The sequence below is a fragment of the Cottoperca gobio genome, chromosome 10 (genome assembly GCF_900634415.1).
Source record: "Cottoperca gobio chromosome 10, fCotGob3.1, whole genome shotgun sequence".
NCBI lineage: Eukaryota > Metazoa > Chordata > Actinopteri > Perciformes > Bovichtidae > Cottoperca > Cottoperca gobio.
In genome coordinates this window covers 14,800,517-14,861,464 of record NC_041364.1, presented here as the reverse complement: position 1 = coordinate 14,861,464, position 60,948 = coordinate 14,800,517, and the positions used below count along the sequence as shown (strand labels likewise).

General features: G+C 40.0%; 3 protein-coding genes across 3 annotated transcripts; 1 reads left to right on the top strand and 2 right to left on the bottom strand.

The window, feature by feature from the left end:
- Nucleotides 1-714: 714 nt before the first annotated feature.
- Nucleotides 715-1,478, bottom strand: LOC115014939 (gastrotropin-like). Its single transcript, XM_029442092.1, has 4 exons — nucleotides 1,412-1,478; nucleotides 1,155-1,315; nucleotides 954-1,043; nucleotides 715-802 (listed from the first exon to the last, which is right to left on the bottom strand). The coding sequence occupies exons 1-4, from the start codon at nucleotides 1,476-1,478 to the stop codon at nucleotides 743-745; spliced, it is 378 nt and encodes a 125-aa protein (XP_029297952.1). The 3' UTR covers nucleotides 715-742.
- A 3,240-nt stretch (nucleotides 1,479-4,718) lies between these two features.
- On the top strand, nucleotides 4,719-15,022 carry LOC115014223 (NACHT, LRR and PYD domains-containing protein 1b allele 2-like). The gene is made up of 11 exons (XM_029440922.1): nucleotides 4,719-5,177; nucleotides 6,192-6,215; nucleotides 6,682-6,925; nucleotides 7,260-7,323; nucleotides 7,563-7,666; nucleotides 7,841-8,055; nucleotides 8,136-8,386; nucleotides 8,499-8,627; nucleotides 9,518-9,647; nucleotides 9,787-9,825; nucleotides 13,957-15,022. Exons 1-11 carry the CDS (start codon nucleotides 4,832-4,834, stop codon nucleotides 14,235-14,237), a joined length of 1,827 nt encoding a protein of 608 aa, XP_029296782.1. The 5' UTR covers nucleotides 4,719-4,831; the 3' UTR covers nucleotides 14,238-15,022.
- A 3,049-nt stretch (nucleotides 15,023-18,071) lies between these two features.
- On the bottom strand, nucleotides 18,072-31,160 carry LOC115015135 (alpha-1A adrenergic receptor-like). The gene is given in 3 exon segments (XM_029442338.1): nucleotides 18,072-18,953; nucleotides 18,955-19,121; nucleotides 28,734-31,160. Coding segments are annotated over 3 exon segments (1,530 nt in total). The 5' UTR covers nucleotides 29,698-31,160; the 3' UTR covers nucleotides 18,072-18,554.
- Between the last annotated feature and the right edge of the window lie 29,788 nt (nucleotides 31,161-60,948).

Sequence of the window (60,948 nt, the reverse complement as noted above, 5' to 3'; positions counted from 1 at the left end):
AACCATAAAAGGAAGTCTCTTCTTACTTAAGTGTTTTACTTTTAGGTAAATACAATAATAGACAAACAACATAACACAAACAAAGTAATATAACTGCCTTGTTTATTCAAACTAGTGGACTTGAATCAAAACTGCCATTTAAACTAAATAAGTGAACACAAAAGAAATATAACTGCCATTGGCAAAGTAGTAAACTGTCTTTTCCGCTCATTTGAGATAAAGAACAATGCCTGGAGGATGTCACATAGTACAATACCAGGATCCTCTTATTTGTTCCGCACACATTAGCGGGTTGTGTCTGCATCACATCTAAATATCAGTTTGTTTAAATGGATTCAAACTCTAAACATTAAATAACTCTAATGCCAATGATAATACATATATCCTTAGATGTATCTGTTTTTATCTTGTGAAATGGTAGCTTTTATTTGCAGTGAATATTTGTACAAGAAAACATGTTTTTAGCGCCAGAATGAATGGTGTGAAACAAGTGAACGATTGATTGGTAAAACTTGCTTTATTTCAGTATTCAGATCAAACATGGAAACTGTTACAGGTACACTATTTCATCCTTGTACAAACACAGTACATATATTCACCACTAAGTTAGATTTGAAAGTAAAACATCAAAACACAGTTCTTTATTTCTCTTGCTTCAGCATTTGGAGCAATCATTTTCATAATGCGTTTTACTTCTCGCATGCAGCCTCTTTTCCATTGAAGCATGTTGAGTCTCGCAGCATTAGATTCTTTTGCTAATTCTTTTGAAAGTCACACCCTCCTCCCCTGGAGTTATGCAATTCTGGAGGACACAAAGATAAAGATGATTTGTGATGAAAATATAACAAACTGCCTTTTATATTCAGGTTGTTGAAAAGAGAGCTGGTCTCAGTGAGTATTATGGGGTCAGAGTTTCATTGCTTAAGCACATGTGAAGTGTTTACTTCTCTTACCATAACCAGTTTATCCTCAATCATCTCTGCTGTGAAGCGGTACTGAGGAAACTGAACTGAAATCTTTTCGCCGTCCTTATTGACAAGAGCCTACAGGTCACAGAGGGAAATGTCCAATGAGCTCGCTTCATGACAAGTCGTGAATATGTCGCAAATTTGCAGTTAAATGATAATTTTCTCCAGTACCTGTTATAAACTCACCTTAAACTTTTCACCCTTCATTGTCGACAGCTCACATTCCTGACCAACGGTGAAATTATTGGACCAGGTGAAGCCTGGAATGGTTTGTGTCCAGGTGAATTCGTTCCCACCCTGAAGCACCTCCGTTACCACTTTGTGGTCCGTCTTGACATTGAGAAGCCCTGTGAGAGAGCAGGTGAGATAACAAATGCAGAAGTTTAAATGAATGACCATTTGTCAATTTATGACTTATGTATGAATAAAGAAAATCCTAATACCAAGTGCTTCCAGAAACTCCTCATAGTGGTTTTGACTCTCCGTCTCATATTTCCCAGTGAAAGACATGATGGTGAAAGAGGAGAGACGAAGTGTGGGATGAGTTTATAAGACAAAAAAAAGAAGGCGTGGCCTGCTGCAGATACTTTATGTTCTTTTTAAGCTGCTTCCATACCCACCTCTTCCTCTTCCTCTCATGCACTTCATCATGTGTCAGCCCCACATGTGTGTGTAAAAAATGTCAGCTGTGTTTTTCCAAGACGCATTGTCACATTGTTTTGTGCTACAATGATGTAATTTAGCTAAAATTCCAGAAGGTGTTTCCTGTGCCCACTCCCGGTTTTTCAATCACTCTGCAAGTTTAAGCATGTATGATGCAGTAAAATGCTACTACAGTATGTCTTCGTATGAGTTATCAGCATCTTTTATAGAGACGTCATGCATGTGTTTTCAGCTTTATGTTTCTTTTTTTTCTTTCTTTATTTGAGGTTCAGCAGTGATTAATAACTTCAAATGAGAAAGTAACCTCCTTGAATTGAAGTTAGCACAGGAGTAAAAACTGCTTAGAAAAAGTTAAAACCAATTCATGTAAGAAATAAACCCCCACCAGCACATTCCTGCTTACAATAAAAATAACCACAAGTAGGTGGTTGAGCAATTTGCAGTTCTCTTATCAGTCAGTCTTGCGGAGGGCTGCAACTAATGATTATTATTTTTATTATTGGCTATTGCTGATTCTTTTCCCGATTAATCGACTAATTGTATGGTCTATAAAATGTCAGATACAATAGTGAAAATCTTTCAATATACAATATTATACAGCTGTTCAAGTCACTATATGTGAATGACTTGTTTTGTCTGAAAGGTCCTTTTCAGCAGAGCCACCTCTCGTTCAGCTGGAAGAGGAGTTGAACACATGTTTGTGAAAACACTGTGCTTTTATTCAAGTATCAGCTACTCTGCTAATTAGAGCCCGCAGGTTCAGAAAACCTTTTATTTACTTTCTCTAACTGGGAGTGGAATGGACAGTCAGTCTCTCTAACACGCTGGGTGAAAAACTGTTGTGCTATCGGCCATGTATCAAACCTGTTTGTCTTTGTTCTTCATTTCAGATTGATCCAGCTTCATCCATATGTGAGTCTTGAGCCAAGAGACCATACTGTATATTTTAGCATGCATGCATGAAGGAACCATGCATTCCTTCATCCATGACACACAATCAAAGCACGATTATAACAAAGACATTCATTCTTAAACCTAATACTCAGGTTTCATCTGCAACATTAAAATCAGTATCATTGGGAGCTGTAGGATCTTTTAACAGCTGTACAATCCTCCCTATAGAAATATTCCCTGTGAGTGAACAAAGTGGAGTTAGCTCGATGCGAAGATTGATAACACTTGTTAAATAAGTCTCTTGAGCCAGCAACCAATTAGCTTCAGGCGGCGGCTCAGGACAGGGAAGGCTAATATTTGACCAACTAACATACTGGTTTTAACGGCTTTAAACAACAACGTTATTACATTACAGTTCATTTAGCTGATGCTTTTATCCAAAGCGACGTACAAAAAATGCAAACAATCATGGGGATACAACTCTGAACAGGCAAGAAATCTTGTAAGTACAATAGCTTCAAATAGGTACAATCGTATAAGTGAACACTGTCTTCAAATAAGCCAGTTTGAAGTGCTACATAAGTGCAACATACAGAAACAATAGAATACAAATTCAACTATTAGCTATAAATAAGCTGTTATTATGTTAATAACAGCAATTCTATGCACTGGTTGACCAATAATGACGCAAAGCAGCTCCAGGGGGCTGCTTTGTTTATAGCAGGTGCTATTACATAAAAACGAGATTCAATGATGCCGGGTTCATATGCTAACGTTACAGTATTGAAATGCATGTCACAAGAAGTTTAGAATTTTACAAGGGTGGTGATAGACAGGAGACTGTCCCTGTAGTTAGTTCACTGTAAGTCGCTCTGGAGAAGATGACCTGTAATGTGATGCAATATACAACTAGACAAACACAAAGAATGGAAGGCCTATCTGTGGATTTTCAAAATACTCTAGCCGTGAGCTAAAACGATGGTAATTGTAAATGTTATTGTGGAAACAAACAAAACTACTGCCAGCTGTAGCTTTGTGGCAAATTGTCCACTTTGGTTTTTGTATGGATTCAACAACTTGTGAGAAATGTAAATGTGTCAGAGATGCTGCTAAACTGTTTTTGTTAGCTTTCGACGGAGCCATGCTAGCTGTTTCTTTATGCTAAGCTAAGGTCACCAGTGGCAGGTTGTTGCATCATACTTAGCGTACAGACATGACATGGTATTCTGTCAATCATCAGTGTATTGTTATTATAGTGTTGCAGGTAAAACATTTTTTTTTTTTAAATATATGCACATAAATCATTCTGAGAAGAGTAACGGCTGTTGTTGACCGTATCCTTCCTGAATTTATTTTGTGTTTACCATGTTCTAAATTTATAAGAACAAATTTACTAAAGTTAAATATATACTTTTTAAATAAACCCAACAATATATGAAAACACTTCTTACTCAATATTGTATTTGTCACCCTCAAAATGTATTTATTCAGTCTATATTTATAGTTATTATTATTATTATTATTATTATTATTATTATTATTATTATTATTATTATTATTTATTAATTAATAATAAAAAAATATACATTTTACATAGAAATAAAAAGGGAAATAATTGGCTTTAAGCTTTATTTGTATAGCACCTTTCATACAAGAATTGCAGCCCAAAGTGCTTCACAGCAACAACATAACAATTAGTACAAGATTAGACAGAATAAGAGCATTTACAGTACAATAATCACAGTGGTGATGTAAATGAGTCTGAAGTACCATTATAAAAATAGCAGAATTAAAATAGTATACAATAACATTGGAAATCATGCCTAGTTTGACTATCTGTGCCGTACTTAACAACCCTACTGTCGGGAAATCACATTCATCACACCATTCTTGTAAATGTTTTAAACTATCAGAGCCATATTTTGAAAGCATGAGATCAACAATGGGCCCCTGTGGCCCTTCAACTGGTTTACTCCCTTCGGTTAAAAATGTATACATATTTTTTAAATTGTTAATTATTTTATATTGTATTTTACCCTTTTTGAGCTCTGCCTAATATCCCCTGGCACCTTCACTTATTCAATTAAAAAATATATTTAATATGTTTGTTTGCTGCTTTAAAAACGATTCTGAAAAAAATCCAATCCGATCCAGAACCCAGATTTATGCCACATAGAGTCCGACAGACAGACAGACAGACAGACATGTTTTAAGTAGCCTTAGCTTGTGTACCACTTTGCTGGAGATAACTGAAATGATTGTTGTATTTCCAACAGCATGTGAAGGTACCATAAGTGTCTTCCTGTATGCTCTTCAGCTGTTATCCTAGCGGTGGAGATTCACGGACTGGCAGAACACGGACTCTCGACGGCTTTAGTCTGGGACGTTTACGTTTGTGTGAAATGGCCTCCAATGCTTTGGAAAACACGCTGGAGCAACTGAGGCCGAATGACCTATGGTCCTTCTGCTTCCTGCTGCAGTGCAAAAAAGAGACTGGACGTTTGAGGAAACACCTGAGGAGACTTTACCATGATCGAGACATCAGAGGGATCGGAGACATTCTGGTTTCAACTTTCTCCGAGGAGGGTGCTCTGTCAGAGAGTGCAGAGATACTGAAGGAGATTGGCTGCCACGGCGAGGCAGACAGACTAGGTAACGTTTTTACATACGTGCAGAATAAGTATAACATGAAAATGTATCTGGTTGCAGATAATTTAATCCCTTAATTAGGGACAATGCATTACTTACTTACAGTAATAACAAAAAAACAAATGGATGTGTGGATTCATAGGCCTAAACGTCCGGGTCGCAACTGGAACATTTGACTTGCAAAATATTTTCACTTTCACTTTATAGCGATCACTTATTTCTTATTCCCCCCCTCTCTCTTTTTGAGATAAATGTAACCTTTTTTCCTTCCACGCAGCCTGCACATCATAGTTATTTATTTATCACAAATGGTCAATAATAAGAGAATTAAGAGCACAATATGAATGGCAATAAAAAGGCCAATCACTGAACCTATGCTCATAACCTGTTGACACACCTTTATATAATTTTGCTCAATTGTTTGTGTCATAATGAAAATGTAGTTCGCCACATTGCACATTCCTTCAAAGGGTAATATTTATAAGGAAGGAACAAGAGCAAATTTACTAAAGTTAAATATATACTTTTTAAAGAAACCCAACAATATATGAAAACACTTCTTACTCAACATTGTATTTGTCACCCTCAAAATGTATTTATTCATTATTAATTTGTATTTTATTTTAAAGGTATAGTCTATTTAAAAACAGAACAAAAAAATGACTTCCCTTTTTATTTTTTATTTATATGTAAAATGTATATTATTCTTTTTTATTAATTTATATTGTATTTTACCCTTTTTGGGCTCTGCTTAATATCCCCTGGCGGCTTCTCTTATTCAATGTTCTGAATATGTAAAATGTTTGTTTCCTGCTTTAAAACCATTTCTGAAAAAAGAAACAGTACCGACATTGATTCGCTGGTTTCAGTCCAGCACCTTTGTTGAGACTAAGAAAAAAACAAAACTCTTGACTATCTTTTACAATGCTTTACCAGACTTAACGTGTCTGTCAGCACTAACTGTCTCTATTTAAAATCAAACATATTTAATGCAGTGTTGTCTTATTTTTTTACCAGTTTTGGACGCAGGTGGACAGTCCAGTGAGTAATTTCTTTGTTTTATGAGACATATTGTATTGATGAACTATTGTAAAAAATTACTTGCACTGTTTTTGTATATAACATTAAACGTGTGTATTGATCTAGTTATTTTGTTATTGTTTTGGTCAATACATTTCCATTAATGCCTGATGTATCAAATAGGATCACTTTGGGATCTTCCTCACTGTATACTGTTTGAGAATCATTCCTCTCAATCAAACACTACTAAGACTAAGGACTTGGGTTTCCAGTCATTTTATATAATTTATCAGTATTGTTTTAGCCTCTTACTCAGAGAGCGAGTCAGAATGTGACACACATTTAACAACCAAAATGACAATCTTCATGTGATATATGGCAAATGTTCATCAGATACACTTTGAATATAGAAAGAAATATGTGTCTTATTATGCAATGATTCAGATAAATCACCAGTGGGTATTCTTTTCTTTTAATTTTCCCTCAGAAGAGCACGTTGCGGATACATTTAAAGATCAGCTGATCCACACTGTGAGGGATGTTGAATCCATTTTGGATGAGCTCCTTACCAAGAGATTTATTCAAAAGGAAAGTTATGATAAAATCAGCGCTCTCCCGACCTCGCAGGAGAAGATGTGGGAGCTCTTCGATGGTCATCTGAAAATTGATGGAGCCGAAGACATCTTCTACAACATCATTAAGAAATGGATACCAGATCATCAGGGTCCAAGGTGGAGCTTTTATTATCATTATTCAATCCAACATTACACAATGACATGCAGCTGTAGACTCCACCGGGCTACACACACGTATTAACAAATATTTTAATTAGAATAGAATAAAACGATAAAATAAAACAACGACGTAAACTCAAATGCAAATTGCTGTCTAACACATTTTGTACCTTTTGTACATACATTTGTTCAAACGTGTTGCACTGCCATCCCTGCCTTGATCAGTGAGGCTAATTTATCTATAAAAATACGAAATGTTTGTTTCATTAATCCACGAAACAGACTGCAAGGACCATGTGTAAACAATATCAGTTGTCCTTTATCATTTCAGAGATTTTTCGCAGCCGGGGAGTAAGGTCAAAGCCCAGAGAGGTTTGGAGAATGTCAAAGGGAAAGTGAGTAAAGCTGTCTAAAGCGTCTCATTGACTTCTGGATTTCTGGATTGTCTAGAAGAGTCAATATTTAAAACATGAATATTTAAAGTATCTTCCATCTTTAAAGACATTTTCATCGCGCCACAAAAAACAACAACTAAGTGTTCTACTGTTAAAAGACTGTTAAAGATATATACAGTGAATCTACAGTAAATCAGACATTTAAACCGTTTCCGATGTTGTTCGTTGATCCCTTAAAGAAGAGAGCGATGGTCACTGGAAGTGAAACATCACCTGAGGGTGACTGGATTAAACTTGAGCCTGAAGTGAACTGTGTGGATGCAGACGATGCTCCAATTTACAGGTAAAAAAACGTCTTCAAATACTGTCACAGAAAACACATTTTCACCGAAGGACAAAACTAAGACCTTTTTCAGTACATTTTTACAACTAAATAAATATTTATGTTGGACTTACAATATTACAGTGCAAAGAAAACCTAATCTTACAATAATTGTTTTTCCCTTTCATAACTTAGCCTGCAGTCTGAAGCAGGTAACTTCGAATGCAGCGTCTCTGGATTGCGTTGGGTTTGCAAGGAAAAGATCAGCTTCAAGTACCATTTTGGTTCTTGGAAGGAACACATGGAGAGACTGAAAACCATGCAGTACATTCCTGCAGGTCCCCTTCTGGACATTACAGTCATCGCTGGAACGTTAGAGGAAGTTTCTCTGCCACACTGGATCTGCACAGGCAAGCAAACATCATATAAAAACACACCTTTGTTTGATAGTATGTCTATAAAAACCTTGATGCGCTTGTCTTTTGTTCAGAGGAGAACCCTACACTTTTAGGCAGGTTTGCGGTCCTCCACATAGATACCTGTGGAGACATTGTGGAACAAGTATCTGAGGTCACACCATCTCATGTCAAGTTGTCTCAGCCAATTTTCTCTCCAAGAGGAGTCCTGATGAGAGCCGGCTTCCCAGTGAAAATCAAGTGCAAAGTGTTAATATATGAGACCAAAAAAACATTCCTCACACTACATGTGTATCTGATCCCTCGTGATCCTGCTCTACTACAGGTTATTGCAGTCATAATGTTGATTTATAATTCAAAACTCAGATGGCATTGTTGACTTTCTTAACCTTGAAACTTCTTTGAGATGAAAAAAAAAGTATTTCTTTCCCCCACAGATAATAAAAAGCAAGGAATTATCCAATGGATACAGAACGATCCAAAAGCCATACCCAGAGAAGTCCCTGAAAATGTCTGATTACTTTGTCCTCAAAGCCAATATTGACCGTGCAGAAATTTGCCCTGAGGTACATTTGAACTGTTTTTCAACTATTGAGTGAATTGTCGTTCATAAATAGATATGATGGAATAATACGAAGCTACAGCAGGAGATCTTAGCTTCATTTAGCTTAGCTTGGAGACTGGAAACAAGGAAACCTGGCTGACTCTATCCAAAGACAACAACATCTGCCGGCCAGCACATCCAAAATCCACTTATAACATGTGAAATAGTTTTGCAACTGTATAAATAGTTTGTGCATGTGTCAAACTGTTTTCTGCACACAGATATCATTTGTATATGTGTAAGAAGTTTTTGTAGCTGTAGAACTATTTTGTGCATGTGTAATTAAAATGTGCGCAGGAATATCTTCATCCCAAAGTCTTAGAGACGGACACACACATTTCCTATCTGTATTGTAACATTGATGCTTCTATCATCTTTGGCCTAGCTATGATGCTAAGCAGCGAACAAGTATAGAAGCATCAATGTAAGTTATTTGACGAGGCTAGGGATACTGTTTAACAAAGCTCCTAATTGGACAGTTTGACATCCTCTGATTGGATGGTCAGTTGGCAACATGCTGATTGGCTATTCATACTGGACAGCCTCAGTTCCTGCTGTAGCGTGTTCCAGGTTGAGGGTGCAGTGTAGGAGAAGGTCTTTTAACAAGTTCTGTATGGACTGAGGGGATGTAGAGAAAATGTCAAACAATACCTTTAACATACCATGTCTAATAATTGCATTTTTTGGTAAAATACAGCCCCTATATTTAACTTTGGCCCCCCATCCGAAGATCTCTTCAATATAAATTAGAATATCAACAAATTCTTTACCTTATTGCTTGTGAATTAAAATAATTGACCCTGGCACAAGTTCTAAGTCCGCTCCTTTTCCCTTTTTATATATTTCTTACAGAAATTACAGCTCATATATGAAGAAAGTGACCCAAACTTCTTTGAAGTGTTCATTGAAAATCTAGACAGTGCTGTCCAGCTCACACTCGGACATGAATCTGGACCACTGTGGAACTGTACAATCAGAAGAGGTCAGTGTTCACAAAATAACATTCTGTTAGTGTGTGGTATTTATGCTACCTATGTAACACCCTTATTTATCTATTTTATACATAAAACCACTAAATCAACCAAAGTTACATATTCAGTTTTTTCTGCATTTTATTTCAGATGACTATCATTCCACTGGGGATATTCAGCTGATGTATGGTAAGAAACTGTATGATGAGTAGTAAGAAGAACTATACTCGGTATGGTTTGGTAGGTAGGCTTATGTTATAAAATGCAGTTACATGGTTTAACACCATGAACAATAATACAGTTACAGTTTATGGTATTTTTGACAGAACCTGAGATTCTGAATATACAGTAACATTAAAGGAATACTTCACCCTCAAAATGGTCATCATACTCACGCCGTGTTACGTTGAATTCTTGAAGAAAACTTAGTTTTCTCACATGTCTCCACAGTAAACAAAGAATCCAAAAATGGATTGATAATTCTAGATGAGTTGAAGTAAATGTGGGCCACGTTTAACAACAGCAAAATTATATCAAAACATCTGTTTACAAACTCTCAAAGATGTTGGGCAGTATAATCCAAGTATCAGTTATTCATATGCTTACTACTTTCCAAACATGCATTTTTCGCAAAAAATTATTTAAAACGCTTCCTCATTCTTGCGCAGGCACTCTAGTTGTCCGTATGAGTACTGTTTATGCAGAATTCTTCTTTTAAATAGTATGGGTTTCACGATTCTCCAAATTCACGATTCGATTTCAATTCCATTTAAAGGTTCAATGTGTAAAATATGCCAGAATTTAAACTTAAAACATTAAGACAATTAACTAACATAATCAACAGAATGTGAAGAGGTAACAGTGTTGACGTTATGTCAAAGACGTCTATATGTCGTGTTGCAGAGATTTCTAGTGAAATCAGCATCTAACTGACAGTCCGGCTCCGGCCTGGCTGTAATACCACTTGTTCCTCTAGAGGCGATAGTGAGTCACTGTAGCTCCAGTCTGCCTCAGTTCAGAGGGAGAAGAAGTACAGCTGTCTGACTCGCCTTGTAAATATTACAGCCATGTTCTGTGTCTGTTTTATAGTTTGTCTATTGGATTACATTCAAAGTGGCAGAAACGAGAAAACCACCCACTGACTGACTGACAGGCATCACACAGGAGTAAAACAAAAACACTTTGATACAAACTTCCTGAATAACATAGTTGCACGGTTCACCTTTAATGATAATATTATCATTAATAATAATAATAAATATGAATATATGTGAAGAGACTGTCTAATCACATGTTAATGTTAATTATTCCTCACAATGATTATTAACAATGATTTACCAGGTAGGAAACACATATATTTAAACATGCAACATTATTTATTTATGTTCTCAATCTATTTCAACATTTGAAAGTCAGTTATCACATCTCTGATATTTTTGTAAATATCTTTGACAGTTTTGTATGAATAAACATTTGAACATTAGTTCAAAATCACACCGGTTATATTTTAGTACAAAGTATCACTTCTGTAACATTTCTTAGGAAACTGTCACATCTTCAAATCATATCCTGTTAGTCCAAACCACTAACTTTGTAACATCAGAGAGTGGAGATCACATAAGAACCTTTCTTCTCGTCAGAACAGTGTTTTCAATAACATCATCGCACCTTTCAAGACCTCTCCCTCCGAAAAGGCTTTCTTGTACTTTATTTAAAATGTGCAGCTCTCAATGAAGCTTCTGATGCTTTCTGTGACTTGTTCTCCGGCCTCGTGAGAAGAGATGCTGCTGCTCAAAGCTGCCTTTAACTCACGGCTTGTTCTGCCCGCAGTGCTGCAGGTGGTAGTTAGTTAGTTAGGTAGGTAGTTAGCATGGTAGCTTTGTGACACGTACCGAAGTGCCTCCACAATGTGCCGCTTTGCCGTCACCCCGCAAATGAGACATACACACGTGTCTTTCACTGTTGTAAATCATAATTCTTCCTCCCGATCATTGTGAAAATAGTTTGTTTTCTTTCGCTTTTCTGCCATGTTTAGCGTAAAACATGCACCTAGCGCCCCACCGTAGCTGCTCCCGCTAGCTTGTCTCAACAAGAAGGGAAATGGAGATTTTGTTTAACTCTGACCCCAGACAGGGTCCGAGTTCATTTTATTTTTTTTAAACAGCTAAACAATTAAATACAAATTTTAGACGGAGCTTCATGGTGACTAGTGCTATTTTTAGAACATGTCCTGCGGGCGACTCACGTGGTCCCTGCGGGCAACCAAGTGCCCGAGGGCACCGCGTTGGCTACCCCTGGTATGGACCCAGTTTAGAGGTGAAATACTGCCCCCTTATGTCTTTGGCGCAGATAGCTCGGAATTACACATTGAACCAGCATTGACAGCTCTGCCATTGTACGAGTTTAGATTTACAAATCATTGGTTTTACTGTCATTTACATTTACAAAGATAGGCTACATGGTATCAAGCTGATATATCCATCATATGGTTTTGAGTAGCCATATGGTCAAATTTTAATAATTTATTTAAAATGTAATAACAATAACTTATTTATCCAGTGAACAAACTGTAGGCTACACAAAAACAAAAAGAAGAGCCACTAGATAGCAGAGGGTATTTTACAACAACAGCTTACGTTTACCTGCAAAAAGCCGCCAGATCCTGAACTGTAGTTTCTTTTCAACAACACAAAAATGTTGCCACACAGTGAATTCAGGGAAGTAGGAGGATTTTCCAGTTCTGTTGTTCGATTCCGGCAGTGGCAGGCTACCGGTAAGCTATGTAAGCCCATTTCGATCAATCTATAATCTATAATCGTAAGGTTTTTAGCGATAATGCAAAAAGTGTTTGTTTAAATTCATCAAGATATTTCTCTGCTTTTGGATTCTTCATTCCCTGTGAAGACATGCGAGAAAAACTATGTTTTCTTCAAGAATTCAAGGGAACACGGGGGGAGTAATAGATTTACAAATGATAGTTTAGGTATTCAAAAAGGGGGACCAGAGAGTGTGTGCCAACCTGGGAGTACGCCCATCCGGTCTACATGTGTTTTGTGGATCTGGAGAAGGCGTATGACCGGGTCCCCCGGGTGATACTGTGGGAGGTGCTGCGGGAGTATGGGGTGAAGGGGTCACTTCTGAGGGCCATCCAATCCCTGTACGCCCAAAGTGACAGTTGTGTCCGGATACTCGGCAGTAAGTCGGACTCATTACCAGTGGCTGTTGGCCTCCGCCAGGGCTTCGCTTTATCACCAATCCTGTTCGTGATTTTCATGGATAGGATATCGAGGCGTAGTTGTGGAGGAGAGGGGTTGCAGTTCGGTGGCCTAAGGATCTCATCGCTGCTCTTTGTAGATGATGTGGTCCTGATGGCATTCATCGGTCTGTGACCTTCAACAGTCACTGGATCGGTTTGCAGCCCAGTGTGAGGCGGTTGGGATGAGGATCAGCACCTCCAAATCTGAGGCCATGGCTCTCAGCAGGAAACCGGTGGATTGCCTAGTCCGGGTAGGGAATGAGCCCTTACCCCAAGTGAAGGAGTTCAAGTACCTCGGGGTCTTGTTCGCGAGTGAGGGGACGATGGAGCGAGAGATTGGCCGGAGAATCGGAGCAGCGGGGGCGGTACTGCAGTTGCTTTACCGCACCGTTGTGACGAAAAGAGAGCTGAGCCAGAAGGCAAAGCTCTCGATCTACCGGTCGATCTTCGTTCCTACCCTCACCTATGGTCATGAAGGCTGGGTCATGACCAAAAGAACGAGATCACGGGTACAAGCGGCCAAAATGGGTTTTCTCAGACGGGTGGCTGGCGTCTCCCTTAGAGATAGGGTGAGAAGCTCAGCAATCCGTGAGAGACTCGGAGTAGAGCCGCTGCTCCTTTACGTTGAAAGGAGCCAGTTGAGGTGGTTCAGGCATCTAGTAAGGATACCACCTGGGCGCCTCCCTAGGGAGGTGTTCCAGGCACGTCCAGAAGAGAGGAGACCCCGGGGAAGACCTAGGACTCGGTGGAGAGATTATATCTCCTCACTGGCCTGGGAAAGCCTCGGGATCTCCCAGTCGGAGCTGGAGGATGTGGCCCGGAGAAGGGAAGTTTGGGGTTCCTTACTGGACCTGCTGCCCCCGTGACCCGATCCCGGATAAGCGGTAGATGATGGATGGATGGATGGATGGATGGATGGATGGATAGTTTAGGGGTGAAGTATTCTTTTAATCATGGGCCATACTACTATTACAGTGTAACAAAATGTATTTAAAGTGTGTATCATGGATCACGTTACAGCACCACAATATTGGAGTTTTTGTTTCTTCACTTTATTCTTACAGAACTGGAACTTGCCAGAGTGAGGCCTAAACTTGTGGAGAAAATGTCCAGAGAACTGATTAATCAGCTGCTGGATGACCTTTTAAAGGATCAAGTCTTGAATGTGGGGGAGAAAGATTCGATAATTCAGGAGAACAAAACCAGTGCAGACAGGGCACGCTGCCTCGTTGACATGGTCATGAAGAAAGGACGCGAAGCCAGCTGGAAGATAATGATTAGTCTTCAAAGCAGAGACCCTACACTGTATGCTGAGCTGGGGCTGGTCTCTGGCCTACCTGTTTAGCCAGGTAAGGTCCGTCCCAGATCTTGATCTTATTTGTATTTCAGGCTTTCAGCCCCTGTATAGTGCTTAAGCTAGAGGGACTTTTATTATGTTATTATTTGACATCAAATGTTTGAAGTGTATTGACCCGTGAAATATCATTTTAAACAGTAATCTGATAGCGGTGATATTGTATTTTGGTGTTCCTGCAGTGTTTAAGTAAATAAATCCACACTCATCCCCGCAGCTGATGCATTGTGGACCGAGAAAATAAAGACACATGTGCCAAATATGTTATGTTATAATATGTTTTCTATTTATATCTATTTATAGTATTTAAACAAAGATGCACTAATTAATATATTTTTTATTAACAATGAATATAATCATAGTAAGGGTGTCACTCAATATACCCACAGTTTCCAAAACTGCTGTTTTCAGTGAAAGAGCCAGATACCAGGAGAATCAGAAGAACAAAACTTATATAAAAAAAAGAGTGATAATTGTATATATTTGTTGTTTGGACTGAAACTGAATCTGTTTCTGCAGGGTGTGTAAATGTAGACAATACACTGCATTCATTCCAATAGGAATCTAATGAATGTAAGATTAGTCTCCAGGATTAATTTCACTTTTAAAATGAAGCACTGATTTGTTTTTGTTGTTTTGAGTAATAAATCTACAAGATAAAGGGAAGTGATTTAAAATCTAATTACAATCACTACTAACATTTATTTGAATTACAGTTTGTTTCCAATAACATGATTTTGTAATCAGATAACAATAAAATGTTTTTATTAAACTTTCTCTGCTTGATAGTATTTTTTAATCTCCTCTGGTATCACTTTGATATTCCTAACATGTTAATTGTATGTAGTGACAGTATTCATACAAAGCATTACACAGGTTAATGCTACAGAATTATCACAATATATACAGTATATTGAGTTCAAGGTTCGTATAAAAACAAACACAGAAAGCAAGAAGGGTCAAATTAAATGTTTCTCCACAACTCAGTCGACTCAGGGTTTGAAAGTCTAATCTTTTTTCAAATAAGAGAACATTTTTGGGAAGCTCCGTACAGATAAAAAATTACTTTTTACAAAGTGAAAAGGGAAAAATGGCCACTGGTGTGCCAGGAAGTTTTATCTTTACCAGTTGTGGAGAGAATGTCTGTGAAGGAACATATCATTCACGTAGTTTCTGGTTTTTGTATGACCCTTGGCTCCTTGGCTGATTACAAAAGTAAAGAAAAATGAAGTAGTTGGTGGCCTGTGCTTAAAGAGCAAGCTACCATGTTGGTGTCAACATGCTCACAGGCGGAGACGGCGTTGTTGATGTTCCATTGGATCTTCATTGATACAACCCAGAGTTGGCTTGTTTGCAATGTCCGCAAGAGTCATAAAAGTGACTATTCTGATCATCGATTTCACTTCCTCCACAGTTATGTCCTCAACTGTTTAATAATTGTGGAGAGAATTCTGGTCTTAATCATATCTAACAACCAAAATATTTTCCTGAAGCAAAATCTTATCAAATGGGGGTCTGTGACCTAATTTATAAACAATTAATGGTCCTTGACACGAAAAAGGTTGAGGACCAAAGATGTTGCATTCTTTAACACCTGAAAGATATCACAAGCCAACTGTTATTTGATTTAGTTAAATGAGTGTTGTTAAACCTGTCATCTATTGTTAGACTTTGCAGTTTAAGAATCTATCATTTATCGATAACTAGCTTGCTACCTAGCTACTACTCTTCACCCTGTTACGCAGTTGTATAATATCTTCTGTGATTCTGAAGGGAGCTCTCCAAAGATGGAAAAAATGTACCCTGGTAATGTACCAGGGTTATGTCTGGGGGAGTGCAGTTTGAAAGACGTGGGCATTTACCAGAATGGAAGAGTCTAATGAAAGATGCTATCAAATTGCATTATGGGAAATGTAGGATCCAGTGTTTTTGGAGTTTTGCCCACATTCTGGACTGTAACTCAGGATATCTGCTGTACTACCAGTAACTCTCTACTGATTGGTTATGGCAAAACTAAACAGACTAACACTCCCAACAAGAAATTGTCTCGCTTTATCGAGCTAATCTAAAATTATCATCTTGAAATAGTCTCCAAGGTAACAACAGTGTGTGCTTGCATACCAAAGAGTGAAGAATCCAAACCTGCTCTTAAATGCCTCACCAAAATCCCACAGTCTAACATGGCTACAAATACACAAAGGAAGTTCTTGTTGAATAAAGCATAGAGGAAAGGGTTCAGAGAAGAGTTAGCATACCCGAGCCACGTGGAGGCCTCCAGTATCAGGGGGCTAACGCTGTAGCCCTTCAGTGGATGGACCACGTTCACACAGAAGAAAGGAAGCCAACAGAACAGGAAAACCCCAATGATCAGACCCAGGGTCTTAGCAGCCTTGCTTTCCTTCTTCAGAGAATATCTGGAGTCAGTCCTCATGGGGTTCATCTGAAGCTGCCCAGTCTGGTGATCGACTGCATGGATCCACCTCGCTTGTCTCTGGGCAGCCTTAAAGATTCAATAGGCACAAAGCACAAGCACAAGTAGGCACAAAGCATGAAACCCATGGGAATGAAGAAGGAGTTAGCCGAAGTTGCAAAGGCGTAGGGGACATGAAAGGTGGGCACACATGTCTGAGTGACCTGTGTGCCGCTGATTACCACAACAGGAGGCGACTGTATGTACATGCCGAGGGAGACGCAAAGGGAGGAGATGACCGGAGGCAGAATCCAGCAGAGCAGCAGCAGCATGGCCACACGTCTGCGAGACATTCAGGCAGGGTAGTGCAGCGGGTCGCACACCGCTATGTATCGGCTCCAGTGCCACGCGTACAGAAGGTGACGTCCAGAAGGAGATGTCCAGAAGGAAGTGTGCTCGATGGAACGCACCAGACGCGGCAACCAGGAAGTCCGCCACAGCCATGGAAACCACAAAAGCGTTGGTGGGCGTCTGGAGGCTTTGGAAACGTGCCACTGCAGCCATGATGACAAGATTTCCCATGATGGCAAAGATGGGGATTGGAAGGAGCAGGCACAGCACACAGACTTTAACAGAAGAAATCGATGCCGTCATTACTCAGGCTGTGGTTGTCTGAGGTGTTAGTCCCTGGCGTGGAAATCATGATGCCACTCAATATAAATCCATGGGGTTCATCAAGTGAATGCCTTTCCCGTCAGTGTGATCATGTCTCACTGGTTAATCTAAATCTGTTCCTTCACCAAAAGGTGCTGAATGTCCTGTGATGTACCAGACTCTTTGTCACTTCATGAGTGTGTGTCTGCATTTGTCCAGTATTGATTTATTGTTAAACCAAAGCCCATCAGGAGTAAATGATTAACTGGCATGTACTGTGCCATGAGTCAATGGGCCATGAGGTAAGTGAACAGGTAGGTATATACAGTTAAATGTCTTATACCTGAGCTGTGATCGAAGGTCTCTGTATAAGCAATAAACCCTTGTATTGATCTCTCCTTTAAATAACAGCCTAATGTTTGCTCTTTAAGTCAGACACAACTGTGCTCCTCATTCAGGACCCCCCCCCACCCCGCTTAAAATACAAGCACCATCCATCCCTGGTTATATCATCAGATTGACATCTATGATCACATACAGTATCATGGTGCACGTTCTATTTACATCAAAAAAGCAGCATTACAGAGCAGCATTTCAGCAACGTTATATGTTTATTCATGTAACAATCACATTTCTTAAATCCATATTCCAAACTTTACATCAAACATACAAACAAGACGACAGCTGATTGTGCGCACAGCAGATAAAGCAGGTTATACTTTATTTCCACAACATACCATCAAGTGACTGCAACAGAAAGGGGATCATTTGTATTATCACACATTTTACATGAATCAGCTTCTTTGTCAGTCTTTTTAGAAGGGCAGACGTGGATTTTTTTTTTTAATGGAAGGCTGTGTTGGGTTTCTGAAAATGTGTCCTTTTTCTGTGAAATGTCTTTTGTGTATAATCAAAATGCATGCACTGGTGTCTTTCCCGTCCCAAAGAGGGCGGCGAGCAGTGATTTTGATTATATATGTAAACCTCTGTCCATTGAAAGAAACCTTCCTGTCTAAATCAACCACAGATAAATAGGACAAAATACCTCTGATACAGCAGCATAGTCAATACTCAGTTACCTTCACCTTAAATTGACCACTAATGACAACGACAATCCATTGACTGATGAATGATCATGTACAGTGAATGCAGCGAACCTGTGAACTCCTACATCCACACTCTGTTAGTGACTTTAATCCCTATAAAGAACGAGCGAGCTGCACGTCAGCGAGACTCAGCAGCAGTCACACCTTGTCGTCTCGCAACATGCTGTCTTTGTTGTTCTCTCCCTTGTCTCTATTCCTTCCAAAGGAGAAAGAGAAAATACCACCAGTAGTCTTCTCAGCTGGTTTCCCTCCTCTTCCCTCCTCTCTCAGAGCTCCCAGCTGGCAGTCTGCGGGGCTGCCAGGCAGCAGGTTGGGCGTGGAGGGAGTTGGTGTGGAGCCCCCCCAGATGTATAATGTTTCCCCTTCAGGGCAAGGTGGGAGACCCCTGCTCAGGTAGCTGGGGCTCGGGCTGGCTGAGGAGGGCAGAGTACGCTGGCTGCCGTTCAAGCAGCTGGAGTTGTGATCTGTTGAGCCTTTGCGTGAGTTTCCGGAGGAGCTGATGTTGGAGGAGCGGTAATTGTAGGCCCTCCATCCAGGGGCGTTTACGTTGGTGCCACTGGCATCGTAGGATGCGGATGAAGGCCATCTTAAACTCACGGTTGTAGCAGGGGTAGATGATGGGGTTCAGGCAGCTGTTGAAGTAGCCCAGCCAGAAGATCACTTTGAAGAGGACATCAGGTGGGCGCAAGTTCACATTAAAAGACCCTGGAGACATAGAGAGAGAAAATGGAAATACTGTCACTAATGGCCAACGGCTTTGTACAGAAACCCATATTTAAAGGTCCTTGAAACCGGGTTTTTTTTCCCAAACAGCTGTTCACTACGATCTGACACCATCACAATGTTTTGCATATTTCACGTTAAATATTTCTGTCTCGACTGTTTTCTCTGTGCTCTTTTCACTGATGTGAATGGGCAGGGCTCAGTTGGAAAAAGGCAATGTCACATACTTCTGTGCACCAATAACAGTTAAGTAACATTTAGATGAAAATGGGATAACAGTTGTGGTGTTGATGCTTGCCAGCACTGTCAATCAAATCTGATTACACCACACCCTCACAGTGCTGATGAAGCAGATTGGCTGAGGTTTTGAGTAATAAACTCTTAAGAAACAATACTTAAGGATGATTTTGTTTTTGTGACTTAAACTTTGTTGCTTATTAAGTCATCACAACATTTTGGGAAATGCTTGTTCACTTTTAAAAATGTCTCATTAACAGTGAGATGAAATAAGTAATAAGTAATAAGTATAAAGCTAGAGGCAGAAGGCGATTAGCTAAGCTTAGCATAAAGACTAGAAGCAGAGGGAAACAGATAACTGCTCTGTCTACAGTAAAATAATACACCTACTAGCACCCCTAAAGCTAACACGTTGAATCTTTGTTTCATTTGTACACAAGAAATACAAAAACGAGAACCCTCTGCTTTCTGTCTATGCTAAGCTGACTAAGCTAGTTAAACACCTACATCTTATCTAACGCTCGATAAAAAAAGTGAATGTCATAAAATGCCGCTGACCTGCTGGTAGATCTGTCATTGCAAATACATGTTAAACTCTCTAACTTTATTTCAAGTTCCAGTAGAAATCTCATAGATACCAAATATATCATGCAGAAGTGTTGATATTTAATAATTAGGGATGTTCTGATCCAACTTTATGTTCTCCTGATAGCAATACCTGAGTGATGATGCGATACCAGTGCTCTTCTTCCTCAAATTTAAATTCAAGTATTTGAATAATTTAGATTAACATGAAACGACAGTAGAAGAAGTAAATGTATTTGGATCAGTTTACATCATGGCCGTTATCCGAACTGTTTAAGGGCAGTGTCAGATCAGTGCATCATTGCTCATAATAAATTGACTGTGAGTCTTGCAGTTTATATTTTACCCAGTAGGTGGCAGCCTTGATTAAGAATAACATCGGGCTTTACAGCGAGACTGCAAATAGGATGTGAAGCGCAGAAGACTCAAGGGGAAATAACGTTATTAATCATTAAAGTATGAGCTTGTGTATAGGAAAGGCCTTCAGAAGCAGGTACAATGCTCTCTTTTCAATATAAATGCAGCCGCCTTGTCACAGTTCATGTGAAGAACTTCAAGAAGAATACAGAGAAAGTGGGACGACCCTGAATTCTTTTTTAGATAAATACAGTGTGGGAGACATGACAGTTGAAATTAAATAGCACTTTTTCCGCTGAGAGTTTATGGCGGTCTCACTACCACAACAGTACACAGAGGTATGTCGTCTGTAAGACTCAACAAGACTTTTTTGTATAATTAAAGGCAATCCTTTTGATGTAAACGACAGCTTTACAAAATATTCTGAAGAAGGGTTGTCTTGTATGCTAATGAGTTGAGCTTGGCCTGTGTTAAAATGCATTAAAGTGCAGCCTTTTCTCTTCCTGTGGCCAAACAGAGGAAGAATATCTTATGAGCTAATGAGGGAGAGGGGAAAGCCTGAAGATAAAAAACATAGCAAGTGTGAGATTAGTGTGAAAGCAAGAAAGACTTTGTGTGATCATTTGTGTGGGCAGATTTGAGATAAACTGTGTGTCTTTACACCAACCCACATTCTTAAATTAATATCACATTCCTAAAAAGACTGAGGATGCAGTAAAATCTCAGGCTTTCAAGTGTGAAATTACATGTGGTAGGCAGAGCGATAGACACTTCCTCATGAATCACATCAACACCTTTAACAATGATTTCAAGCAGCACAACGTACATTACACAATACAAAGTCAAAGTTTTGTTCGCCATGACTTGTACTCACTTTTTGATTTGGAAAATAATAAAAAACATTGCACATTTTTTTCGGTTTGGAAGAAAAGTGATTATGCAACAACTTGAGGAAATGTCACTTCCAACTTCCATTCAGTGGCTCCTAATGACAGCACTGCAATCTGTCTGTCTGTCTGTGTGTGTGTGTCTGTGTGTGTGTGTGTGTCTCTGTCTGTCTGTGTGTGTGAGTGTGTGTGTGTGTGTGTCTCTGTCTGTCTGTGTGTGTGAGTGTGTGAGTGTGTGTGTGCGTGTGTGTGTGTGTGTGTGTGTGTGTGTGGGTGTGCCAGACTGTGAGATGAAACTAGAGACCATCTGAATGTGTCTGGGCCTCCTGCACTTTAGATGAATAGTTTCTTCTTAGTGGCTGGTATTTTCACATGCTATTTTAGCTTCTGGACAGCCACTTAAATGTGATTACATAACCGCGTGAGTTATGCTTGTCATTGGGATACAGAGTAGGGTGGAGTGGAATAAAAACGTCATTATTATTTCTCTCTCTCTCTCTCTCTCTCTCTTTTTGTCTGTCTTTGATAGTAGTTGGTTGCAAATATTAATAACTAGTATTTGTTCTTTTATTCTGGTCTATTAGATCACAAATATGGATAATCTGAGGAATGACAGAAACAATCTAAGTTTAGCATTTGTAAGGCTGGACTATATGTCTAAAATCTTCTATCCCGAAATAAAGGTCATTTCATATCTCGATAACAATATCAAGAACGTTTCAAGGGAAATTATATTTCCAGCTATACAGTGACTATCTTTACATGCCCACAAATACAGAGGAATCAGATTAGGACAATATTTGGATTTCACTGAGTTTTATCAGATTTTCTGAAAAAGTTGAGTATTTCCTTGTTAACGTAATTGTGAATGTGATATCTCGATTTCTCAACATGAATCCATTGAAAGACAGAAATGATCATATTGAATTATAGCTACTACTTCTGTAACCATCAAATGTTTTGTTTTACATAATAAATGACCAAAATGATATTGAGCTAATTAGTAAATTAGGTTTACTTTATGTAAATTGACAAAGATTCACCAATGTACTCAACACTAATACAGAATTGTATTACTGGTAAATAGTCATTGTAATGGTAATGCTCTTGAGTAGAAAGCAGTGTGAGCATACTATGATCCTAAATGTCCCAACTTATTTATTTATTTTTGTAGTGAAAAACATTTGACCCACCCCAAGGTGACATTTCACAGTAACAACAGTAGAAAAACCAAAATATATTCAATTCACAATAATCTACAACAGACAAAAGCATCAAATCCTCCCACTGGAGAGACCGGTACCTAAAAATATCACATCTAAACATGTCAAAACCCCAACAGAGACCAAAATGTAGACACTGCTAGCCTGTTCCTTTGCCTCCTTTCTATTCAAGCGCAGAATAAAAGTGTAACGCAGAAATAAATCTGGTTGTCAACAGACCTTCCTGTAGCCAGATGTGGTACATGTTTGTATGTTTAAGTTCTGTGTGAACATAATCCATGTTTTGTCCTCTGAAGAGTGTTTGTGTTGAAAGGCTATAGTATAAACGGCAGAGGATGCGAGACAATGGTATGGTGATAACCGTGGGAGGGTTATTGTTGGTGGTCTCGGCCCTTCTGCTAAGAGAAATGTTTGCACCTCCTTCCTGAGGACAGGCACACGCAAAAACATTTCACCATGAAACACAGGAACATCTTAACAAAACAAGGCATCCTGTTATTCTCATTATTGAAAGAAGATGCCTATTCTGTGCCACGTAGCACACACATGCACACACACACAATCTGCTCTCCAAAAACTCACACATCCTGTTTCATAACACACATATGATTAATATGTCTTGATCTAAAAGGACAGAAGTTATTGCCCTAGCAAATTGCTTTCAATGAAACCATAGCAGGGAGCTATTTTTGGAAAATTGGGTTGACATCCCAGTGATGCACTTTCACTCCCCGCTGCCCTGTGGACCCTGCAGCTCAGATCAGCCACCTCCTTTCTTCTCCATCGCTTTGACACTTAGCACTGTCATTAATTTTCCCCTTCAAAAACCATTTTAATTACCCCCGAGCGCAACAATAAAACACACACACACACACACACACACACACACACACACACACACACACACACACACACACACACACACACACACACACACACACACACACACAGTGTCTCGTCCAAAAAAAATGATACACGGAAACAATTGGTTAACACCTCAAAGTGTTGGTTTCTCTCACACTTGGGCACACTGCTTGCACAAGTTGCTAAATCCAAGGCCTTCACAGGACATTAGTGCCTGCGCTGGGTGTTAAAGAGACGAGGGACAATGTGTGCAACGAAATCCGCGTTTGGGAGATGAGAACAAGAGGAAACAACAAGCTGTGTAGCTCAAGAGGTAGCGTGGTCGTCCACCAATCAGTCGGGGTTTTGATCCCCGGCCCCTGATGAATGTGTGTGTGTGAGAATGCTGACATGTAAAGTAGTGGCGCCATATAAATTTACCATTTAGACGAGCCCCTTGACTGAATCTAAATGAAAGAAGTTTATGACAATGCTTTGATGCTTATAGTAGTTATTTATTTATGTTTCCTTATCTTGGTTTAGCTGTGTTCTCTTTGTTTACCTTCATGTAGTCAATTTATGGATTAGACAATGGAAAGGAAATTATATTAATAATAAGTTTTGATAATCAATTTAATCGTTAATTGTAATTTTTCAAGCAACATTGACAAATATTCACTGGTTTCAGATTTTATAATGTGAGGATTTGCTTTCCTTGTCTTTCATCAATGAAGACATCACCGTGGGCATTTTTCACTGTTTCCTGACATTTCATACACTAAACCATTTATCATCTAATCGACTGGCAGAACAATGAATAAGGAAAGTGAGTTTCAGCCCCAGCTGTATCTTAACTTCAGACATGGAACTTCCTGCATTTTTGTTTTTCACAACTGTAGTCTACTCCTTGAAGTCAAGTTGACTCTGATTTTGTTTTCTTGTTGCAGGATTTTTCTGATTAGTCTTTGAAGCAATGTCGTGCTTGAATAGTAAGTAACTTAATCTATATTTGAATTAATAAAAAAATAGTCTTAAAAAAGGGTTCTGACCTAATTCATATATTTTTTTATGACTGATCTTTCCCATACAACTGTTGCTTTCAGTCAGCATGATTTCACTATCTGGACTAGAATTTAGAATAATGTTCTCTGTGTCTGAACAATGTTTTGCTGCTCCACATTATGTTGTAATAGAGACCTGTTGGTGTGACAGGTGCAACTTGAAATTTGCCAAAGAGCGTCAATGAAAATACATTGTTGTTATGATAGAACTAACTAATCCGACTAACACGCCCTCTATGGTAGAGGCAGAGCTGGAAGCTGATGGGGGATCATCGTCAATTTCCCTGACGGAAGTCACTGAGGTAGTCAAACAACTCCACAGTGGCAAAGCCGCAGGGGTTGATGAGATCCGTCCAGAAATGCTGAAGGCTTTGGGTGTTGAGGGGCTGTCTTGGTTGACACACCTCGTCAACATTGCGTGGAAGTCTGGGACAGTGCATAGGGGGTGGCAGACCGGGGTGGTGGTTCCCCTATTCAGAAAGGGGGACCAGAGAGTGTGTGCCAACTACAGGGGTATCACACTTCTCAGCCTCCCTGGTAAAGTCTACTCCAAGGTACTGGAAAGGAGGGTTCGGCCGATAGTCGAACCTCTGATTGAAGAGGAACAATGCGGATTCCGTCCTGCTCGTGGAACAACGAACCAACTCTTCACTCTCGCAAGGATCCTGGAGGGGGCGTGGGAGTACGCCCATCCGGTCTACATGTGTTTTGTGGATCTGGAGAAGGCGTATGACCGGGTCCCCCGGGTGATACTGTGGGAGGTGCTGCGGGAGTATGGGGTGAGGGGGTCACTTCTGAGGGCCATCCAATCCCTGTACGCCCAAAGTGAGAGTTGTGTCCGGATACTCGGCAGTAAGTCGGACTCGTTACCAGTGGCTGTTGGCCTCCGCCAGGGCTGCGCTTTATCACCAGTCCTGTTCTAGATTTTCATGGACAGGATATCGAGGCGTAGTCGTGGAGGAGAGGGGTTGCAGTTCGGTGGCCTGATGATCTCATCGCTGCTCTTTGCAGATGATGTGATCCTGATGGCATCATCGGTCTGTGACCTTCAACACTCACTGGATCGGTTCGCAGCCGAGTGTGAAGCGGTTGGGATGAGGATCAGCACCTCGAAATCTGAGGCCATGGCTCTCAGCAGGAAACCGGTGGATTGCCTACTCCGGGTAGGGAATGAGCCATTACCCCAAGTGAAGGAGTTCAAGTACCTCGGGGTCGATGGAGCGAGTGAGGGGACGATGGAGTGAGAGATTGGCCGGAGAATCGGAGCAGCGGGGGTTGTACTGCAGTCGCTTTACCGCACTGTTGTGACGAAAAGAGAGCTGAGCCAGAAGGCAAAGCTCTCGATCTACCGGTCGATCTTCGTTCCTACCCTCACCTATGGTCATGAAGGCTGGGTCATGACCGAAAGAACGAGATCACGGGTACAAGCGGCCGAAATGGGTTTTCTCAGACGGGTGGCTGGCGTCTCCCTTAGAGATTGGGTGAGAAGTTCAGCAATCCGTGAGAGACTTGGAGTAGAGCCGCTGCTCCTTTGTGTTGAAAGGAGCCAGTTGAGGTGGTTCAGGCATCTAGTAAGGATGCATTCCTTACTAGAGGAGGGAGGGAGGCTAGGGAGGTGTTCCAGGCACGTCCAGCTGGGAAGAGACCCCGGGGAAGACACAGGACTCGGTGGAGAGATTATATCTCCTCACTGGCCTGGGAACGCCTCAGGATCCCCCAGTCAGAGCTGGCGGATGTGGCCTGGAGAAGGGAAGATTGGGGTTCCTTACTGGAGCTGCTGCCCCCGCGACCCGATCCTGGATAAGCGGTAGACGATGGATGGATGGATGGTTATGATAAAACTGCTCTAATAAATAGAAGGGCTTTCAGCATTCAGGTCTGGCACCTCAAAAAAGCCTTTTTTGGTGACTTTCTACATTAGTGTCTGATTACTACTATGCATTTAAAATGCTACAGTGTCATTCTTTCATAATGTGATACAAGAATGTGTTCTGAAATAACTTTAAGTTTAGATATGTCACCTTTACTGACAAACACGCTAAGATAGACAGCACTCAGTGGGTGTTTGTGAAATGTTGGGCTGCTTTTTGTCCAAGTAAGCTTGCCTGAACTTTGATGTTATGTTTATAATCTTCAGGTCTGAATACTTTTCTTTGCTCCAAGTTAAAGACGTAAAAAGGAGACACGATAAATCAGAACCTGAAAAAGGAATGACTCAAACTCTGTGACTGGTAGCTGCATATTTGTGCAAAAACAAAAACATGACATTTACAGAATTTGGATCAGATACGTCAGATAATTTGTGAAGGAGAGAAATCACATATTTCTTTTGGCTTTACATGCTCTCAGGATGAGACTTCAGGGTTCAGAGGTCATGGTGGCTCTTGACACAGCTACAGTTTCATGTCTGCCGGCTTTTAAATACTTCAAAAGAAACGCATCCACACTGACACTCAAACACTGAAAACATAAACATAAACACGTATACATTTTCAGCACTCCTCCACACACACACACACACACACACACACACACACACACACACACACACACACACACACACACACACACACACACACACACACACACAAACACATGTGCCATCTATGCTACTAGCACATACACCGCCAACCAGAAACCCCCACATACGTTACATATCAGTGACAGTATGCAGAGGAAGGAGCAGAGTAATAACAAGTGTGAGACAGGAAATCCCCCTCTGTGGGTGGAGGCCATGGATGAAGGCTAATGAATACTCAGGGAGCAACATGAGGAGGGCTGCTGCCCTATCACACTTATAGCGTTTAAGTTCAGAAGATAGTCACACAAGAGAGCAGGGGCACAAACTTAAATTAAAAAACAATAATGTTTCCTACAGATGGAAATAGAGGAGGCTCTAGTGTTGAGAGCAGTTTCAGTGTGGATATTCTGTATAAATCCACTGTATATATATATATACAAACTTTAGTCGATGCATTATGTGGAATTCCAGATTAGAAGACTGATGGACTTATTTGTAGGCTTTTCTTTCATGCATCACTGAGGCCCATTTTAAATGAGCATGAAATACGGTTGTATGGTGCTCTGTCACGATGTATCACTATGCTACACCAGGGATTGTGCAAAGAATTGCACCCTCGGGGGGTTTCTTGGCAGTTTGTTGATTACATAAACAGGCCCCTCCTGAACCTCACGTCCCCCCTGCTCTCTGAAGCCTCTTAGATCTGACAATCAGAACTTTGGGAAATTACATTTGTTACATGCTCTTTGGTATCTCACTAAGAACGCCTCGAGGCTGAATATACCCCGCGATGTGACCTTGCGTAGTGATCCCGCCCCTGGTAGTGATGTGTGTGTTCATGTGAGGAGGGGATGAGCTGCAGTGTGAAGCCAGGGGAATAAACACATTCCCATTTGACCAGAGTGCATGTGTTCACACACAGTCACATATCATAACCTACAGTGACATCTGGGATCAATACCCTCACAATCAGGGAAATAGAGCATCCATGCTTGTAGTTCACTTTGTTCATTGAGCCCTTTTGTCCAGATTCCATCACTAAATAAAGACTTTTATTCTTTAATAAACACAGCCCGCAGCACAAGTGTTTCAATACAGAATATATTTAATTTCCTCTGCAAGTTTTAACAGCCATGACAGCATGAACATGTTGAATGCTTGCCAGTCTCAGTGGCATCAGGGAGCCCCGACAGGCCCCACAGGCCTCTGAATAAACCGACTGGAACCGAGGGAGGCCACCTCCACTTGGCACACTCGAGGACTGTATTTTGTTGCACCAGCAGATTAATTGAGACTTGAGGAATAATGCAAAGATAACAGTAATAATGTTTTGATAATCTTGTGAAGAATTCCTTCTCAGTCTCTGAAAAACACGTTTTATTCCTGAGTTTAGAGATCACAATGTCAATGTTTGCTTTGGATTGTAGAGTTGGAACATTTTAAAGTTGGCCCCAATTCAAAGTTGTCACATAAATATGATGCAATCTAACGTAATTCAGAGTCAGAGAAATGATATGTAGATCCACTCTTACTGCCCTATATACATTGAACGCTGCAATACGGGTGATGGTATTTTTTTTCTTCCTGCAGTATAAAATGAGCACTATATCAAAGCCCACTCATAGGTTCGGTGTCAATTCAGAACAGTGAATGCTACCCAGGAGATTTCCCCACTGATAGCTACAGATATGATTTACAAGGCCTTTAACTGCCTGTTTAACTTCCTACAGACACTTAGAAGACAGCAACATATTTTCTGCAGGTCTCATTAGCTAATTGAATATAATGACGCTTATAAATTGTAGAGGGTTGTGAGGGTTGTACATGCTTAATTTATGACAGTATAAGAGAGCACAGTTTGAACGACCTATTGAACCTACCTATGGGTAAGGCGAGGAAGAAGGGCAGCCAACAAAGCGTAAACATGCCGACCACAACTCCCAAAGTTTTTGCCGCTTTCTTCTCTCGGGAGAATTTCAGAAGTTTCACCGTAAGGGAACTTCTCGCTTGATTCGCGCGGCCCTTGCCTGCGGCTGAAGTGCAGGGCTCCTCTTGCACCTGAGAACCCTTGTGGATCCTGAGGGTCAGCTCACCGGAGTTCATCCTCTCGCGCATCACACCGGCTTCCAGGTTCTTAGTGGTCCGTTTGGCGACTATGTACACCCGGCAGTACATGACCAAAATGACTATGAGAGGGATGTAGAAGGAGCCGAGGGAGGAGAAGAGTGCGTAAAATGGCTCCTCGGTGATGGGGCACACCGTGTCGTCCGGCGAAGGCGGTTGCTTCCACCCGAACAAAGGTCCGATGGAAATTACCACTGACAGCACCCACACCCCGAGCATGGCCAGCAGAGCCCGCTTCTCCGTCACGATGCCAGGGTACTGCAGCGGGTGGCTCACTCCGATGAAGCGGTCGATGGATATTACGCACAGGCTCATGATGGACGCGGTGCAGCACAGCACATCAACCGCCGCCCAAATGTCACAGAAGATCCTGCCGAACACCCAGTAGTCTAAGATCTCCAGAGTGGCGGACACCGGCAGCACCGTGGTGCCCAGCAGCAGGTCGGCGATGGCCAGGTTGATAATAAAGTAGTTCGTCGGTGTCCGCAGGTGCCTGTTGCACACCACCGAGAGGATGACGAGGATGTTGCCCGCGATGGCGAACACGATGAAAGCCCCCAGCACCATGCCGAGCGGGATGGCTCTGGTGAGGTCCACCTCAGTGTAGTTCCCCCCGGAGCTGTTGGTGAAGTTGACCGGGGAGGACGTGCCCGGAGTCCCGCCGAATTCCGAGGAACCATTTTTCCACAAGTTTGTGACATTGTCAGTGCTCAGACTCATTTTGACTCAAGAGGTCCTCCATAGCAGGCTTCAGATCACTTGTAACTGCAACTCACGGAAGAGCTTTACTAAACATACACAAAACTAAATGTCCCAAGTCTGCATAGTTAAACTGCATGTTTGCAATTTCGTTTCCAAATCACTACTGAGATGTTTTATCAGAGAAAACTGATCACTACGCAGCCGTCCCCATGCAGTCCTCACTCCACTCTCCTGAGGGCTCAGTGGAGAAGTGAGGGGGGCAGCAGTCATCTCCTGCCTCCTCAGCACCGCACACAGCTCTGCCATATCGCCTACTGACCAAACATACGTAAATATGAGCCTATAAGTAAACGCATGACATCTCTTCAGACATCGTTGCTCGAAAACCTGTGACTCCACATAAAACGCACAACATAGGCTATAATTGCATAATTTTACGCAGCTGTGTGGGATGGAATTGCGCGTTTTTTGGAGGAGCGCCTCTGCTAGTATTTATCTTTCATCACTGTGGGAGGGCACTCAACTGGTCGATTATAAGCGAAAGACTTTTGTATCAAATCCACCTTAACTTTGTTGTCAGCTTTTATTTGTAAGTCCCTGAAAAGGGCACTATGCTTTAATAGCAGTAGAAAATAATATAGTTTATAAAACAAAAACGTGACTCCGGTATGCTTCAGCATACGTGTCTCTGTGTAAATAACCATTGAAATAGGATATACTCGGTTTCTGTATGTGTGGTCCCCTCTTCTATAACAGGCATTTCTTGTGAAAGTGTTTCCTATTTTGGTCAAATGCAGGAGTTCCCCAAAGTAACCTCACTTTGGATCTGAGCTCAGTGAGGACTTTAGGATTTAATGGGCTGAGTACAGACACAAGCACATTCCTAAAGCCTAGGTTCCTCCTGTTTAAGAGCTTTTCCCCTACTCATGAAGTAACACTGGTGGAGGAAAGATACTAGCAAACAGTTTGTTTGGATAACCTGTTGCAGAAATGCAACTTTTATGATTCAATAAATTCCTACAGATGCTTTAAAGCTCTGTGAAAGTGCTTTTTATTCATCCACCAAATTGCATATTAAAGTTTTAATCTGCTTTGACCTCATTGTCTTTTTCCAGGGAATGTACAGTATATAGCTTCAGGTTCATTTTGAACCTGGTTATGACGGAGGTCTGGGAAGTTTGTTAGACTTTGAATCAATTAATTAAAAATCAGCATGTTTAGTCTGTTTCAAAATGAAATCTTCAGTCTGTATGTAATATTACGCCTCTTTAAGACAATTTATTTGGGTGGAAGATGTTTATTTTATCCCATGAAAACGTTGGTCTTTACTCTCTATTTAAAAAAACAAGACGATTTTCTTTACTTTTCATTCTTTCAGGAAACACAATCCCTTCAAGCACCTACACTGTTACCTCATCTCATCGGGTTCAGTTTTTATTTCTTACGTACCTGTATATGTACCATAAGTTAGGAGAAACATAAATAAAGCTAAATGTGAAGTTGTATTAAATGTACTTGTGGCTGATGATTGATGATGTACCTTATACAAGTGGAATTATCATAAAATTAAACGTTGACAGCTTCTTCACAGCTAAACTGTTAAATAACAGCTTCCAACACTTGCATAATTTCAAAAGATACACAGCACCTGTCAGTGCCTAATATCCTAGAAATATTATATTATATTTTAAAAATAGTTCTTCCATATAAAATCAACATGTCATCATATACCCCACCCTCCCTTTAAAAAAATGTATGTTTACTCAGAGGACACTTTAACTGACCTACAATTGACTTATCTGAGTACATTTTTACACATTTTACTTGTGCTTGTGTAACATTTCTTTAAAGCAGCAGGAAAGTTTACTTGAGTGTTTCTAATAAAAGACAGAGATCAGAGTCAAAGTCGGCTCATGTAAAAGTAAAAGTGTAAAATCATCGACACTTTCAGAATTCCTGACAGGAATGAAATAATCTTAGCGCAATTAAAATGCAACGTGATGCCAGTAAATGAATTCTTCTTGGCGTCAGGTCCCGGTAAAGGGGGTTATGAGTTTATAATGGAAATAAAATAGGCTATAACAAATATAACCCAATCCTTAAGACATCCCTACATTTTTAGCATTCCTTTAGGGAGGATCAGGCATTAGACGCAGACACTCAGTCTTTCAACCCTTCAACAGGCACCAGAGTACTCGGGTATTATGAGAATTTTTCTTAAAAGATGAATCACCTGGAATTATATCATGTCGTATCTAAGACTGGATTTCAGTGCCGGGATGAAGTGCATGTCACTGCTCATTTCACTTGATTGAATAAACTGACCTTTCACATAACATGAAGCTTCTTCTGCTCCAGGTCAGAGAAAAGTTTCATATCTTTTGCTGGGCTGCAACAGGAGTGTCCTCCGTCTTTCTGTGTGCTTCAGTGGTGAGGATTTGACTTAAATTCAAGGGGATCAACTTTTTCTTCTTGACAGGGACATAAATCTGGAATTACACAAGACATGGGACAATTTAATTTTTTTAGACATGGCTCCTAGTTTTACGCAGTAATTTGTCATGATTTCTATCCATTTAACATTAATCAAATGAGATTAAATAAGGAAATGTTTTGCTTGGACTATTAGTTTGTTTTGTTATGTCAGAGATATATTTATTGTTGAAACATTTATATTTTAAGGGTTTCTCAGGCGACTGAAGAAGGTTTCCACGTTGACATGGCTCATCGTGGTACAAAACAATAGCTCATCTAATTTCTGGATAAGGTCCAGATCTATTGCATTAAACTGTTTGGGGTTAACCATCTTGGTTGAATGTTTTTCCTGCTGTGAAGAGTTAAGAGGTCAGGGGTCAGAGTTTCTCATTAACCTTGTGCTTCTGTTCAAACCCGCCTTGTCACGGCACCACATGTTCAGCATTAACCAGTTCAACAGGAGACACAAATCCTTATATCATCAAACTAAACTGATAGGACTGATTTAGGAGCCCTGTTGTCTGTGATAAACGGTGCAGAAGAAGTAATTTAACACTAATGACAGGTCTGAAGCAGACGATGACAAACCGGTGTTGCTTAACTTAAGTAAAAGTACCAATACATTCATGTAAATTTAGGTAAAATAATTATTGTAGGCTACTTAAAGTATCAAAAGTCAAAATACTCTGTCTCCTGGTGGAGCTTTTTCATACAGTAAAGTATTCATATTTGAGACCTTTTCTCAAATCTTTGCTTTTTGTGAAATATTGGATACTTTTCCTCTTTAACCTCAACAAATGATTTAAGTAAAAACATGTGAAAATGTTAGCGGAAAAATGTCTTTATGGTGGAACTGCTAACAACTCATACATCTGAAATGTGTCAAGGGGCTTCAACTAGACTTCAACTATGTTTAACAAAAAATGGAAATACTCATGTACAAGTACCTCAACACTGTACTTAAGTACCACCGTGACAAATGTAAAGGACGAGACTTAAGACATATGATTCATTTTCATTCGCTGACGTGCTTCTGACAACTAATCTGGCACCTATGAGGCAAATAAGTCGGGAAGTGGTTCACCATGAGCATTTATATAATGCAAAGTTTCTAATTTTAGGGCAAAAAAAGAGGAGTTTTGATGTTTTGATCCCATCGATAGGCAGACAGATGCCAGCTAGTGAAGCCCACACGCAGACCTAATCTATAGCGGCCCACCTGAATGAGTGGGCTCATGCTGCCTGGCCGTGAAGTCTCTCCCACACCATATATGGATGAAGTTGTGTAATATGCTCAAACCTAGAAAATACTTTTTGGTACATAACTGCTTTTTTGGGATTAGTAATAGGATTTTGGAAGGACCATAAATAGACTCAAGAAGCCAAGATACGAAGATAGAGGACAGGATTAGCTCTTCTACTTTTTTTCTTCCAGTGTTTGTCTCAAGTCTAAGTGAAAATGTAACTTCTCAAAGTCATAAATAACTTGATACACTGCGCCATGCTGTGTCATGAAAGGATTGAAGCTTGTACGCTGTGTATCCATCACTCAGTGGAAGTTATATTTCAGCATGTTAAGTGTAGTGTCTATAACAATGCTCACCTCCCTGGACAGAATGCTATCTTTCTTAGCATGACTTCATGTATGTGGATGTATGTGGCTTGCTGGCAGCGGGGTTGGAGCTAATAAATAGCTTTGTTGTGGTTAGTATCAGCTACTAATGATCATAGGATGATTATGAAAAAAGCTCAGATAAACCAAATGTACGCATCCTGCCCAGCATCAAACGGCACACAGACACAATTGGCAACTAAAGTTAGCTTGCGAACACATTAAAGCATTTAGAGGAGACCAAAATCAAGATAAAAATGGCCAACAAATTAAATGAATGCTGCTTTTAAGTAAGGGTCAAAACTTAAGATCATCTTCTATTTCTTTTTTGTAACCAAAAGCAGATCCAACTAGTTTCCATCAAAGGAGCAGAGGATTCACACTTCAGCCCATGGATGTGACAGGCATCGCCACCTGGTAGCACATTTCCATACATAGAAACATAGAAACCAGATCAGCAGAAGCTGCGTTTATGTTTTTGTTTACCCGACAACAGACATCGAGAGCTGCTGCTGAACGTTTCTTATTTAGGACAACATGAAATATTTTGGACAAGAAATCCACATATCTGTCCGAGTCTCCAAAGATTGTCATGAAATGGGAAGTGAAGTTAAAGTGTCCGTTGGGACTTTGTTGGGAAGGAACTTAACAAGCAGTGAAGGATAATAATGGCAACATTTCAGAAAACTATTCAGAAAAACTGAGCAGTTACTGAATTTACTTTCTTTTCTAGTGTCTTTTGCATTAAACCAAAATTTAGCAACTTATATGTTATTATTGTCATTAATGCAGAGTTACTTGTCTTCATCTAGCAGATGCAAAACAGATTCTCCTTAACATTAGACTGATTATTGCAATGCTAAATTGTTGGTAAAGAAGTCCGAAGCTTTCTAAGCTCAAATGTAGAAGAGATGAATAGAAACCGTTCCCCCTCTCGCTCCATAAGTCAAATTGCTGATTTTAGCGGTTTGCTAATGTTTTATGAATGCAGATCAGCTTATGTTGCTTTGCAAAGTCCCTCTTCTGCAAATACTTGCAGAGACATTGGGTATTATGTACACAGCCGTGACTAGCTATCATTTAATGTACTTTTACAATACGTGCATTACACATTACACACTCGGCTCACATTATCCCGTGTGTCGTATTGGATTTTCTGGGTGAGAAGCAACCAGACAATCTTCTTAAATTTCACACTCCTTATCCAGCTTCTGGGTTTCATCAGCTGCATCACAGCGGAGTTACAGGAAATGAGAAAGGTGAGGATAACAATGAATTTGATTTTAAACGCAAGAGTGGAGATCAACGTCAGTTTTGTTATTATGAGTTAAACAGTGTCATGTTTCTTTCAGCAAACTGATGAATAGACTGTACATACGTTAGACCCAAGTGGTTTTCACATTAACTGCTCTAACATGTTTTTGGAATTTTTATTATTGTAACACATGCATGTATGCCTATTAGCACAGTTTGTTCTATTATTACTGGCGGGTTGCTGGTTATTGTTATGTGTTGATTACATTGTAATGTGAACTTCCTCTGCAAATGCCTTCGCTTGGCAATAAACTAGAACTACAAAATCCACAGCAACAGTATTGTTGACTTAATGACTGTAATCTGTCTGATCAGATCCGTTCATTTGTTTCTGTCTGATGTTAATCAGAGTAGTTTAAACTATTTGAATATTGTACTTGTGGATGTTGGACCAGAGCAGTATAGCAATTTAAGATCCTGGCGGTTACATCACAGCTTCAGGGCGGATCAACAGCAGGCATCAGTCAGTTAAGAGTAATAAAAAGAGAAGAAAATGGATTTCATCAATGCTGCTCAGCAGCTAGTGTGTCAGATGAGACAAAACTGTTTTGGCTGCACAAAAGAGCAGATGAATAGCCTTTCTCTTGCTTGTAAAGAGCTTGGGGCGTGATTGAGCTTATCTGGTAGAAGAAACCTTTAAAAAAATCTTTTATCTCAGCTTCTCTCTGGCATCACTTTGTCTGCTCCCTCCTCTCTCTCCCTCCCTCTTTCTCTCAACATCACTGGCCATCCTCGACAAGTTATCATACCTGCCTTCCCACACAGTCACAATGACTGCTCATACAGTTATAAAGGCTACACCATGCAATGGGACATTTACCGCCGCACATCGATATGGTACCTGTTCTGCTGTAAATGCACAGCTGGCAAAGCGGTGATTTTCTCCCTCAGTGGGAAAACTGCAAGTCCAGCACTTTCTTAAGCACTATTTAAATTTGACAAAAGGGAATCGGAAGCAATGGACCTGGAGCTGCATCACTTAAATTTGATAAATTCCTGATATGGTTCTTGGCTGACCCCATCAGAAATGCTCATGGCTGCAAAAATCAGTGTGTTTATGCAGGTTGTTTGACAAAGACAAAAACAGGACAGGGGCAAGGGTGTGTGTGTGCACGCGACACTGATGGACCGTACTGTAGTCGGGAGGAAGGTGCGTTCATCAGAGGGGATTCTTGGCCGATGATGCTTGAGGCTGGAAATGGCCTGGCAGGAGCCCAGGCTATACATACAGGGTACTGCTGAGTGGACACTTTTTCGCAGTGCAATGAGCCCCAACCATTAGATGATTGCCTCTTAGGTTTTGTGAGGACAGTGAGACTTGTTATATTCCCCATTTCCCCTGCAGGTTCCTGATGATGAGGCCTTTTGATCCACCGCATCAAACTTCAAACTTTATAAAACCGTCCTCTCCACATTTGCAGAAGAAATGCATGCAAGAGAAATACCAATAGATATTATGCTGTGGTCTCAGTAGACAGAAGTCTTCAGGGGATTGTTTGGTTTACGGCATGTAAATGAAATTGCAACATTATTACCCTACAAAATCAGAGATGACCGTTTCCAGTCCAGAAACCTGCAATTTCACCTCCAGTGACAAGTCGTTAGCCCTGCAAAGATGTTCGTAGCAACCTCAGGCTCCATCTATCATCGCAAGAAATATATATCGTAGTAATTTTGCTCCACAGACGAGCCTTTGAGCTGAACATCATCTTTTCATTTGAATGCTAGCAATCTATTTGAATGCCATCTTATTCCACTTGGAAGTAACTAGCAATTTGTGCTTGGGGAAATGTTTTCCTATATTGATAGGAATATGTGTGTGTGTTTGCGTGTGCCTCTTCATGTCTTTATAACCTAAGATTGATTGTCACTTTGGCACAGGTTGTGATTAAGGAGTGTGTAGCATTTGAATGTCGGCCCATTAGTGTGTGTGTGTGTGTGTACTTCAATTATTGTACTTGGTGAAACAAATGGAGCTGACAAACTAACCCTGACTTGACAATGAGAACAGATAGGATGAATATAGTGTTCCAGATTTCTTTGTTCATCTTTCTTTTACACCAAACCTTTAGTAGATGCAATTGAAATCACAGTTACGACAATCACAATTTAGATCTTCACTATGACTAACGGTTACATTCAGATCTGCCTGTAATATATTCAGCTTCAGACTGAGCCTCAACCCATCAAGGAACTTTAAAAGGGGACAACATGGAAAGGAGGGTGAATGGTAAGCACATCTCTGTATGTTAATCAATGTTGTGCCACAATCTAAATTTAAACTTGGCGCTGGGCCTACAGAGGTAAATTAAATGCTGTCAGTAAAAGCCACTCATTCAAATTATGCACTCACAATATATCAATGCAATTTTTATGTTGCTTGTCTTGTTTAGACAACGTAGCTTGAAAATACTTGAGGTGGAGGAAGACAGAGACATTCTGCATATGACACATTATGGATTACTCGTAATGAAAATCTATGACGTGCTTCTTTAGCATTTTTAGCCACACTAGCAACATGGCTGTAGGGATGGCACTGTCAGTCGGTTGGTCTTCCCTCCACATACTGAAATATCTCAACAACATGTTAGGGTGCTGATGTTAACATTGTGGGTAAGGACAGCCTTATAGAATGTCTAGTGTGGTTGTAAGTCTTGTTTAACCTCACAATGTTAAAAAAAATAGTATTTGAATCAGTGGGTTTATATAATTGCATTGATTTAATTGACTTATGAGTAAATATCAGGATTGCAATGTGCCTGTAGGTTTTCATCTGACTTTCTGTTTTGGTCGACTGTTCCAGGACATTTGTTGAGGTTTGGAATGTAGTTGATGTACTTTTGGCTGAAACAGCCTACACGGTAATCTGCCTCTAATGTGTGCCATGAATCTTTGTAGCTTTTGGCTTAATTCTTTTGGATTTTGTGACAATTTTGCAACAGTCCGCTGTCATACTTCGCAATAATTAATTTTCTTATCTGTTATGCTGTTTGAAATACGCAATGATTAATTGTAATGGGCTTTGTTGCAAAAACAGGAATGGACAATTATGCAGTTAAAGTCGAGCAATGTGCAAAAACAAAGTGGACACTTTGGAAATTATTTGCAAAACATTCGTTTTCATAGTTAATGGACTGCATTCATAAAGCGCTTTTCCAATCTTTGCGATCACTCAAAGCGCTTTACAACACATGTCAGCATTCACCCATTCACCCATTCACCCACATTCATACAGAGTCAGTGGCCACCATACAAGGTGCACATCAACTCGTCAGTAGGGATAACATTCACCCACACTCACACACTGTTGGCCATCGGCCCAAGGACTCTTCGACATGCTGACTGCGGGGGCTGGGGATCGAACCACCGACCCTCCGACCACTGGATGACCACTCTACCTGAGCCGCTCCGGTTAGCCTACTGCTAAATCCCTCCAGAAAAGTTTTTTACTTTCAATCTATCTTTTTTTACACACAACATCTTAATTTCCAGTATCGACGATCTGTACACAACACATCAGTTGCTGCGAAGAATTGCTTGTTTAGCAAAGTACAGTGACAGGACCCATTTCTGTTCATTGATCCAAAAGAAAACACAGCCAAGGTGGGTCACACGACCTCATCTCTGAAGCCTTAATTAAAACCTATTGAATTTGGGTGAAGTGATGGTGAGTCTGCCTGCGTCAATGGCTCTCATTTTCTCACAACATCCTGTAAAAAGTAATAAATGTGACCCTGGGCCTGGAGTGTTGACGAACAAAGCAAACACTTAAGTGTAACAACTGCTCCTCCAGAAGCAGGCAGAGAGGTTAGGACAGAGGAGTGATGACCTGCTGAAGAATATCTATTCAAATCCATTTTCTTCTCTGAAGAGAACGAACATGCTGTCGTCCTTCTGGTCCAGGTGTACTGTGCTCATCACACACTCACACAAATTCATTTTGAGTTGCTAAAACCCATCAAAGGCTTCCTGGTTTTTGAAAAATGTATTGTACACATTATAATTAAAAAAAATAAAATTCTGTAATCTAAAGGAGGTCTTTCCTGGAAAGAAAGCATATTTATAGAAGATAATGAGAACGTTTCTATTTGTCATAGTATAGGCTTGTTTGGTTAACCCTGACATCAGAAGAATTCTTTGAAAGCAGCAAGAGGTTTCTGATGGTGACCATGGCCCCAGGCTCACTGAGGTCACACCATGAAATATATATCTATATGAAATATAGAAAGAAAAGCTGTCGGTATATATACATATAAAACATCCTCATCAAACATGAGTCTCTTCAAAGCCCCTGCTGCCTTCACTGTATTAAAAGAGAATCTACAACACAGCTGTGGTTGAGCTTGAGTTGAAGGTCGTTGCCCCGGCAGCAGTTTTCCCAAGATTCATCAATATACTGTCCGACTTCAATCCTAACAGCGTGCTGTTAAATTAGTGACTGTTGAGAATAAAATCAAGGAAAACTCAGATCGCACTTTTTTAAAATGTCTTTTTACTTTTTCAAAGTAGATTCACGCTACATACTGTATGTAACGATGAGTAATACATGTTAACTACTGCAGATGCTAGCTTGGATGCCCCCTGTAAGTAGATCCCCATGTAGTTAGCAAACACATCTGTGTTTACTTTAGTTTAAATGTATTTATGTTCAATTAAATCCTGCAATATGCTGAACTTGTTGACTGCTTGGGGGGCAGCAGAAATTAGGTAGAAATACAACACTGACATATCTCCACCTTTTTGAGTTGATATAACAAACTTGTTAGCATACTATTTCCTACTTGCACATCCAGCAGACAGATCAAATCAAATCAAATGTATTTATATAACCCAATATCACAAATTACATTTACAGTACACATACATTTGTCTCAGTGTGCTTTACAGACTGTACAGGTTACGACACCCTCTGTCCTTAGACCCTCGCATCGCACAAGGAAAAGCTTCCTAAAAGAAATCCCAAAATTAAAGGGGAAAAAATGGAAGAAACCTCAGGGAGAGCAACTGAGGAGGGATCCCTCTCCCAGGACAGACAGACGTGCAATAGATGTGTGTACAGGATAAACAACATAACAACACAGAGCAACATAAGCATTCATTTAGAGGCGTGTTTCTGGCCACTGGATCTGATATTTACCCTATTAGCTCTGTTTGGTTCTCCACCAACTCCTAAAGGGAATATCTGGCTCTTTAGCTGCTAAATGCTCCACTTTTTTCACCAGCTGGTTGCTAACTGTGTCTGTCTGTCATTTTGGTGCTGTAGGAGACAGTGAGTTTCTGGAGCTTCTGGGCTATGAGAGCAGCGAGAGAGGAGTCAGTTTCATGCTGATCCAATCTGTAGAAGTGCTCCAACAGTGAGTTGCGTAACATTGCACAAAATAGCTCCTCCATCTTCCAAACTCTAAAAGTATTGACGCATTTGTCTCTACAAGCGAACATTTTCACATAACACATCATCATTTTGAATATTTGTATTATAGAAATATTGATAATACCTGCTTTAATATTTTTGGAAAGCCTTAAGGGGCTGGCACTGATTTCTCCCCATTAAATGTACACTATTTAGTTGGAGGTGCTTTTTCTGAATCTCAAGTTGCAAGAGAGAGAAAAAGCAGAAAGTTAACATAACCTATAGTCAAAACGGCCAAGATAATGAGAATAAGACAGAGGTACAGAATTATCCTGGAATATCTGTTAATAATATTGTAAAGTGTGATCGCATGTTGAGTAAATAACCCTCAGGCAATCTGTAGCTTTCAAAATGTGCCGTCTGTCAGCTGGGGATTGGTTCACCTTTTTGAAAGTGTTATTTGTGGCTCAGATAGTTGCAAAGAGGCTGTGCTGTGTTGTGATGTTCCCTAACTGCCAGCTGGAAGACCTTATCCCATCATCTGAGAAGAGGGATGCTTTCCTCGCTGGAAAGAGTTATCATTCCCAAAGGTAGACGGTATATTTATAGGGTCATATGTTTTTGCTGCAATTCTAAATCTCAGCTCCCAGGATCAAGTGCATCCTCACAGCGGAGTCGATAACTGGAAATAGATTATGTGGATTTGCTGCTGTGAGTAATTACGAGCAGAGATGATTATGTTGAGTGATTTGTAGTTGTTTCAACAAACTGGAAAAAAATAGTCCTGTGTCCAAGGTGTTTACATAATGTGCAAGGAAACATGTGAACACACAACATGAGCAGCATAAAAGTTTGTGTGAGGCATTGTTATAATCTCAGAATCTTTTCGGAGGACTTGCCAAAAGGGGAAAAAGTACACGAGTCAAAATAAACTTTTCATGGAAGTTTGTAAATAAGTCCCAAAATAATGCTTTACAGATAGCTCTCTTGACATTGACCATGGCCAAACCTCTGTGAGGAGGGGGATATTTTCATCCTGAGAATTGTTGTGCACCATGAGATCCCCTGGCAGCGAGGAGGACCAGGGACCAGTATTTCTGTTGATGATCGAAAAATAGGTCTGAGCTCATTCAAAGCCGCTGAGAGCAGAGAGATGGATGACCAGCGTGTGCTGAATTTCAATTTGTGAGACATGCAGCAAAGTTTCCAAATTCAGCTCCCACTGGAAACTCATGTCAGGTGCTAGATAAACCACTTCTGTATGGTGCCATTTATCACTTCAGCTCTCATCTTGGGAGTAAAGGGTGAGGAAAAGTTCTCAGACTGTAATGTGATACATTTATTCTTTATCCCCAAATCCAGGAGTAGCTCAGGCATTAATATCTGCTCATATAAATGAATGAATGCACTTTCCCTTTGAGGACATCAACAGCAGTGTAACCTAATAAATATCAGCTGGGTTTTTGGATGTGAAACTGTGTGAGCGCAGCACATAAATATTTGGGAAAAGCTCAGATTCTTCCATGTTGGAAACACATGTTGGATGCAGTTGGTGCTGCGAGAGATAGCAGGCATGCGCAATGACAAATGTGTTTGTATATGTATGTTTGTATTTATTCAAGCCTAAGGGCATCAGTTGCATGTGTGTGGTGTGTTCATTGTTACAGTATGTGTGTGTGTGTGTGTGTGTGTGTGTGTGTGTGTGTGTGTGTACTCGTGGTCCCGGAGACTCCTTGAAGTCAGAAACAGTCGGATACATAACATCTTGTGACACTTTTTGTTGCACAGATTAGACAAACCAGATATAACATGTTGAAAGTAATTTTAGAACAGTGGTGCGCCTCACGCCAGAATGAGCAAGTCTGGTTATTAACACATATTAATGATAATTAATATGAATAAAACTATTAATATTCATAATTTTGAAAATAACTAGGACAACAATGAAGTCGGTGCATTAGCTCAAAAAGACTGATTGAAGATTGAAATGTCTATCGGAAGGAATGAATAATGATCAACATTTTTTAATAAATATTATATTTAATATCATTCGTAATTATGTTCAATTTGTTTACTCTCTGAGTTTCCTAACCAACCAAGTGTTCGGTCCTTACGAGCCTCTTATATTGGAAACACTGACTGACAGTTGATGTCTATTGTTGCTTTTAAAAATTCCCTTTGGCTTATTGTGCAGAAAAAAACAATTAACGTCATTCACTTGACCAGCGCCTAATGAGGAATACAACACAGCTCTCCAACCTTTTTATTTCCATTTCTCGCTCTTTGTTCTGCGGTTCCGTTTCTGTAACTTGCACTTCACCTTCTTATCTGTTCACCCTTCACCCTTCTGTTCTATGTGCTTATGAAGCTGTTTTCTTAATTGGAGTGAAAAGGTGGCGTTCAATTTGAGCTCAGGTAATGGATAAATGCCGTGGATGATGGCGTTGAGAAACAGCTAATTTCAAGGAACATTGGGTTTTTGGAGAGCCACAACATGAGCTTCAATAACTGGAAATTCATTTTCATTAACAAGCTGTTAGTGATGAATTTCTGAGCGAAAAAGAAACGATCACATATTGCTTCCTTTAAAATTGTCAAAAAAAGTCTTGAAATATTGTAATGACATTCATTGGCAAGACTGCCCGATTGATTGATACCACAGGAAATAAATTTGGCCCCGTCTCAATTTGACCCGCCAGACGAATACAAATCTAACAAAAATCTATAGGTCTGTCCGTCCGTCAGTTGTTTTTCTGGACAACCGTTCGTCCGATCGACCTCACACTTGGCAGGTGTTTTGCTGGGGACCCAAGGAGGCACAGTGTCGAGGGTGAAGTTGTTTGTATGAGCAGGCAGGTCACGCAATAGGCACTGCACTAGTATATCTAATTGATTAATCATTTAAGAAGCAGATAATCAGTCCAAGGCTACTGTTCTGTAACTAATCTTGACCTACCAACTCCTTCTGGATGCAGCACAAGAGAAAACCCTTCTTGAATAGATAGTTTTTCACAATGATTGTGTCACATTGACATCTAGTTCTTAACCATCTAGTCAGTTATAATCTATTTCATGTCAGAACCTGCCGTTCCCTCTCTCCCTGTTTTTACACATTTCCCAGTAACCTAACCTCAACACACCTGCTTCAATTCCCCTGATCATCCTTTTTATTGTCTTTTTGTCTTTTTGCCTGCTTGTTTCACCCCTTTTGTACTTGGGTACCTGTTCTGATAGCCTGCCTGTTGCCAAACTGAAGTGAACTTTGGCACATAATCCAAAAACACCGTGAATTTGGGCACAGTATGACAAAGAACTAAAGGCTTAAGAAAAGCATTAAAATCAATGATGGCTTTTTTCCATTTAGCTGCTACAGTCTCAGGGTTTTGAGCATGTTGGCTCATTGTCAATGTCACACTTACAGGGACTACACCAACCTCACATTGGATTTATTTGAATTTTGAACTGCCCTCAAGGACTAGTACTAACTACTGCTGTTATTCAAGACTATAAATAACTTGCAAATGCAGATGGGTGACAAATTAAAACCTGAAATGATTGATGATGCCTCCATACAGGACACAAGGGGTCAATGAATGGATGGAAAATTATGTAAATCATATGCTGAAGCTTAATTGAACACTTTGAGATTTGGTGTTGAACAGCGCTCTCCAACACCATCAGAAAACCACCAGAGAATATGTTTTGGAACAATGGTGTTCATCCTCCATTAGACAAGGAGCGTTGATGCTGTTCTGGCCGCTATGTAGTGCACACTTAATGTTGCTTTTTATAGTAATTTGTCACTCCTCTGTACTGTGTATGAACTCGGCCTAAATTACACAAATTAGGCCCCTTAATGGCTTCCATATTGCTCAATATCATCAGTGCTTTAAGTCTAGTTCACGAGGCCTTGCACACTTATTCAAAACATAAATATTATAAGTAACAAGGACTGTAGGTCCGTATGACTGTCCGTACACATACTTAATGTGTCAATCATTTGCGTTTCTGAAATTGTTCAAAATTAATCGGAGCAAGCCAGCTTAATTGTTAACTTATACATCTAGTAGGATCTCCTATTCTAGACCAAAGTGTAGTAATAGTTGTAATTTCAGTATGAGCCAGCAGTAATTGCTTCCAGAACACAGCCTCTGTGGTTGACTGAACTCACCAGACATGGCAGCTGCTGCACTCTGGCTCGTTGTTTGGGATTCCCCTCCTTTGCTTGTTTTAGTGAAGTTTACTAACTGTTAGCCAACTCGATGGTAATCTCAGCCCATGTCTTTGGCCTTGATCCTTCAGCGGAGGCTCTTATCTTACCACGCTCAACTTTCAACAGTTTTTTGAAGACGATCAAACATTTCCTTGAAGTTTTCGGGCTGTTTTATCGAATGCTGTCCACACGAAGTAGAACATGTTACAGAAATCCTTTACAAGACCCCTTTAAAACTCTCTGGCTGCTGCTAAGATGATAAAACACACAACCCCAAGGGATATATCAGCTTGGTTTCCCGTATGAGCGAGAGATACTGGATTAGCATCCGGCCCCGAACTACGGAAATTCTTAAGCTTGTTAAGCATCTGTGTTCATGTTTATGAAACTGATTTTTTAACAACTGAGAAATCAGAAATGCTTCCTTCTGCCTAAAGCTGCAGTGAGCACAACAAAGCGCTATGTCCCTCTCTGTCTGCTACATGCACTGTTTCACATCACAGAAGAATAATATGTCAAGTTGTAAAAGGTGCTCTTTGGCTTTTGAATGATCTGTCTCCAGAATCACTCTGTCTTAGTAGAAAACGTTGCTTTAGAGTGGGAAGATTAAACTCTACCCCTGTGGAGAACAGTGTGACCTCAGAAGCTCTCTGACTCACTATAATGTTTCCACAGCATGATGCTTGAGGAGATAAGCTCTCCCCTGCACGAGCCTGTTCAACCCTTAACCCACAAACATCTTTTGTAAGTCACTCAGGAGCAATTTCTTCTTCACAACTACACAGGCGGTAATGTGATGCCCTACATTTGATTTCACCTGCGGAGAGTGTGTAGGCACAGAGGCACTGACATTATTTGTAAATGTGTTTACATGCACAGCAGTGGTCCATGGCTCTGGGGCATCTGACCGCTTGCCCTGAGGGTAATCCAAGCATGTACATGGACAGTCTGGTATGCACAAGGCCATATAAACAGCTTCTGTTCTCATTTGTGGCTTCCTGTCTCTCCCTGTCTTCCTCATGAGTCCCAACAACAGGCTGCTGTGAAAAGCTTCCCATGTGAAAACTGACTGGGCTTGCCAAAAAGGCCATGGCTCTATTCAGTGGGTTTTTTAGGTGGAAAAAATGGTGGGGCAACAACTACTTTGGATGCATGCAAAACCAGAAAAGTGCACAATTTTGCAGTTTGGCTTAATGCGCTATATTATTTTTTTCCACACAATTTAACACAGGCTCAATTCAAGTCAACTTAATTTCCCAGTGCGTATGTACTGTCAATTTAGTTGGCTACGTTTGCTCTGCCGAGTACGCCCAATTTTACCTCATTGTCCTGATGCTTTCGTGTCTCAGAAAGATGCTTGAGATCCTGTTATTGACAGGTGACTCTGAACAACACACAAGAAGCGAGCATTTTGTTGCTGAAGAAACACTGGTTCAATCTGGTAACTACTATTTCATTTAACAGTGTTTTTACCCAGGGCTGCCAGCATTTCAATTGATTTTGGATTGAGATTCAATAACGGTGAAGTTGTTGTTTTTTTGCGAGTCGGCCTCCTGTGACATTACACACCGCAGGGGTTGAAGTCACCACAGCTTGACCCCAAATTATTTTGTTCCACAACCAAATTCTCCATTTGAATGCATTTATATGTGACAAACCAAGTCAATAATCTGGTCAATGATGAATAAGTATGGTTGAGCAGCATACTTGCCACCCTCCAGAAATCAAAGCCTAAACTATGCTGATTAACCACCAAACTGAGTTTACTTAAAAAGACCCGAGACCCTTTTATACTGCAGCCTGCTAAATGTGCCTCTAGAGAAAAGCCTATTGTCATCCACAAAGTTTCTTTTTTTTGTCAAATGCTCAGTCTGTATACTAACTCGGTGAATGCTGTTTGGTGGTTTATGATGCGTTGATGAACTTGATTCATGTGCATATGCTTGAATTTGCAAGCATTTAATTAATTTGGTAGGATTTGTGTAATTAAGTTGTTGTGACAGCAACTTTGTGAAAGTAACTTTAACTTTAATGCTTATTTTTCAGCCAGTGGTTATGGCATTAATGCCAGGTAGGCAGAATAAAGCCATGTCGTGACAGTTAGTTGTACTGAAGGCCTTTCCCTTACACTGGTGACTCTCTTTACACATGAAGGAAGCAGGTATCTGTTTCAGTCTACAGTCCATAACTGGAGTGATGTTGCACACTGTCAAGCCACAATTATGCAACGCAGTCTGGCTGGTTATATTTTACATTAGTGATGCCACAGTGAGGAAATTTCCCCACCGGTCAAAAATACTTGTGACAACACCGGTGTTACCGATTACACAGGAGATTTTACAAGAAAAGATATCAATATCTGTAGAGTGTGTACTTGATCTTTAACGCTGGATGGATGTGTGTCCACACGGCTTCATACCAAATGTTTACAGATTGCCTTAATAACGTTACAAGGTTCCCTATTATCATTAGGTTTACATTTACATTTTACAGTATTGTCAAATAGGTGCTTTTGCTTTTCGCTTTGACAGCAAATCTTTCGCCATCCTTTAGTCTGTGAAATCTGACTTCTCTGTGCTGAGGAGAAACTTTCACTTTCACTTTAAAATTGTAATTGTAGTGTATGTATTGAGTTTGTGTTTCATTTATTTGTATTTTTTTATGTAATGAGCGTTGGTGCTGATTTGTGCAAAATTATCTAAATGGGTTTTATTTCTGTAAAACAATGTCTGGTCAAGTAATATAATCGGTGCACGCCTGAACACCGCGTAACACCAGTATCGCCAACGGCTGTTAGAGACTGACACATTGAAAACAGTTCACACAGCGCCATGAAAAATAGTGATTCACTTAACTTCTCGCTCTGTGTATAATTCAAACTCTTAAATTGTCACCGTTATCACTGAAAACTGAATTATTTGCCATGCAGGAATAGAAAGCATAGCAACAGTAACTAAGGGGGTTGGGGTTAAGTGAGTGGTCAATTTATCAGGTAAACCTCTGCAGAATGTAAATGGTCAAACGGTTCATTGGAGGGTCTTTCTGATGAATTGGAAGAGCAAATATAAAGACAAAGCATCATACATGTTTGCTTGTTTTTCCCGTGCCGTCCAAAAGCTCTTGTCCGTCTGCCTGAACCCATGTGAATGCAGCATCAACAAGCAGAACAACAGGAATCTTAATCTCCACGGTATAGTTTTGTAGTCGGAAGTGAACGAGGCCATTCAGAGTTGACTATCACTGACTCCCAGCTGGAATGACCCTTTGAGCAGCGGCACTAGCTGTGTGGAATCAGGACAGAGAACAGCAGGAGGCTTTTTTGTTTTCTTGCCTGTACTCTCCTCATTTGGCCCAACAAATGTGATTAATGTGAAACCACACTCTGTTTAGACCTGGCATTGACATGCGTCTTTTGCGATCGATCACAGGTGGACAGCTCTTAAGTGCGTAAATTCACACCTGTAACTAGAAAGCGTCTCAACATGCATCTAAGTTCCCTTTGGTAAGCAGTGATGCAATGTATTTGAGAACCAACTGGAGATGAGAAAGAGGAGGAACAAAACGAGAGCAGCGGCTTTTGATGATCTATTTTTCTTTTACGTCCAGAGGACACATCCACAGGACACATCCACAGGACACATCCACAGGACACATCCAGAGGACACATCCAGAGGACACATCCACAGGACACATCCACAGGACACATCCACAGGACACATCCACAGGACACATCCACAGGACACATCCACATGCACATACAAAAGATATGTGGTCAAATGCATTCCAGACCACCTCGGCAAGTGGTTTGAGTGATCGGATCACAATGCATCTCGTGGTCGTTTACACGTATTTAGAACTGTCCACTTGTGATCTGATCGCCCCTTGTGTTAATGCCAGGTGTAAACAGCCCGCCTATAGAGCATGCAGCACTGGCCCTGCAGTTCCATGTTGCAGCTGTCAGGAAGGAAAGCTGTTTTGTTTTGGAAGACCATAACATACAGTACTGTATGCCATTCATCACTCATCTCTTCCACTTTTTGTGTTGCTGTTTAACTAATAAAGAGAAGAGTCAAGTGCTTTGTGGTGCGCAGTAGCGCCTCAGAGAAATCGGCCATCATTGTTCAGAAAAAGTAAGACATGGTTTAATAATAATTGCTTTGATTTATAACATAAATCTGGTCATCTGCGTGGGTCCGATTGTTTAATACGAGCGGGATTATGCCAACACTTGAATATCTCCTTTAAATCATTTATATTTATATAAAAACAATTCTCACAGTTTATTGCCCAGAGGACAGAACAAGGTCCTCTATAAAGCTGAGTTGGAATTCATATCAGACCCTACTCTCCCATAAAGCGAAGAATCTTAGATAGTAACTCATGTGTTGACAGATTTGCGTTTAAAACTGCTACCACTTGAGTTCGAACTCTGACTTCTTGAGAGTCTTGGAGGAAGTCTTTCACATGGCTGATGCATAAATCTTTAGTAGACAGGCCTCTATTTAATCAAGTCTATGATGGTCTAGAAAAGATTAATGAAAAAAATATTGTAATGTCATGATGATGAGACTTTTGTAAATCCAGAGTCAGCCCTCCTATTGGCCGTAAATTTAAAAACACAGAAACGGGGTTTTCTGCAGTTGTTTTTTTGTTGGGTACTAACAATTTCTCTGCACCATAATCTTATCGGTGTCAAATATAACAGCAATTATCCGTATAATGATGTATGCATGCAGCTATATATGGGTGGTGCTGTATATGGCTCCGCTGCTGATGATGACATCCATCTTAACATATCTGTTTAATACATGATGCAGCTATTCAAACCAAATGCAGTATAGCTCGATTTACATTCCTTCTTTAGAGAAAGTAATACATCACTTGCTTGCTTGGGTCTAACATGCTGAATATTTTATATTTTTAGTCGTATCTAGTCATACTGAATCGTTTTTAGAGTTGGTTTTATTTGCCAAGGTTTTATGATAGACCTGAATAAATATATATATATTTTTTACTGTTATTTGTTTTTCCAAGACAATGGAGGTGAATGAATTCCATCTGTGGTGCACACAGCTGCATTCACACTGTAGCTCTCTTGACCACCACCTCTCTCTGTCTCTCTCTCTCTCTCTCTCTCTCTCTCTCTCTCTCTCTCTCTCTCTCTCTTACGCTCACTCTCGCTCGTTTAAACGGGGAGGAGGGGCCAACTTTGAATGCAGTGTGTTTCCAAACAGCAAGTGACAATGCTACACAGTCTACCTTTAATCTTGGATTTCCTACAGACACCGTTGTGTCTGGCTTTTGCCTTTAACGTGACAGAAGTGGTGACCACCACTAACGAATAGTTACTTTGGATTTCAGAGAATCAGTCCCTTGGTATGTGTAAGATGTACTTGGCTAATAAATTGATTCTATTTTAGTTTGTACTGGCACAAAGGAAGTTACACTTGTTTTGGAACAAGATGCCAGCCTGCCTGTTCCTAAACTCTGTGAACACTGGCCAACAACAGATATAGGAATATACATAGCTGACCAATATGTGGTGAATTAGCACATTAATGCTTAAGAATTTAGCATCTTAGTTGTGCAACAGTATTTTAGTAGTCGGTGTAAAATAATGTCTCTGAAAACAAAAACGACTTGTTTAAGTGAATTGTGCAAATAGACATTGCTCATACCTTTCTGTTTTCTTCCTAAGAAAATATTTAAAAGCTCCTTCTGTTTGTCTGTGATCCAAATTTGAGTTATTATCTAAAGATGCACGAGTTTGTTCATGCAGGTCATTGAGAGCAACACAAACGTTACAGCATACATCAACAAATGATAAGTATTCACATTATGTCAGTCAAAACAGATTTAAATCTACTTAAAAGAGATCAGCTTTTTTTTTTTTTTTACAAACTTTTGCAGATTCTTCCACTTTTGGGTCATAGTTTTAAAAAACAGTTTCCTGAACTTAGTACTAAGATGATTATTTTCAAGGACTAAGTAGTCTTGGGACCTAGTGCAGTGGGAATTTGATCTATAGGCAAAAAGACAGCCAGGTAATTTGCAAAGAAGTGCTTTTTAAATAAAGAAAATGCAGTGCTGCACTTTTCTCAGAACGACTGCCACCCAACTTTCTCATACAATAAACAATGATGCGTAAAGCCTTCCCCAGTTATGAATCTAAGGGTGAAATGATGCACTGCATTGAGAGGTTTAAAGGTAGAGGTAGGAGACTGGATTTAAATTCCATTACATCTACTCAAGTGATGTACTTTACACTTTTCCTGTACTCAGAGGCATATATTGTACTTTCTACTCCCCTCATTTCTTTGACAGCTTTAGTTAATAGTTACTTTGCAGGTTAATATTTTAAATACAAAATATATTCAACAAATAAATGATGATGTATTATTAGAGATAACGACCCAGCAGTATATAAAGTAGTAAATATTAGCCCGACATTAAACAGACACAACAGTAAAGTGATGCATACACATCAATGCATCACTATTTAAAATCCAATATTAAAATATTAATTTTTCTGAAATGTAATTTCTGCCTGAGTTTTCAGTATTTGTTTTCCTCATTATGTCCAGTGAAGCAGGACCAATCGGACACTTATGAATATAGAGAAATTATTGTATATTTGCCTTTCCCCCCGTCATTTGTGAGTTTGAAATGTTGATACTTTTAGAACAAATCTGTCTCAGTTCAGTTTGCTCTCTAACGTAGCAGAGATAGTGTATTTTCAGTTTTTGTTGTCATGCGTTATATCTGTGATCAGTCCGTGTCTCAGCAGCACACATTCCTCACAGACTAGCACAGAATGAGGTCTATTTATTTGCTTTGACTGGAATACATCTTTCATGTCTGCAGCTTGTAATCCTGGAAACAAACATCACATATTTAAAAACACAAGCTTGGCCATCCTGCATGTTCTTGTGTTGTGGTTGTCATGTCGCACTACACAAGGAGAAGATGATGACTGTACGTGCATATTTAGGTTTATATGTGGAGTTAGTCTCCACAAATATACTAAGCAGGAATCTGCCCCCAGGATTTGGCAATCGGTGAACAGGATTTTTCCACAGCTGTCATAATCAATTAATCTCTACCATCTTGTACGGCTGCCATAATCCATGACAGCAATCATTTATATAAACAAACAGTGGCATTATAGATCCAGTTCATCACTTTGTGAAGAATAGATGATTTTTACAGGCATATCAAAATGCTTAAATTCTATTTATGTACCTTACATATTTAGTGCATATCACATACATGTATAAAGCATGATATAATTCATTTGACTAAACAACCCCAAATGATGTATCTACTAGTCTTCATCAGTGGATGGAGTTTGCTTGTTGTCATGGAGATTGATCTGTTGTCATGTAAGCCCAGTGGCTGTTCTGATTTCATTCATAGCGCCGCGAGGACTCATCCACACCGCTCTGGCAAACTCCATCTGCTCATGAGAATAGTTTTTGTATGTGATTGAAAGCTCTTTAAAAAGTCAAACCTCTATTTCTTTGTTCAAGAATGAATCTTCATGCTTTTAATACAATTAATTAATATCCTATGATTGTTGGAGCCACTTTTAAATACTGTGCATTTATAAACAGATACATACATACATATACACTTATTACATCGACTTTCATCATTTCAAAGTCAAATAGCTAAATCCACAGTCCCGTAATCCACACAATCAATATTACATAAATATTTCCTGGTGCTAGAAAGACTTTGGATATTGTTGTAGACAATATGCTATAATATACTTAAGTAGTAATTCCAAATAGAATATTACATGTTTTGTTTTATTATATGGGGAAGTTATACATTACATGAGACTCTAGACCATGTTACATTTCTATTTTTAAATAAACAGCATTTGTAATTGAAATGATAAAACAGTTTTGTGTGAAATAACTGTCCTCAAAGGGACAATACAGGAAATTGTTAGGCCCATGCATAACCCCCCAAAATATGATTTAATCTAAGTTGTGAAATTATTTTAGGAAATGATTCAACATTTAAAGCAATAACTCAGTGGGTTAAAAGGAACTCTTAAGATATAAAGATGGTAGCTTTATCGTTTTCTTGAATTGCTAAGAGCTGTGGGTCGTCCAAGATGACAAGAGGCTAAGTTTAACTTGGCGTGCAGGCAGTGATTTAGACCATCTGTAATATACTATGTAAACTCCTTACGTAAGAAAACACTACCATGTTGACAAGCGATTAAAGGGAAATTCCACACAAAGGACATTTCTGAACAAATGACAGGCTGCTGTTTGACAGTTTACTATTCTTGTTTCCATTGTTGACCCCACATAAACCTAACAGTGATAGTATTACTCATGTGCAACCATGTGACACGGAGCTGTACCGAATTCAACTGAAAAGGTCAAATTATGTTCTATTGTCAACACAAGTCTTTGAGCTATTTTAAAAGTTATTTGGTACACGAATAATAAAATATTCTATTTAATTGTTACTCGTCACTTTATTCTCTTTGCTGTAACAACGTAAATTTCCCCGTCGTGGGACAAATAAAGGATTTCTGATTCTGATTCTGAAATGCAATTAACAAACCAATGAAAGAATATATGTTACTAGAAAACTAATAAAAACAATTAACTGCCACATGTAATGCTACAACCTTTTTGTTGCTTTATACAAAAGGAAAACTCACACTTCCATGACGAATCCAGTGTTTCCCATTAATCATCTACAATGTAGGTAGGCCCACTACAGTTTCATAATGAACCGTATATATCACACTTCTTAACAGGTGGGGTCGGGGACTTAATTCTCGAACTAGCAACAGAATCGACCATCTCTAAGCTCATCCTTAAATCCAAACCCACTATCTGTCAGCTCGACCCCCTCCCCACTATCCTCATCAAATCACCCCCATGATCACAAGAATAGTGAACTCCTCCCTCACCACTGGATCTGTACCCCCCTCCCTCAAAACAGCTGCAATTACGCCCGTTCTCAAAAAGCCTGGTGCTGACCCAGCTGACCTAAACCATTACCGGCCCATCTCCAACCTCTCCTTCATCTCCAAAACCCTTGAGCGAGTCGTTGCTGCTCAACTTCAGCTGCACCTCGGCACAAACAACCTCCATGATCCTTTTCAATCTGGTTTCTGCCCAACCACAGTATTGAAACAGCCCTGGTCAAACTCACCAACGACCTCCTCCGTGTAGCGGACTCTGGACTACTCACCATCCTTATCCTCCTTGACCTCACCGCTGCTTTTAACACCATCTCCCACCTAACACTCATCCAGCGCCTGGCTGACATTGGGATCTCTGGTGTAGCACTTTCCTGGTTTTCATCTTATCTTTACAACAGACAACAATATGTGCAACTGAGCAACCACAGGTCCAGGTGTTCTGCTGTTACACGGGGTGTTCCACAGGGGTCAGTACTGGGTCCACTATTGTTCATTATTTACCTCCTTCCCCTTGGCACAATCTTCCGCCACCACAATGTTCACTTTCACTGTTATGCCGATGACACTCAGGTCTACATTTCTACAAAACCCACCACTGCCCTCCCGCCCACATCCCTCACCACCTGCCTACAAGACATTCGGAGCTGGATGACCAGGAACTCCTTGAAACTCAATGGCGACAAAACCGAGGCCCTTCTCATCGGCTCCAAAAGCACTTTATCCAAAACACAAACTTCCACTGCCCCAAACTTCATCATCGATGGCTTCTCCGTACCGTTCTCCAGTCAAGACAAGAGCCTTGGTGTCACTCTGGACAGCACCCTCTCCTTTGTACCCCACAAAAAGAACATCACCCGCACTGCTTTTTTCCACCTGCCCGCCCGTCCCTGTCCCAATCCAGTACAGAAGTCTTGGTCCACACTTTTGTGACATCACGGATCGACTACTGTAATGCTGTTCAACTACAAAAACATCCTGCTCACCTACCTAAGTGACCTCCTTCAGGAGTATACCCCCTCCCGCTCCCTTCGCTCATCCTCAGCTGGTCTACTGACAATCCCCACATCACGCCTCATCACCATGGGTGCCAGGGCCTTCAGCTGCACTGCTCCCAAGCTCTGGAACTCTGTCCCTCCACACATCCGACAGTCTGAAACTGTTACAACATTCAAGTCCCAACTCAAAACTCACCTGTTCAAACTGGCCTACTCTCTGTAGTCTCCATCATCCTGTATCCTCCTCCCCTCCCCCCCTTTTCTCTTTATTGCTTTCTTCCTGTGTCTCAACCATATCCCTGGTTTTGTTTGTTTGCTCTCCCTTCCAATGTACTGCTGTTTTTATCTCTTGTATTTTGTATGGTGTCCTTGGGTGTCTTGAAAGGCGCCTCCAAATAAAATGTATTCTTCTTCTTCTTCTTCTTCTTCTTCTTCTTCTTCTTCTTCTTCTTCTTCTTCTTCTTCTTCTTCTTCTTCTTATTATTATTATTAATAATAATAAAACCTCTTAAGGGGTGGGGGACTTTACTCGAAAATACGAAAAATACCTACAAACGAAATACCCAAAGTAAATTGAAAGCTGATCTTCAACCATTTGCACCAGAATCATGATGTTGGTCTCATTCAAAAGATAACTCTCTTATTGTTCTTGCAAAACATTAATTAATCACTCCAAGTGCTTCGGCACTGAGTAATAGTGGTCTGAATATACTGAATTTTAAGAAAATACACTCCGCCTGAGGTTTGTTGTTGAAAAAGATGCCTGGAGATGGGTATAGCTGGTAGGTATGGACTGGATAACACAATAAAAACATAGCACCAAGTGTTATGAAGTAAAACTTCCAATTTCAGATAAAAATTTATTAGACATATTTTTCTAAGAGTAACACCAGGCGTACACAAACTGTGCATGTGTACATATTATAATATTTATTAATAAAATATTATTTGTATTGCTCATAAATAACTATTATATACCCAATTATCCCTGCCAGTAGGAATGACACAAAGTAAGGGAAGTACAAATACATTTCTTGTAATATTTTTGTGTTTTTTTTTGTATTTTGTAATTAATAAATACAATTATGAAAAATATTACAACATTTGAAAGAATAAAAGCATGAGTGTCAGATGTGTAAAGATCGAGCAGTTCATTGGCTACACAATAAAAGCTGGGATCACTGGGAGGCTGAACTGCTGCAGGCTCCGTCAATAAACAGAAGAAGAGGGCTGGCACTTCCTTATCAGGTGGACACTGATTGGCCTTGAAGGCTTTAGGAATCTTAATGAAGCTCCGATTGGCTCAGATCAAGTGTCAATCGAACAGCTGATGCCCGCGCTCCACGTGGGTATCAGCTGTTTTTTTTTTTTTATCATTACTGCCATCGGGACAATAATGAGACCTAATAGGTAAGTTATGGGTTTGATTGTGAGTGTGCTTGCTTATGTGAACATAACTCCAACTACAGCTGACTGGCACAGCTGTAGTGTCTCTTAACATGTGAGGTTTTAAAACACATTGACATTAGTGTGTCAATGTGTCCGTCCCATACGAACCTGGAATAAAACAAAAAAAATATTATTACATTAAGTCGTCATAATTTAAAAACCAAGAAATGGGAGGATTCCAGGAAGCTGATATTTAGTGATCTGTGCTGTTTCCAGATCCCTCAGAACTGAAGTGCTCACTCACCACATGAAAAGTGATTCAGACTTGCAGCTAGTCAATGGACCCAATTCTATATATTAACTTTTATTGTTTAATATATGCAGCATCTAAACAAATGTAAATAATAAAAATATCTCCGTGTCCACAGCAAAACAAGACGAGATTAACTGAAGGAAGAGGTTAGAACAAATTAGGAGAAAACACAGCAGAATTAGTCAGAAAAAAACATTAGTGGGCAATGCTGCTGCTTGTTTTTCATTAATTTTTAATTTCTAAAGCCATTTTTTTTTTGCAGAAATTGTGCTGCATGTGAGAGACAATAATTTTGTATTAGAGTATTTTCCGTTGCTATAGATCCGTCTGACAGTCCACACACTGCATCCCAAAGCCATTAGCACCTCAGGGCGATTACTTTCACACAGACACACACACACACACACACACACACACACACACACACACACACACACACACACACACACACACACACATACACACACACACATACACACACACACACACACGTGCGCGCAATGGACATTAAATTGTGCCAGCATGCCATTTGGGAGCAGAGCCGCTATCTTCTCTCTGTTTTAATTAATGCCATTAGAGGAAATAGTGTAGACAAGCGTTTGTGATGTTTTCTCCCACTTTGCTTCTTTCACCCAGACTCGCATAGCATTCAGGGTAGCTGTTCCCAGGCCCGGGTGCCTCGCTAAATCATCAGTCATATTCAGCTCTGTTGAGCATTGCCTTGACAGCAAGAGGGCCACAGATGAACAACATTATCTTATCACAGTCGGACTATATCTGCTTTAAAAATGAAGGATTCTCAGTAAGAGAAATATGTTGGACATTTTACATTTTGTCATTTCCCAGAAACAGTGGAGCTGCTTTTACTGCATTCACTCGCTTGTCACATATTTAAGCTGGTCAGTTAACGTCTAAGTATAGTTGTGCTCAGTACAGGCATCAGTGATTATGATGGGGATCTTACGTTTTCAGTTTCCCATTAAAAGCATTTAACTGGTGAAACACAAGTTGACTTTTATAATAAAATAGTCACAAAATGTGTTTGTCAGTGAGATTGACATTGTTCATCAAAAATACCTCAAACAAGATTATTTTTTGCATTTTCAGGCGATTATTTTGTGCCTGACTTCTATATTAAAGCGACTATAGTTTGTTCTGCTGTCCCCAGTATTCAGACACCTGTAGTATTAAACCACAGTTGTTGATACCCCCAGTAAACAGGGTGTCGCCAAATCAACCAGGACTGAAATCTTAAGGATTTAAGACATTAAGATATAAGATATGCTTTTAAGATTGTTGTCATTTGCAACAATCCTGTCATCCTTTATTGGAGAGTCGATGTGAGGAGAGAGAATGTTGTAACATGCAACAAGCAAACCAAACGTTGGGATTATATGGTGCGCGCCGTAACCATTGGGCTACTTGGCCGCCATTGCCATTTAGATTTCTGAAGAAAAAATGGGATCCAGCACAATGAAATCTGTCTAAAACTATTATGCAAAGACATCAATGAATTCTTCACACAACTAATTGTCGTACATTATGCCATGGTGATTATGCAAAAATGCAAAAATGCATTTGTGCATTCAAGTTTACACACAAATAATATTTATGGATAAAAATTGCTAATGCTTTTAATTACATGTTTGTGGATTTATATTACATTTATTTAAAACAAGAAATATTTGTGCGTGCATAAGAAATATATTTGTAAACTTATCATCTTTTTATACGTAGATGTTTTTTACATTTATATAGCTTACAACAATAACTTGTTTTATTGAGAGAGTCATTTATTTATAGATCATCATAGAAAATATATTTGTGATCCTTCCTTTGTGCGTTTATTAATATTGATACTGATCTGACTCCATAGTTGTTCAGCTGCAAACCTCAGCCCGTCACATACAGAGTGTGATTCATGACCCTCGCTCCACTCTGCTGTGTACTTGGGGAACAAGGCAGATTTTGAGGCTTTGAAGACCTGAGTGATAGAAAACTTTAAAAATGATCAAACACATTTCCAGCATCAATATCATGGACACTCCCTTCAATCCCCACCTGGGCAATGCGGCCTCTAGCTCTGTTCATCTCTTGATAAGATCAAATGATTATGTTATTGTGTATTTCAAAGGTTTCCAAGTGGCAGTATTGTTGCCGCCGCTGTCACAAAGACGACCGGATCGCTCTCCATTTTCCTAGAGACTTATTCAGACCATCAGGGAAAAATCAAGAATGTAATTATACTGCAATTCATTACCAAAGCTGTTCAGAGTAATCGCAGTCCACGGCTCTTCTGCCAACAGCACCGGGTCTCTCCCTCTCCTCCTGTGACGTGCGGAGGCAGTCTCTCCCTCGCTGTAATCAATTCCACCACTAAGCTTTATGCAAATGAATGCGCGTGGCATCGCTAATATGCAAATGAGCCTATGATGGCCAATTCTAGCGACTGATGGAGCTAATGCTGCTAGATACTTTCATTGGAAAAGAGTTGGCTACATTGCACAGGAAACACTGCATTTTGTTTTCCAATGTTTTGTACAGTAAATCGAGCCTTCATTTTCCCCAGGAGATTGGACCCCAGTGGCAGACAAAATTGCATAATGAAAGCGAGGCTTATAGTGAACCAATCTAAACGCAGATGGTGTTATTATTCTGCAGCCATTACATTGTGCAATCAACATTTAGTTCATAATGAAAAGTTAATGCATTATTCTTGTCTATTGCCACTTAAATGAGTAGTAAACAATATAGAATATATTGTTTTGATGCTAAATAAAATATGATAGATATTCAATACTCAAATCAAATACAACCCTGATCAAATGAGCCATTTTATAATACATAATTTAAACATGAGCAGAGAAAAGTGCATTAATTTAACATTAGTAATAGTTTATGAAGCATTTTGCATCATGTGGTGATCGAGTAATGTTTCAAATGTAAAGATCAGAACGATTAATAATCACAGATAATGATGATCATCAATGGATATATCACATAGTTTATAAATCAATTGGCCCTAATCAGAGTTTGGCATGTTTTGTCTTCCAACAACTCTGTGTTTTGTATTTACGATACTCATGATGCTGCATTCACTCCATTTCCCTGCACAGAGTTTAATATATATGGTCTAGTGTGTGTCATCACAATAAAAGGTAAAATGAAAAAAGTCAGTTACGCAATAACTGAGGTGTTTTTTTGTACAAACTTTATTCATAAGACATTTTTGTGAGCTTCTTGCTTAAAGCCGACTCTGTAGTCCAAAATGTTCTGAGCAGAAACACACCATGTAACCATAAGAGCCGCGTTTGTAGTCACAGACAAGACTTACTGCGTCCTTTCAGTAAAGACACTGCTCTTTTGAAACACACAGAATTGTGCCAGAATAAATAGAGATACAATGGAAGCATGTCAAATATATTCCCTCTTTCACCGTCACTCCCCCTCTGCTCTCATTGGCAGCTGTGTTTATCATGAGAAAGGAGGTGAAAGAAACAGAGCAAAGTGTAGTTTTGACAGTCCCTGGAGATGTTTTGTGCTTGTAAGACAAATGAAATATGTTTTTGAGGGAACAGCCAGCATTTTTTCCAAATCTCTTTTCTTCTAATAACTTGGTAATATCTGAAGCCATAATCAGTGTGTGGCGTAAACCTGGATGCTACAGTGAAGTGAAACTCTCTGGTTTAGATCATATATTGGAAAAAATATAGTGTATACATTTCTGTTTCCTGTCTCAAGCAAGAAACTCAGTGTTTTAAATTGTTGCCAGTGGGTCTTAAGTGAAAGTATTTTTCTTTGCCTAATTGAAATGCCACAGCCGTCCGTGAGAAACTCAGGCCGTCCCTCCAGACCCGGGGGCCAAGGGAGCTGCACAGTTACAGCTACAGTGTTTCCAGGGAGATGGCAGTGTGATCATAAAGAAGTTCCTCCGTGTTGTTACCCGTCTACAGGGTTCAGCACAATGCAGCCCAGAAGTGAGAGCGATTGCGTAACTTGGGAGTAGTTTCACTGATTGGTCAAGCTGGACTCCGGCTGATACACTTTACTAGGAACTCATGAAGCAGTAAGGGAGAGGGGGTGGGGGAGAGAAAGAGACCCACAATGCACACAGTTTTTGTCCTCAAAGTGGCCGTAACTCTGGACTGAAAGACAAGTTTTAAATCACTTTGTGTCACTAAATATATTTTAGCACTATTTTAAGTTTACAGAGATACAGAGATGTCTGCAACATTTTTAATAGCTAGTACAAGCTATTTTTATATTAAACAACAACAACTTAACCATATAAAGTAATTTTCTTATCTACGGTATTAAAATAAATGAGTGTATGTGTGCGTGCGTGCGTGTGTGCGTGCGTGCGTGCGTGCGTGTGTGCGTGTGCGTGTGTGTGTGTGTGTGTGTGGGTGGTACAGACAGGAGTGGTCTGGCTGCACTGTTGCGTACCTACAATGTTAATTGTTAATAATCGTAGGATTTGTGGGGCCCAGCCACAGATGCCCTCTAAGAGCGTTGTGTTTTTTCTTCTCTTGTTATTTATTTTTTCTTTCTCTAGCCAACTGTATAACGTTCACACAGAGAGCACATACACACACACACACACACACACACACACACACACACACACACACACACACACACACACACACACA

What these genes read in the sequence shown, in the direction of transcription:
- LOC115014223 (XM_029440922.1), top strand. Translation starts at nt 4,832, where the DNA reads ATGCTCTTCAGCTGTTATCCTAGCGGTGGAGATTCACGGACTGGCAGA. An exon ending in CGGCGAGGCAGACAGACTAG is followed by an intron (nt 5,178 to 6,191) that starts GTAACGTTTTTA and finishes TTTTTTTACCAG; the next exon opens with TTTTGGACGCAGGTGGACAG. An exon ending in GGATATTCAGCTGATGTATG is followed by an intron (nt 9,826 to 13,956) that starts GTAAGAAACTGT and finishes TTATTCTTACAG; the next exon opens with AACTGGAACTTGCCAGAGTG.
- LOC115014939 (XM_029442092.1), bottom strand. Translation starts at nt 1,478, where the DNA reads ATGTCTTTCACTGGGAAATATGAGACGGAGAGTCAAAACCACTATGAG. An exon ending in TGAAGGGTGAAAAGTTTAAG is followed by an intron (nt 1,044 to 1,154) that starts GTGAGTTTATAA and finishes TGTGACCTGTAG; the next exon opens with GCTCTTGTCAATAAGGACGG. An exon ending in TTGAGGATAAACTGGTTATG is followed by an intron (nt 803 to 953) that starts GTAAGAGAAGTA and finishes TGTGTCCTCCAG; the next exon opens with AATTGCATAACTCCAGGGGA.